We start from the raw sequence: 72,089 nt of genomic DNA, 5'->3' as shown, positions 1-72,089 counted from the left end.
AAAAACAGAGTCGCAAGTCATACACAAATATTAACTTACTTCAAGTTAGTACATTCTTATTTTTTATTCGTACAAGTATCTCATTTTGAAAGATATAACATACTATTACACATATTTATTTCAGTTGGTTTTACAGCAATTGGTTCTGGCTATGGAACAAGATCATCTGGTTACCAGTTAAAATTCCCTGTTATAAAATCCTCTGTTGGTATAACTAACTTGTCTTCTATGAAAAAAAATGGTACTTTTATTTGTGAGAAGAAAGGACTCTATCTTATCACTGTTACTGTTATGGTTTGTTCTGCAGGCGATTCCGAATTTAAAATTTATAAAAACAATCAGCTATATATGAATTATTATGTAGGACGTTCAGATGGCTCAAAACAAGATTGTCATTCAGGGAGTGGTACAGCTGTGGTTGAACTTCATATTAATGATACTTTGAACGTGAAAAATTCCATTGGTGGTGTTGAATTGTATGAAATGTACGCATCTTTTTCGGCGGCTAAATTGAAATAAACAAAGTTTAAAAAACAAAAATTCTTAAGTCAACTCTAAAATAATGATAACAAAAAGGATTTGTTAATAACATATTTGTTAAATGATAGTTAGGACTAAATATCAAATAGTGAACATAAAAAAAATAACCGAAATGGCAACTTAATAACACAAAAAACCTTAAATTGATATATATTAAATACCCCATTTAAGGTGGTATGAGAGTCTAAAATAAAAATGATAAAATTTGTTCATACTGTGCCAAAATGTAGTATCTTTTGATATATGTTGAAAAATATAATAAAAATGATAGGTCACCGCGCATTTTCTCAAGCTACAGGGCGTGACAAAATGACACATTTTGTATGGATTATACAGGAAAAAACACCATTTTGTGATTAGAAACTAAACAAAATGATAGAATTGTTAAATACTTAAGAAAAAGATAGTTTTCAGACAATGCTTTGATTATATTAAAAGAAAAGACAGAGTCACCGTACGTTTTTTCCGGCTAAAATACAAAAGAGGAAAATTTCATGTAGAATCCTTCAGAAAATGCACTGTTTTAGAGTTACCTCCCCTTGAAATGCCAATTCAATTTTTTTTTAAAACAACCAAAACTAATAAACATTTGCAAAAATATTAATATTTGTAAGTTATATTCTTATAAATTGGATCTTTTAAATGAAAATTCACATAAATATCGGCATTCCTGCATCACATTTGCGAACTTGATACGAAATATGGACCTTCGATTCTCTGTTTTTTAAAATCCAAGATGGAGGAAGACACCCATACCACCTTAATAACTAGTTTTGATGTTTTCGAAAACCTTTCTATAAAATGATGTTGCAACAATCAACTAAAAGTTTCTGGACTTTGAACTCAATAGACTAAACATTCTGTCCTAAAACCGTTTTGCCAAGCACCCTACATGCTGCAGATAAAAGATTCCAAACAAAACCCATCTCAATATGTAGTTATCTTTGTATTTAAAAAAATAAAAATCGCATATCCACACCTGTATACATAGAAACCTATTATATATTCTGCATGTAGTAAATTCATTTATTTCTTTTGAAATATATTTAGAAATAAGGAGACACTTTTCCACTTTATTTCAAGTTTTTTCAATTTTTTAACTGCTTTACTCTAGTATTAGGCACATTACCCTATCTATTTTTTAAAATGGTTTAGATTTGGTGCATATTATATTTTGAAGAAATTGAATTTTGTACTTTCTTTACTCAAGTATCATCATTTGATTACTATAGAAAAAAAAAAACCTAGAACAGGTCTAGATATTTATCGGGGACAACATATACTAATAATATCTTCTCCCGGTTATTTTAACAAAGCTAGTACAGAATACTTCTTAACGCATAAGTCATAATTTTTTTTACCATAAATTGATTTATATAAAAAGCAGATGTTTGAAGATGTCTGATCATCATTATAATTTAATTCATTGACATTTCAAGCGTTTAATTTATCCATGCACAACATCAAAGAAAGAAAAGATATATGTCAACTTACTTTGGATGTAAGTTGGATCACAATGTGATTAAATTTAAAAATCATTTGAATTTCAACTTTATATATGTTACTGGTCGAAATACGGTTTTACGACTGCCAACATAGATTTCTTAAAAAAATTCTTCAAACGCGGCTTTCATTAATTGAATTAAGTGTTTTATCTTCTTTTAGTACAGGATGTTTATGAAAGAGGGGGAGGCGATGAGTACAGATTTCTAAAACCAAGCCTTGTTTTAGTCACACCAAAACAAAGAAAACAGTCTAATTTGACATATGGTGATGCATTATGTTCATTGTTCTAATAATATACGGCCATAAAACTTAACACTGTTTTTGGGATATATTTATGTGGCTTTCAATAACAGTTTTTCTTTGTTTTTCAATTCAACGGGAATTTTGCCTTTCTCTTTTTTATTCAAGCGTCACTGATGATTCCTTTGTGAACAAAACGCAAGTCTGGCGTACTAATTCGTAAGCCTGGTATCTGATTTATTTCTGACGTATAAAATTTAAAACGTGTTGTTTTCATTCTAAAGGGAAATATGTATTAGAGTATACAGAAGGCAATCATTGTAAATTATAGTTATTTCCCTTTGCCCATACTTTACGTGCAATATAACGTAATGTAACTATCTATTTTAATTGTTAGTATATGTGTGAAGGTCATATATTAATGCATGATAAGGACGATATCTTATACTATCGTCTACTGCGTTTGTTTAGTAATTATCCTGTCGCGTTACTTAAAAATTAATTTTTTATATTTGTTAACTTTGCAATTACTTTTTGAACTACATGTTATTTTTGTGTAATGGAACCAGTTATTCTTATGATAGTATTATAATTTCAGAACATAACATAAGAATTACCAAATCAAATTGGATTTAATTAAAGTAATACCGTGTAGCAGGTTATTTTTCGCGTTTTTCCTTATCCCGCCAAAATAAGCGAAAAAAAAACCAACGAAAATGTATGCATTCATTTGACACGTTCAATTAACCCTTTAACATTCACTGTTTTTACTGCATTTTTTTCTTAAAAAGTAGAGTTTAACTTTGTTTAGATTTAGTGTACAAAATACTACGAAAAACTGGTAATGGCCTATATATTATGAAAGACATATATTAAGACAGTTGTTTCAAAAAAAAAAATATGTGTTTCCATGGTTACCAGTCACGTGGGAATGATATAAAAGTCACAATTTAGGCATTTTTTTCCCATTAAACATATATAATTTTTTTTCCAGTAACTGTATCTCCAACACCATAGGGAAATAGATACAGCTGACTTTATAATTAGTAACACCTCATACCACAGTAATAAAAAAATGTATCCGAACTTAAATCTTCAGGGAGAAAATTGGTTTTTTTTTGGTTGCTAAGCAATAGGTCTACCCGTCAAATTTCATTAAAAAAAATGGTATTTGTATAAAATCTTGATTAATTTATGTATTCTTTGGATATTATTTTATTTCTTATTGGTAGTTTATGATTATACAATTTAATGCAGTTGATATACCTTATTCTGCGATAATGGCAACATAATGGTTACCATAGCAACCGCATTAAAATATTTGGCAATGGTGAAGGAAGACATACTTTTTCGTATATTTTTATTTTTTCCATATATATTTTCAAATTTTCTCATCATACCAGTCTTTTCCAGCCATTAATCTTTTGTCTCATGTCTGTTCATGCTTATGCTATAATCAAAAACATTGTTGGGATGCCATCATGACCCATTTTGACCTTGTGTTATATATGACCCTTAGAATAAATAGAAAAAGTGTCTTGTAGCAAATTTTGAATACACGGATCTTTTGACATGTGTTTATGATATTTAGAACATGTTTAAACAGTACCATCAAGCTAGTACTAGATGCACAATAATAATCATCATATGATATTACCCTTTGACCTTAGAAAGGTTTCTGTTGTTCATGTGTTGTTTGTTTTGTTTTTTTTGGTATATTGTATTTGTTTTATTTTTTTTATTTATTTTTTTTGGGGGGGGGGGGGGGGGGAGGGGTGTATTTGTGTTAATCTCTATGACAAACATACAACATTTCCTTATTGTTAAAGATCAAAAGGCATGAAAGTTATGAAATTGGAATTAATTGATGATATCTTTGAAGAAAAAAACATATTTCAAGAAATCAAAGAAATAATGTAAATTTAATGCAAATTTATAAAGCTTCTTTTCCTTCCCCTTTCCTTCACCCACTGTTTTGCTTCCTCTCCACCAACAGAATGCCATTTCGTAAAACAATTTCTGTCTTTCCTCAAACATAATGGTACTTCACATTTTGAACAATATATGTTAGTTTTTGTGCTTGGAGTCTTATTTCCCTTCAAAGACGCTTTCGCATTGCAATAAGAACAATCAATTCTTTTGTCTAAACATGCAGGCATACAAGTTTGTTTTTCAGTTTCATCACTTGAATGTATATCCATCAGAGATAAGGCTAAAGCTTCTCTATATTCTAACTGATTACTGATATTTTCTACTTTGTTTGAAGTTTTCTGATTAAATTCTGTGAGTATGATAAAAGAGTTAACAATCATTATGTCAATACAGTGAAAGAAAATAACTTTCCACCAATGGAACTTAGACTTTATGTAACACGGGTACTTGTTCAACATCTGGTTTGATTTATCGACACCCCCCATATTTGTATTATAATCATGAATGACTGACGGCTGCACTACTTTCTTCTGTTTAAATCCCTTTCTTTCATTGACAGTCCTATGACAATAACTAACATCAGACCCACGATGAATCGGTGAAATGACTGTCACTGTTTTGCAATCTCTCCATTGAACATATGCAAAGCAATTAGCCCTATGCCATCTAAAATCACCCCTAGCAGAGCATTTTTCAAATTGTTCAATGTCCTTAAACTGTTTAGGCATTGCACTACTTGTTCTCCTTACTGCACCAATTAAAAATGTCCTCTTAGTAAGAAGGTCATCAGCCAAATGCTGTGTTGTATAGAAAGAGTCAGTGTAAATCCTATATCCCTGTTGAAAAATGTTTTTTCCAAGTTCCATGACAACATTGTATGCGAGACCTTTACTTTTTTGGCATATAACCGTTCTTTTTTCCCTAAATATACATAAAAAGCATATGTGTATCCAGACAAGGCATCTGCTAATACCCACAGCTTTATACCGAATCGTATAGGTTTGTCACGTATAAATTGACGGATTCCAGAGTACTGATGTTTTGAAGAAACCATCCTTTCATCTACAGATACTGCTTCATAAGGGTGATACATGGACTGGGATACATTTTGAACATGATCAAGTAGCAAACCTATTCTTGTCAGCTTGTCATCTGAAATAGATAATAATGATAAGGAAGGTGGACTAAATGTTAAGATGGTACCAACCCTTCGACCTTAACTGAAATAACTTTGGTAACAGTAATATGATGAATTCTCCCTGCACTTATTCACAATCTAGACTCTTTATGACGGTTTCCCTCTTTGAGGCTGAAAGGGGTATTTTGAGATAAAAAAAACATAGTTCTACTCTTTTGAGTTTTCAATAGCATGCAACCTTTAATAAACATGTCAATTTGTATTTTTGTCATTCTTTATTCATGTTTTTTTTTCTTCTTTTTGCAGATTTTGTTCATGTTGTTACCAATTGCAGATTAGTGATACTTTGCATTGCAGTTATTCACATATTTAAAATGTTGTTCCCAAATTAAGCTTTAAAATAGACATATACACATAACTAATGTATACAGTATGTTGACCTCTAGAAAATTTTTGTACATATGTTGTTGGTTTCAATTTGCATGACACATAACTATTATGAAAAGTGAAAATCATTATCATACTCATAGCTAACCTTTATCTGGATCACAGTTAATCTGTAGAAATGACAGTAAAGCCTTAAATCTTATTATTGGCATGACTTTGTCAACCACACTTGCCCAAATACATGTGTATCTTATCTAATAATCTATAATCATATATTCATGTTCATTCCTTTGTTATTGATATTTTCCCTTACTTTTAACTCTGTAATGACCAAAACTGACCAATTATATATTTCAATAGATATAGTAAGATGTGATATGAGTGCTAATGAGACAACTCTCTATCCAAGTAACAATTTATGTTATTGCAATACATCAAAATCGTTTTGAACAGTTTGGTCATTGACAATCAGATCATACCACTTCTATTCATTTATTTATTCCATCAACAGCAATTCAAAAGCAAATTATACATAGATATTAAATTTCATATGAACAAAATTTGTGCTCGCTACCACACAGATAAAATATGGGAACAAATAATAATCTTAAATACAAAGAAACAAATTTACCCTTGACTAGAAAGAACTGGCACAAAGTCATATTCCCGCCCATTTTCCTCTTCTAATTGGTTTTTTAGGAGCAAATCAAGATATTCCTCCTCGTCCTCCGACAGAGGATAGTCAGATTCATTCTCATCATCCATGTGTACAGTTTAAGAAGCAATGAGTAGTTTGTCTCGTTAAAATTTCAAGTCGCAAACATGTTGGAAAATAAGTTCAACAATCAGGACGTCGCGATAATGTAAGAAACAATCCGCTTCCAAAACCCGTAATTTTCAGTCTATTTTTGTCAAATTTCACACGCTAATTGCTCACTCATTCCAGTATCAAAACTTGAAAGGAAAAGAGTTTTGGAAAGCTTGGAAATTAATTAAAAAAATACTCGATTTAGATTTTCCTATTTCGAGATACGTTTTCCTATAATTTACGTAGACCTCAAAAACTTTTTTTTTTTTTTGCATTGTGAGTCCTTGTCTTTTTCGCTACGCATTTCTTCTGCTGGTACACATACCATAAATTATCGTTTTCTTTCAATAATCGATAACTATTGGAAAGCTCTTTGTTTGGTGTTTTAAATGCATATTTTTATTTTGCATTGCTAATGTTAGAAAGCCGTTAAAATACGCTATTTCGGCAATGAATAGATTGGTTCCCGTTTGAAAATAACGTATGAATTTTGAAACAGAATGACTCTGCATTAAACTCATAAAACGCATTAAATAATAAAAATATTCTATTAACAAAAATATTCAGACGAAAGGGCAGACTCTGGCCTTTAAAATAAGTCTTTCCTGGCTAAAATACGTTTAGTATGTGTGACATAATAATGCTTTTCATAAAAAATATGACTTAAAAAACGCTTACCGGTCAAATTGACCGGTAGGAACGTTAAAGGGTTAATGCCAAATGGTATTGTTCAGGTATATTTTATAAAAGTCATAACATCATAAAATGGCTTACAGGTTTTTACTTGTGTATTGGTGTCAAACGATATAGGATAGTAAGGTACTCCGTCAGGTAAACCATTGTTTTACAAATACCAATGTATATATCAGTTACAATTCAGTCTTGCTAATTTTATAAAGGTCCGTTTAATTTCAAAACAAATGAACCGAAGCATTTAAAAAAGTAGTTTCCGCCTGTGACAAATATTTAAGTACCGGTATTCTATTGATTAACTGTGTCAAAAAGGTCTCAATAAATAAGACGTCAAGCAGTTTAACTAATCATTGACCCATTACAATAAACCTTTATTTTTTTTTGGAAAAAATTGGAAACTGTTTTAACTGCAACCATCTCAGTATTCGCCAAAAATATTACATTTCCATTACGGAACCAGTCTACATTTATCGTATATTTAGTTGCCGCCCCTAAATTGCGAGATTTTACACCGCGAAGCTATATGTATTACAAAGTATTATGTTTTTGTATATAAATGCATCGTTTTGTCCTTCTTTTGATTGAAGTACTTAATAAAACTATGACACCCCTTCACCTTGCCAATTCCGAGATTTGGCATTGATATATTGGTGTGACAGACACACAGTTTGTATTTTATTATGATGTTTTTGATTAAAGTAAAAACAATTTTAGTTGGTTTTTGTTGTTCTGTGTGTTCTATTATATCATTTATTTATTGATTTATCTGTCCTGAGTGTATTTGTATTTATTTGTACTGTATTCCTGTCATGTAATGTTGTCAATTACGGTATATTTAACATTGCTATAAAACGCGAAATTTGGCTAGCCAGAAAACAAGGTTTTACCAACCATATGTTCTTAAAATGTCCTGTACCAAGTCAGGAAATCAAATGGTTCGTTTTTATGTATGTTGCATTGTCATTTGTTTTTGTTGAACCTCCGTGTTTCTGTTGTTTCGTTGTTTTCCTCTTATAGTTGATGTATTTTCCTCGATTTTATTTCGTAAACTGGATTTATTTTCTATCAATCTGGACAAAAATACATGTGTTGTTTATCGAAGATTTACACAAAGAAAACCTTAAACTGTTTACCATTGAATAAGTGTCCAATACAAGGAAGGAATAAGCCTACACATACAGAATTCAAATAAACAAACAATTACTCAAAAACTTAAGAGAGGGTTGCTGCTTATGAGTTGACAATAAGGGGATAACGAGGTGTTGCTCATGTACGTACAAAACAATTGATATGACTAATTCAGTAAGTCATATATGAGGAGAAGAGGAGGAGATTATGTTTAAATACATTGGAATATTTTCGTCATTATCTGTGAAAAAGATATTGCATAACTGGCAACCATCTCGTGGTGACTTTTGTAAAAAGTAGATTTCAACTTCACCACTGGGAATAATGTATTCAATAGCTTCAATGTAAACACAAAAGGAATGTATATATAAATATACAATATATACAATATATATATATACTCAGTATACAGCAGCTTAATAGAAGGTGGCTCTCAAGTAACTTTATTGAAAAGTTCGAAACATCAAACAAATTTTAGCAAGATATTACGTGCATGGACTGGCAGACTATAATGATTCGGATGTAAATAGCATGTAAAGCTGACTATGCGGTATGGGCTTTGCTCATTGTTGAAGGCCTTACAGTGACATATAGTTGTTATTTGTTTGTGTCATTTTGATTTCTTGAAGAGAGCTGTTTCATTGGCAATCATATCACATCTTCTTTTTATAATTAATCCGTATAACACACACCCCACATAATTTTAGGTAAGGTATGAATTGTTAAAATCTTAAACAAAAAGTGTATGATCAAGGTCTGTTTTTGGTGAATCTTATGACAATGCTATAGATTTATCTAGCATTATATCTTATATTTATGCATTTCCCTCAGTTTTAGTTTGTTACCCCGATTTTGTTTTTTGTCCATGGATTTATAAGTTTGAACAGCGGTATACTACTGTTGCCTTTCTTTATCTATAGAATGGGAAATTCAAATTTTACTTTAAAGTAAATGTCTTGAAAATAATAATTAATACGCCATTGCCTAAAACTGAATTGAAAATAATTAAACGGGAGAAAATGGCAGAAAAACTAAATTTGAAACAAAATAGGGACTGCATTATAGAAAATTCTTATCACATTACCAAAATAGAACGCTGAAAGGGTTGTTGTTAGATGCTTTGTAAGAAAGTGGACACCACATCTATATTTTTTTCAATTGAGATGACAAAATATTGAGGCTCCGTAAATTGTCATAATTTGTGTGCTTTGCATCTGCTCATCTTTTCTTATTGTTTTTTATTTCTACCCACTCTTGATAAATCTCAAAGTGTAAAACCCGTAAAGGAAATTTGGGCCTTGACTTTTCGTGACTCATTGATAAACCCTCCAGTCATCTTTAGTTCTCGGTAAAATTAACTAATCATAGAATGTTTTTCAATGTAATTATATTTAAGTAAAGCTTGCTTCCTCATTAAGTTTCAGAAATTTGGGTTATCGTCCGTGTTTCCTTACGACAAGTGTTTCACATTAATATCAGTAACTTTTCATCTGTTAAATAGAAAAAAACAGAAGGAAGGTTTGTGTGTTTATTCTTTCACAATGAATCTTTTCCTCCCTTTTTTTATTTATACTAAAGATACTGATATATATAGCCATCACTGATGACATATAGCAAAGGCCAGCGTTTTTCGTTAATCAATGGAAAATATCTAAAATTTTGTTCATGTATATTTATCAAAAGGTATAAATGTATATGAGGGCAAATCTGATCTAAATCATCATATTCAAATAGACTCTATATATAGCTACATTTTTTTTAAAGTTACAATGAATTATCAGTACCCCGTCCTTCTATTTCAGTTTTATTTAATCTAGGTATTTTTTTTTTCTATTCTATAATCTTTTTGACTCTTATCTTTTCAATCTATATTTAGCACCTTATTATTCTCTATTTTTTTGGTACATTTTCTCCATTCCTTACAGTTTTCGCCTCTCTAGTCTCTATTCTGTAAACTCCAATTCACTCCCTTTAAATTGCATGTACAATCAGTTTCACAAATGGTGTAATTCTGTTTATCGATTGCTCAGTTCGCTGATGTACGCTTGCTTGAGAAAAAAAAGTGGAATACGGAATCGACCCAGTTGTTTGTTATGTTATTGTAAACTTTAGTAATGACGTTATTATATAGAAAGGCAAATAATCGCCGTCTTCGCTATTTCTACCTAAACTCGGGTTTAATAGACATATCGGTTTTTAATAAAAACAAATCATTAGTTATCAGATTATCAAGTAACATTTGCCTCATATAACATTGGTAGTCAGATATACAGAATTGCGTGAATTCAGAATCATACCGCGTTTTCTATATATATTTCAGATTAGTTAGTATATACGATTTATAAAGATGTTTCTACTTTTATTTTGGACCATCAATAATAATGATTTATAAAATAGCCAGTTATGTTGATGTTATCTTTAAAAGTATTCAAATTCAACATCATGGCATGTACTCCAAATGTAATTGTTGTTGGTCGCGTGTTCTTTGGTTTACCCATTAAATTTCCGTGTTGCTAGTCTTAGTATAAATTTACGGGAAGCTGGACATAGTTTCGTTCATTAAATTAGAGATATATCGTTAAGTGCACAAACTGATGTGACCATTAATATGACAGAATTACAAATGCAGCATTATGAAGAATTTAGACAAAAAGAAGATGTCACTTACGATGAAATTAAGACGAAAACGGGGAACTGAAATGAACCATTTGGTAGTAAAACCAAGGAACCAGTGGTTAAAACAGTTTTTACTGATACTGCTAATATCTGTTTTATCTGCCGGTGTTGCTTCGACTATAACGTATTTAACGGTGTGTGGTCAGTCAGAAATAAGAGGTATTTCAATTCATATGCATGCTGTATACTTATTAATACCTATGGATACCTATGGATCTTCAGAACGCTGGCACTGTTGCACCAATATATTCTGCTCTACTTCATCGTTATATTTAATTGTTCGTTTCTCACTTCCGGATAGAATTTCGTATTCTGCTTCGAAAGCATACATTAATGGTTGGTTGGCCCAACATTTATCTAATCTGCTTTTGAAAGTGTTTAAACTTTTTGCTGAAATAACTTCTTCAGGGAGGCTGTTCCATATATCTACTACTCTGTTGGTGAAAAAGTACTTCCTGAGATCCAGACGACTTCGTTGTTTCATAAGTTTCTTCGAGTGGCCTCTTGTTGTGTTTGTTGTGTTGTGCATCTCTAGCAGACCACTTGTGACTCTAGTGTCATATAACCCGGTCAATAATGTGTACGTCGCTATCATGTCACCTCGCAAGCGGCGGAAACGGAGGGTTGGAAGCTTGAGTTTTCGTAAGCGGTCTTCGTATGATAAGTCTCTCATTGTAGGCAGCATTTTGGTCGCTCTCTTTTGCACATTCTCAATACTAGTAATGTCAGCCTTCCTGTAGGGTGACCATATACTGTTTGCGTACTCCAGATTCGGTCTTACTAGTGCCTTGAATAATAAGGTAAATGTACGATTGTCTAGGTGGACAAAGGAACGGCGAGTAAGGCCTACGATCTGGTTAGCTTTATTGACTTGGTTTTGGATATGTTTTGCAAATGTCAGATTTGTGTCAATAGTTACACCAATATCAATCAGGAATATATGAATTATTATGTAGGACGTTCAGATCGCTCAAAACAAGATTGTCATTCAGGGAGTGGTACAGCTGTGGTTGAACTTCATACTAATGATACTTTGAACGTGAGAAATTCGCTTGGTGGTGTTCAATTGTATGAAAGTTACGCATCATTTTCGGCGGCTAAATTGAAATAAACAAAGTTTAAAAAAAAAATGAATTCTTAAGTCAACTCGAAAATAATGATAACAAAAAGGATTTGTTAATAACATATTTGTTAAATGATAGTTAGGACTAAATATCAAATAGTGACTATTAACCGAAATGGCAACTTAATAACACAAAAAACCTTAAATTGATATATATTAAATTTTTTCCGGCTAAAATACAAAAGAGGAAAATTTCATGTAGAATCCTTCAGAAAATGCACTGTTTTAGAGTTACCTCCCCTTGAAATGCCAATTTAATTTTTTTTTAAAACAACCAAAACTAATAAACATTTGCAAAAATATTAATATTTTAAGTTATATTCTTATAAATTGGATCTTTTAAATGAAAATTCACATAAATATCGGCATTCCTGCATCACATTTTGCGAACTTGATACGAAATATGGACCTTCGATTCTCTGTTTTTTAAAATCCAAGATAAAGGTAGACACCCATACCACCTTAATGACTAGTTTTGATGTTTTCGAAAACCTTTCTATAAAATGATGTTGCAACAATCAACTAAAAGTTTCTGGACTTTGAACTCAATAGATTAAACATTCTGTCCTAAAACCTTTTTGCCAAGCACCCTACATGCTGCAGATAAAAGATTCCAAACAAAACCCATCTCAATATGTAGTTATCTTTGTATTTAAAAAAATAAAAATCACATAGCCACACCTGTATACATAGAAACCTATTATATATTCTGCATGTAGTAAATTCATTCATTTCTTTTGAAATATATTAAGAAATAAGGAGACACTTTTCCACTTTATTTCAAGTTTTTCAATGTTTTAACTGCTTTACTCTAGTATAAGCAACATTACCCTATCTATTTTTTAAAATGGTTTAGATTTGGTGCATATTATATTTTGAAGAAATTGAATTTTGTACTTTCTTTACTCAAGTATCATCATTTGATTACTATTGAAAAAAACCCAACCTAGAACAGGTCTAGATATTTATCGGGGACAGCATATACTAATAATATCTTCTCCCGGTTATTTTAACAAAGCTAGTACAGAAAACTTCTTAACGCATAAGTCATGATTTTTTTTTACCATAAATTGATTTATATGAAAAGCAGATGTTTGAAGATGTCTGATCATCATTATAATTTAATTCATTGACATTTCAAGCGTTTAATTTATCCATGCACTACATCAAAGAAAGAAAAGATATATGTCAACTTACTTTAGATGTAAGTTGGATCACAATGTGATTAAATTTAAAAATCATTTGAATTTCAACTTTATATATGTTACTGGTCGAAATACGGTTTTACGACTGCCAACATTGATTTCTTAAAAAAACTTCTTCAAACGCGGCTGTCATTAATTGAATTAAGTGTTTTAACTTCTTTTAGTACAGGATGTTTATGAAAGAGGGGGAGGCGATGAGTACAGATTCTAAAAACAAGCTTTATTTGTTTTAGTCAAAGCAAAACAAAGAAAACAGTCTAATTTGACATATGGTGATGCATTATGTTCATTGTTCTAATAATATACGGCCATAAAACTTAACACTGTTTTTTGGGGATATATTTATGTGGTTTTCCGACTTTCAATAACAGTTTTTCTTTGTTTTTCAATTCAACGGGAATTTGGCCTTTCTCTTTTTTATTCAAGCGTCACTGATGATTCCTTTGTGGACAAAACGCAAGTCTTGTGTACTAATTCGTAAGTCTGGTATCTGATTTATTTCTGACGTATAAAATTTAAAACGTGTTGTTTTCATTTTAAAGGAAAATATGTATTAGAGTATACAGAAGTAATCATTGTAAATTATAGTTATTTCCCTTTGCCCATACTTTACATGCAATATTACGTCATGTAACTATCTATTTTTATTGTTAGTATATGTTTGAAGGTCAATATATTAAAGTATGATAAGGACGATATCTTATACCATCGTCTACTGCGTTTGTTTAGTAATTATCCTGTCGCGTTACTTAAAAATTAAATTTTTATATTTGTTCACTTTGCAATTACTTTTTGAACTACATGTTATTTTTGTGTAATGGAACCAGTTATTCTTATGATAGTATTATAATTTCAGAACATAACATAAGAATTACCAAATCAAATTGGATTTAATTAAAGTAATACCGTGTAGCAGGTTATTTTTCACGTTTTTCCTTATCCCGCCAAAATAAGCGAAAAAAAAACCAACGAAAATGTATGCATTCATTTGACACGTTCAATTAATGCCAAATGGTATTATTCAGGTATATTTTATAAAAGTCATAACATCATAAAATGGCTTACAGGTTTTTACTTGTGTATTGGTGTCAAACGATATAGGATAGTAAGGTACTCCGTCAGGTAAACCATTGTTTTACAAATACCAATGTATATATCAGTTACAATTCAGTCTTGCTAATTTTATAAAGGTCCGTTTAATTTCAAAACAAATGAACCGAAGCATTTAAAAAAGTAGTTCCGACTGTGACAAATATTTAAGTACCGGTATTCTATTGATTAACTGTGTCAAAAAGGTCTCAACAAATAAGACGTCAAGCAGTTTAACTAATCATTGACCCATTACAATAAACCTTTGTTTTTTTGGAAAAAATTGGAAACTGTTTTAACTGCAACCATCTCAGTATTCGCCAAAAATATTACATTTCCATTACGGAATCAGTCTACATTTATCGTATACTTAGTTGCCGCCCCTAAATTGCGAGATTTTACACCGTGAAGCTATATCGTATTTCAAAGTATTATTTTTTTGTATATAAATGCATCGTTTTGTCCTTCTTTTGATAGAAGTACTTAATAAAACTATGACACCCCTTCACCTTGCCAAGTCCGAGATTTGGCATTGATACATTGGTGTGACAGGCACACAGTTTGTATTTTATTATGATGTTTTTGATTAAAGTAAAAACAATTTTAGTTGGTTTTTGTTGTTCTGTGTGTTCTATTATATCATTTATTTATTAATTTATCTGTCCTGAGTGTATTTGTATTTATTTGTACTGTATTCCCGTCATGTAATGTTGTCAATTACGGTATATTTAACATTGCTATAAAACGCGAAATTTGGCTAGCCAGAAAACAAGGTTTTACCAACCATATGTTCTTAAAATGTCCTGTACCAAGTCAGGAAATCAAATGGTTCGTTTTTATGTATGTTGCATTGTCATTTGTTTTTGTTGAACCTCCGTGTTTCTGTTGTTTCGTTGTTTTCCTCTTATAGTTGATGTATCTTCCTCGATTTTATTTCGTAAACTGGATTTATTTTCTATCAATCTGGACAAAAATACATGTGTTGTTTATCGAAGATTTACACAAAGAAAACCTTAAACTGTTTACCATTGAATAAGTGTCCAATACAAGGAAGGAATAAGCCTACACATACAGAATTCAAATAAACAAACAATTACTCAAAAACTTAAGAGAGGGTTGCTGCTTATGAGTCGACAATAAGGGGATAACGAGGTGTTGCTCATGTACGTACAAAACAATTGATATGACTAATTCAGTAAGTCATATATGAGGAGGAGAGGATGAGATTATGTTTAAATACATTGGAATATTTTCGTCATTATCTGTGAAAAAGATATTGCATAACTGGCAACCATCTAGTGGTGACTTTTGTAAAAATACATATACAATATATATACTCAGTATACAGGTGCAGCTTAATGGAAGGGGGCGTTATATAAGTGATTAATCTCAAGTAACCTTATTTAAAAGATAGAAAAATCAAACAAATTTTAGCAATAAACTCATCAAAGATACCAGGACTAGCAAGATATTACGTGCATGGACAGGCAGACTATAACGATTCGGATGTAAAATAGCATTTATAGCTGACTATGCGGTATGGGATTTGCTCATTGTTGAAGGCCTTACAGTGACATATCGTTGTTAATTGTTTGTGTCATTTTGATCTCTTGATGCGAGCTGTCTCATTGGCAATCATACCACATCTTCTTTTTTATAATTAATCCGTTTAACACACACAACACATAATTTTCGGTATGGTATGAATTGTTAAAATCTAAAACGAAAAGTGTATGATCAAGGCCTGTTTTTGGTGAATCTTATGACAATGCTATAGAATGGGAAATTCAAATATTACTTTAAAGTAAATGTCTTGAATAAAATAATGTATACGCCATTGCCTGAAAATGAACTGAAAATAAGTGAACGGGAGAAAATGGCAGAAAAACAAAGTTTGAAACAAAATATGGACTGCATTATAGAAAATTCTTATCGCATGAAAAACTCTGATTTTTCTTTAAAAGAAAAAAATCCTGATCGCATGAACAAATGTAGACCCCATTAAATGAAAAATGTTAATTGCATGAAAAAACCTATACACCATTGAAAGGAAAATTCTTATCCAAGTCGTACCAAAAAAAAACACGATTCTGTTAGGGCACTTTTTTTCTGTGACAGAGAGGCTCATCATTATTGTTACTGTACCTACATAAGTACCGTGTTCACTGTAAGACTGAACCTATTAGTTAAAATATAGAACCCGAATCCACGCTTTGTTTACATAAATCTGATAAAAACAACTTTTAAAGATTATTTTGTTTTAAAATAGTTCTTCACACCCTTTAAATGGTGGCCAAATATTCACTGGATGGTGCTAAATTATCAAAATAGAACGTAGAAAGGGTTGTTGTTAGATGCTTTGTAAGAAAAGGGACACCAAATCTATATTTTATCGATTGAAGACGGCAAACTATTGAGGCTCCGTAAATTGTCCTAATTTGTGTGCTTTCTTATTGTTTTTCATTTGTACCCACTTTTTTTTCTTGATAAATCCTTGAGTGTAAAACACGTAGATGAAATTTAACCTTTGACTTTTCGTGATATAAAAATGTTTCTTGACTCATTGATGAACCCTCCAGTCATCTTTAGTTCTCGGTAAAATTAACTAATCTTAGAATGTATTTCTATGAAATTGTATTTAAATAAAGCTAGTTTCCTCATTAAATTTCAGGAATCTGGTTTAACTTCCGTTTTCCCATACGACAAGAGTTTCACTTTTATTATTAGTAACATTTCATCTCTGTTAAATAGAAAAACAGACGGAAGACTTTAACAAGTATGTTTGTATTTCATTTCACAATGAATCTTTTTCCTCTCTTTTTTAGATTTATAATAAAGATACTGATATTTATAGCTATTAAAGATGAACGATATTAAAGGCCAGCGTTATTCTTTAATCAATGGAATATAGCTCAACTTTAATTCATGTATATTAATCAAATGATCTAAATGATGTATATAAGGACAAAGCAGATCTAAAATAGTTATCAAAGGTACCAGGATTTTAATTTAGTACGCTAAACGCGCGTTTCGTCTACATAAAACTCATCAGTGACGCTCATATCAAAATATTTCTTAAGCCAAACAAGTACAAAATATTTTAGCACCTTATCATTTTAAATCATCCAATTCAAATAGATCCTATATTTTGTTTAACGTTACAATGAATTGTCAGTAATCCGTTTTTCAATTTCTGTTTGATTTATGTAATTTTTCTCTAATCTATATACTTTTTGACCATTATTCTCTCAATCGTTATTTAGCACCTTATCATTCTTTTTTATGGTACATGTTTCTCCATTCTTTATATTTTTCGCCTCTGTAGTCTCTATTGTGGAAACTTCAATTCACGCCCTTTGAATTGAATGTGCGGTCAGTTGCCATAAGGGTGTCATTCTGTTTATAGAGTGCTCAGTCCGCTGATCTACGCTTGCGTGAAAACAAAAATAATAAAGGCCATGGATCTTAGTTTGCTTAAAGGAGGAAAGTAGGTTGATGTAGACGTATTTTAGTCTCTTGCAATTACACTGTAAACATTTGATTAAAATTACATATTGCTTTTCGCAAATAGTATTTAGTTTATCCACAAAACTAGTCAACATTACAAAAATACCAACGATAAAGGGGACAGCATTACCCTTTAAATCAATACCACCACCTTTTGCAAGGTTTTAGAAAAGAATTCAAGACACGAACATTATTGATGATCTCAAAACCAATCATGATCACTAATAAAACGTAGTGTGACGACTATTAAGTGTCTCCTAAAGTTTGTATGCAAAACACAACATACTTTAAAAAAGAAGATGTGGTATGATTGCCAACGAGACAACTCTCCACAATGGACCAATAGAAACAGACATTAACATTTAAAGGTCACTGATAGAAAATATTGATAAGAGCAAGAATCCATTGAAAGTAAACAATAAGTATATATATTTAAAGAATATTTCCAAACTAAAATTTAAAGAAATTATTTGAAAAAAAAAAACCGTTCAATTTCCTAATCGCCTTGAAGAAATTGCACTCGCTTCGTTAGTACTACATCTGGTTTTAATATTTCATCATTCTCATATAAACGATGGAGAAATATTGTTATTCTGATACTAACCTATTGGTCTGATATACCTTATACATCCTAGAGTAGATTATGTGGTCCTATCAAGACAAGCTTTCAGAAGTACAGATTAATGTATGCTATCACATTACACATTTTTTGGCGCCGGTCCCTAATAAGGACCATCTAGCAATGGCTTGTATTGTGTGGTTATTCTTATTTCAGTTGATGTGTATGTTTCAGAGTAAAGTTGCGCGTCCATTTTGTTTACAGCTAGTAACCATTATTGTTTACGGGTTATTTGAAGTTAATTTTACTTTGTCCGATAAAAAGGTGAAATGACCACACGTCATTGTCATGGTAGCTCAAAAAAAAGTTGAATACGGAATCGCCGGAGATGTCGGTTTTGGTATTATACATTTTAGTAATGCGTGATTACATATGTAGGTAAATAAACGCCGTCTTCGCTATTTCTACCTGATCACGAATTCAACAACATGACATTTACTCCAAAAGTAACTGATGGTGGTCACGTGTTCTTTGGTTTACCCATAATGTTTCCGTGTTGCTCGTTATAAAGTATAAATTAACGGTAAGCTTGGAATACGTTTTCATTCATCAAATCAGAGATATATCGTTACGTGCAGAACCTGATGTGAAATTTATTATGGCAGAATTACAAATGCAGAATTATGAAGAACTTGGACAACGAGAAGATGTTACATACGATGAAATTAAGACGACCAAGGAGAAAACTGAAATGAATCATTTGATAGTTAAACCAAGGAATCGATGGTTGAAACAGTTTTTACTAACACTGCTGATATCGGTATTTTCTGCTGGTGTTGCTTCGACTATAACGTATTCAACTGTGTGTGGTAAGTAAGAAATTAAAGGTATTTCAATTATCTATAACAGAAATATTTACAACAATAAAATATCATTTCAAAGGAACGTCTATACCTTCATTTTCGGAAAACATTATTGGACTTCAATTGTTAGAAAAATAAAAATAATAAATCATGCACTAGCTCTTGTAAGAAATAGCGAATGCATTTTTGAAAATTCTATTGTTTGTCATTCCAGATTAGTTGCATTATAGAAATTCTTACCGGCCATCATTATGTGTCACACTGTACTTGCTTCTGACTTAATGCATTAAAATTTAACCACCTCATCAATGCATACAATGTTCCCCTAGCGAAGCCGCTTATTTAATATTCTGACGCAGTTAAACGAGTGCTTAAATTTTAACAAAATTTTGAAAACCTTACAAGTTATTTGCCTAAGATAACTTCTTTATTATACAAAATGTATAAGACAATAAGGTATACAATAATTACAAGCGTAATCGCTCTAGCTGTGTGCGTCTGCTTGCTGAGCTCTTCTTATTCTATTCGAATCGGAGTTCGTTCATACAATTTTCAAAAACCAGAAGATCAAATATGCCAGATTACAAGATTTCAAATTCAGATATATAGATGATATTCTTTCCATCAACAATTCATTTTGTTTTCTGATTGTGTCTAACTAATATATCCTCCAAATCTAGAAATTACAGAAACAGCAGCAAATAGTTTCAATATCTTAATTTGTTTATATTGATCTTCAAATTAGGCCAAAGATATAGACTGTTTTCCCTGGTTTCAAAGGATGTTTTGGTTTTCATTGTAGCTCAACTAAAGCAGTTAACATCGGATTTAATTGATATGAATAAACAGATTAATGACAACGCAGATCGGGGTAAATATGAATTAGCATATGACATAAACATATTAATCATATTGATAGAACTTTTGTAGTTTTGCTATATGAATGGGATTTTGAATAAATAAGCATATTCACCTGCAGAAAAAGTGTATTTCCCGCGCAAAACATCGCATGCTGTTACGTGAATAATAACGATAAAATGTTAGACGTTAAGTTGGTTTTGGTAAATAACTGTTATTTTGTTCTTTCTCAGATCGTTTAAATAAATAATTACCGTCTTGTTTCGGTAAATACGTAGTCAAATAGAGTTTGAAAAACATAATGACATTCACTTCTGCCGTTGAATATCAGTGTTTTCAAATTAATAAACCACACATTTACCTCATCAAAAGACAGTAATTGTATAATATCAACTCTGTTGGAATCTCTCGTTTTGTACAAATATGTGCAGACATCTATTTTTATGAAATCCCTTTTTTATATATCGAACGACAGAACCTGGAACCCCAAAATAAATTCATCATACATACCAGGATACGAGACGTATACGTGCATTTTGAAATAACATTGGAGGGTGAAATATTTTTATGATGTTGAATCAAAAAATATTTCGCACTCAGGTGAACAATGAAATTATTGTAACCCCATAACTTGCTTGAAACACAAATAATTATGAAATTACTCCATCATTTCTAATCGTTAGAACCACTTGCTATTTTTTGTTTTGCTCCCAAATGCGTTTTGTTATTGTTTGTCTATCCATTTGATTTATGAACTGACTAAACACAAGGCAACAGATTCCAAAGGGTCATTCAAACACATGCATTGGAAATAAGATGCATAGCTTTTAAATTGGGACGAGGGGGAATAATTTCCAAAATTTAATTACTAATGCAAGCGTAATCACTCTGATGGCGAAGGGTTCTAAACAGTTATATGTTAAGCACCCAAGATAAAAATGAAAATTGAACCAAATGGAAGCAATTAATAGGTATACTCGTCACAATTAAACATATAGCATTACTTGGTTGTGAAGACAACTTATAAATGTTGGTAATGAGGAAGGAGAGGAAGTTGATCGTTTTTCTATATGTTACCAAGAAAAGCAATAATGGTCATGGTTAAAACGACCTTTAAGTGTAGAACCACTAGTGAGGTACCCGTTTACGTCCTTATGGACATTCGGGAAGCATTACGCTGTTATAAGCAGTATTATGTCTATCCAATTCCGTGACTGATTACATGTACCATTTGTAGGACGCTTTTGCCATAAAGAAGGGATAACATTTTTATTGACAAATTTTCATTGACAATAAAGATTCATTGCAAATAGCAAATTTAAATATGGGTAGGATTTAATATCATTACGTTTTTCAAATCTTTTATTCCCCCAAGGGTGACTGAATAGACAAATGGTCACCATTGGTCTCAAACCGACAGTAAAACCCTCGCCAAAGTACGTCGTCTGTTTGGCTGTGCGGGATGTATCAGGTAAATCCAATGTCTCGTGTAGGAGATTGTCGTGCTCTTTGCATGTTAATAACCTTTGCAATAACCCTTTGATGGGTCAGTAAATGGCCTGTTGCAAGGCTAAATTTCTGTCCCTATCCAATTGTAATATACCCTCATTTTCTCGTGACAGCTCACATATCTCCGCACTTTATCCTAAACAGTTTGTACCACATGACCTACATATTGTATTTATTGTTAATGTGTACAAGTCCTTAACATGCATGACATACTTTACACTGGACGTTAAGCAACAAAACATCACTCAATCAATCAAATCTTTGATAACATATAAGTTTTTGGTAAACCAAAACAATGTCAATATCCATAGTTTTCCCCCTAAACATTCCAATATATATCACGTTAAACGGATCATCATCGCATGAGCAGCAGCCCATTTTGTCCGGTTTATTACCAGTCTACAAGCAAAAATAACTTCTAAATCATAAACTGACAGAATCAAATCAGTTATTGGCAGTAAGAGTACTGAAGGTATGTTATTGTTTTCCGCACAAGCTAAGGTATCGTTTAGACATAAAATTACTGTCCATTTAATTACACTTATTTATAATATTCTTGTAGAACAGTTTACCTATTTTTTCCAAAGATAATAAAAGAAGCATTATATAGATGCGACCACCTTCAAGTTCCGTGTAATTTTGATAGATTGTTGTCCTGTGGCATAGAAAAAGTAATTGATTAAAGTTTGAGACATCTTACTAGTATCAGTTAATTTGTTAAAATTGGCCTGTTTGGAGAATTTAACGTTTAATTGACTTGAAATAAACAACCCTTAAGCTTTTTTGACAACAGTTACCAACCCCTATGAAGCAACCCACCTTGTAATGGCATATTAAAATCACAGTTTAAATTTATTATTACCTGTCGTATACAACCTGAATTTACATCAAACTGGTAATTTCTCTTTGTCATATTTTCGGACTGTTTCAAATTAAGAAAAAAAATGCATATGTTTTTTTTTTATAGCTAAATGGATAGTTTTCATTATACAACTGATGTACATATACTTTTTTTCTGAGGAAAATGCTTTAATTTGTCCACATTTAGAAGACGTTTACTTTCAGGAAGCAATTCGCCGACATAATTTCCGTATGCATGGTGACCTGAGCGTAACCCTCCTCGTAAAAATCCGGTGATCGCAATACGCATGGACCTGTCATTAAAATAAACAATTATCTGATTGTACATGTTAAACACGTGGTCAATAACCATGCTTTTTGTTTTTTGTTTACTATAAGGTGACAATCGGTAAACTTCGGCTTCAAAACACGGCATTTAATGAGCAGCCATATTTGTTAAATCATATCAGACAGACAGAGAAAACAAACGAAAGTTATACGTTATATTTGCGTAAAAAATGAGAAATTCGTGCACAGAGGACTAAGTTTATGATATATACATGCATTGGTTCAAGAATTGGATAAACATTATTTTTCACCACTCACTCGTTTCATATGACTTTAATTTTGATTTCATTTCACATTTAAGTTCATCTCCTTTTAAATACATTGTAAGACATGCATGCTCTTCCATGCATATATTTTAAATTTGTTTAGAGATTTAGAGATTTAGTGATAGTTGTTTGTTCAGTAGTTGCATTTTCAAGAATAGATAAAATAAATTAATATATCAATTTTGTATGTTCTGGATAGCAGATATTGAAAGAAAGAGATTTCAGGAATGCGTTAATGGCAATTAAACCATATTTTCTCATTTTCATATTTCAAATAAGACCGGTTTATATACTATACACCAAGTCAATTATACAAAAGGTTCCTTTATAAAGTAAAATCACAAAATTTGAACTCCGAGAAAAATTCAAAACGGAAAGTCACTAATCAAATTGCAAAATCAAAAGTTTAAACACATCAAATGAATGGATAACAACTGTCATATTCCTGACTTGGTACAGGCATTTTCATGTGTAGTCTTGTTTACATTTGTTCTTCAGTGTAACATATTTTTCAATTATTATTAGACATTACCTCATTTTGATATATCGTACTAAAATACGAATTTGTTTTGCAGTTGGTTTCACAGCATTTGGTGCAGGATATGGAAACAGATCATCTGGTTACCAGTTAAAATTCCCTAACTTCGAATCCTCAATTGGTATCTCTCACTTGTCTTCTATTAAGAATACTGGAACTTTTATATGTAAGAAGAAAGGACTTTATCTAGTGATTGTTACAGTAATGGCCTGTTCAAAAGGCGATTCCGTATTTTACATTTATAAAAACAATCAGAAATTTATGTTTTATTTTATCGGGCGTTCAGATCATTTTAAAGAAGACTGTCATTCAGGAACTAGATGTTAAGGATACTATGGACGTTAGAAATTTTAATAGCGGTGTTATTTTGTACGAAAATCAATCATCATTTTCCGCTGTTAAATTGAAATGAACAGAGTAGTTTTGTCCGACTCATATATACACCGTGTGTAAAGTAATTCAAACCTAGTATATATCTTGGATGTAGTCAATCGAACCTAGTATATATCTTGTATATAGTCAATCAAACCTAGTATATATCTTGCATGTAGTCAATCAAATCTAGTGTATATCTTACAGGTAGTCAATAAAACCTAGTAGATATCTTGTATTTAGTCAATCGAACCTTGTATATATCATGCATGTAGCCAATCAAACCTAGTATATATCTTGTATATAGTCTATCAAACCTAGTATACATCTTGCAATGCAGTCAATCAAACATAGTATACATCTTGCATGTAGTCAATCAAACCTAGTATATATCTTGCATTAAGTCAATCAAACCTTGTATATATCTCGCATTTAGTCAATCACACCTAGTATATATCTTGTATTTAGTCAATCAAACCTAGTATACATCTTTCATGTAGTCAATCAAACTATGTATATATCTTGCATGAAGTCAATCAAACCTTGTATATATCTCGCATTTAGTCAATCACACCTAGTATATATGTAACACTCAGAAACGTGTCCTTCCCCCCAAACGTGTCCGATTCCCCCAAACGTGTCCACATTGACGTCACTGAACTGCAAAACATGTCTAGTTAAAGACATCGCCAAAGCGTGTGATTTGAATAAACGCCCAACGTGTCCATTTCTCAACAAACCCCCAAACGTGTCCAATCCCATAAACGTGTCCATATCAAGCGTTATTTGGTTATTGCTATTCCATTAACGTATACTAATTTTACCATTTCATTAAAAATGTAGATAAGGCACTTTTTTAAACCGGCCGAAAAAACTGGGTAAAAGTGGGGGCGTCATTTCGGCTATGTCGTATGTAAATTGTAAGCAAACATGTTTAGTTAAACTGTACAGTTAACGGGTCAAAGTGCACCTTTCTCTGCACATTCAAATTTGTATGTTCTCTCTAAATATTGTGAAACACCGGCAACTGGACGATCAACAGTCTAAAGTAAATTTATACAGTACAAATGTAAAAAAATAAAAACTTGTAACATATGTTCTCTCTATATATGCATGAAATACTTACAACTGGGCAATACGCTTTCATCAGTTTAAAGATAATATAAACAGTATAGAACAGTAAAATCATTAAAACATGTATGTTCTCTAAATATGCATGAAATACTTGCAACTGGAAATACTCCATTAACAGTCTAAAGTTAACTTATACAGCAAATGTAAAACTATTTCACTCTAAATATGCATAAAGTACTTGCAACTGGACAATACGCTATCAACAGTCTAGAAAGTGAATTTATACAGTACATGTACAAATTAAATTTGCAATTACGGTAACCACTAATAACCGGCGTTGATCACATAACATTCATATTAATAAAAAGAATCTATAAAACCAATGCATGGAATATTTGGCACTGGACGTTATGTCTCTTGATCGTGTGTCTTAAGTGATGCTGGAAACCCAAAATTTATTAAAAAAAAAACGGATAACCAGTTTATGATTTGATGAGTTTTTGAAATACACACAAATTCAGATGGAGAACTATTAACAAAAGTTAAAAGAAATTCTGCTTAACGCCCGCCAGGCAATATTCGGATAAATATAAAAAGCATCATTGGAGTTTATAAGTACAAAATAATTTACAAAGTCACCGATTAATTCAACTCTATAATTATGTGCAGGTTCGCTCTAAATGAGTTTGAAATACTTGTAACTGAACAATAAGCAATTTCAGTCAAAAAATAATTAACAATTACAGATTAAATTTTGAATTTTGATATTCATTAAAAACCTACATTTAATTAACTAAAGCTAATAAATGAAAACTTTGTCACCTGTGTCCCCATCATAAAATTGCCGTAAACGTTATCAGATTTTATTTGGGAGATACGTGTATTAACGCTAAAAGACATGAGACGTTCTGGCGTTAAATATTGGACACGTTTTGGCGAATAACATTTATCGGACACGTTTGGGGGTTATGAATTCGGACACGTTTGGGGAATATTGTACATTTCGGACATGTTTCGGGAGAAAAGACACGATTGGAGGAATCGGACACGTTTGGGGGGAAGGACACGTTTGGGAGTGTTACATATACATGTATCTTGTATTTAGTCAATCAAAACTAGTATACATCTTCCATGTAGTCAATCAAACTTTGTATATATCTTGCATGAAGTCAATCTAACCTAGTATATATCTTGCATGTAGTCAATCAAACCTAGTATATATCTTGAATATAGGCAATGAAACCTAGTATATATGTAGGACTGTCACGCTGAGGTGCGATGGGCTACACCGACGTGCGATGATCCTTTCGCTGAAGTGTGATCGTTTAGCACGACCTTTAGTTGTTGTGACGTTTATTAACATGCCGCAAGCATGTTGTACGACCAATAAAATGTCCGGGTCTTTGCTTCAAGTATGTTTCACTGAATTTGGTATGAATTTTTTTAAAATAAAATAAAAATTATTTAAAGCAATCATATTTATCGAGTCGATATAATTTTGCCTTATAATTGAGATGAATTCTGCTTTGTAAGAAAACTCGCACTATATATAAGTCTAATTTTATTGTTCTTACAGTATAAACTTCTGCAACAGGTTAGTCTGCTGAATAGCGGAAAATTAGCTTAATCTCAAGTTTTTCACAGAACTCGCGTCACGTTTCGCTATAAGTCAAACATACATGTACTTGTTGGCTTTTATTTGTTAAAAACTGTTATGATATTATATAAATAGATGAATGAGTATCTTATGATCTATTTCTCGGTTATGCTATGACGAGAACAAGTTATTTTTGATAAAATGAGATGGACCCTGCGTAGCACTATATAGACCGACACGCTGAACCTTTTTTTTTGGCGCACTTGGCAATTCCTCCAACTCGAATCGCGTTTACTAAATTAATGCCATTTAGCCCATTTTTTATGACTTTTTACTTCTCCGTGCTAGGCGGATGATAAGCAAATTAGAATTGTATGAAATTTTTAGTAGACCTGACTAAAAATTGAAACCGATCTCCAAAATGCGAAGCTAGAACGCTAACCACTACACCACACCTCATTCAATAAAGTTCTTACTTCAGACCATCGCATTTAGCTGGAATAAACCATCAAACTTAATAGTTTCATTAAAGTCAACTTTATAGTTAGACGATCTCTGACAGAGCCACCATCCCACTTCAGCGTAACCACCCTCGCACTTCAGCGCAGATATCAATAAGTTAACGTCACAATGTTACAATCGCACTTCTGCTTGTTAACCAACGCACTTCAGCATACACCATCGCACTTCAGCGTGACCATCGCGGTTCGGAGTACCATCGCGGTTCCGAGTACCATCGCGGTTCCGAGTCCTACATATATATTGTATTTAGTCAATCAAACCTAGTATATATCTTGCATTTAGTCAATCAAACCAAGTATATCTGGAATTTATTCAATCAAACCTAGATATATCTTGCATGTAGTCAATCAAACCTAGTATATATCTTGCATTTAGTCAATCAAACCAAGTATATCTGGAATTTATTCAATCAAACCTAGAATATATTTTGCATTTTTCAATCGATGTGGCTGTCATATCTCATCATTTAATAACACTATGCAACACTGGGTTATCTATCATCAAATTGTCAGTCGAGTCAAGCTACCCCGACCTGAACGTTCATTACAAAACTCGACCGCCATGGCAAAAGAAAGTACTATAAATTTATTAAAAAATATCTTAAGACTATTTTTTGCACTTTACCTCGTTGAAACTTTGTGTCTGCATGACTTACTTATAATTTTATTTCTGAACAACACATTACAAACAGTCGTACATGTATTTGAAATGAAGTGATGCTTTCTTCATTGTGCGAATTCTCTATTTCTTATTTTTACATTTTCAATCTGAGGTAAACTTGACAAGTTTGTATCCAATGTATCGAGTTCTGGTTAAATAATGTGACTTCAAAAATAATTAAAGTCACAGTTATAAAGAACTTGCCATACACATAGTCATACGGCTGTTTTCAAGTATTGCATTCTAAACTTATGTTTGCATCATGTATTAGAGTTACGTCCCTTCTGATATTAATGAAGTTAGTCAGTCATTACCAGATACACATATATGCTGATCACAATAAAAGCACAAGAAGCGATATTGTAATTTAGAATAACCACGCATTTCTAAAATTAACCAACTGTACACATGCTAATTATTGAATAGTCGAAATTAGAATATATAAATGTCACAAATAAAAAAAAAAAAAATTGTTGCGACCGTATACTGGCTAGAAGTAATATCCGGATTGTCTAGAAGTTATACTTTTTACTTGTTTTTGTTTACATGTCTTTTTGATCGGTTGATTTTTTATAGTGTGTCTTTTCCTAATTTGTAATCTTACTCTAATTTTTCAGGTTAGGGTAAAGGTTGGCTCCTGTTGAAACGTTTAAACTCGCTTTACTGTTATGTCCCTGTCCATAGTTAGGAACGCGGTATTCAGTGATTGCCATCTGTTGGTGAGGGACATATGTGTTTCTCGTTTTTTGAATAGATAAGACGGTTGATTTTGAATTGTATTACACCAGTCATTGTGCGTTCCTTCATAGCTTGTTGTTCAGTGTGAGTCAATGCTCTATGTTGAAGGCCGTACTTCGAATTATAATGGTTTACTTTTACTAGTTGTGACTTGGATGGAAAATTGTCTCGTTGACACTTATACCAAATCTTCGTATATCTAATAACCATATGTTCTGTATCTAAACATGAATCTTCCTCAAATAATCAAATATATCTGAACTTTGAACCGGCACATTAATGTATTTACGGACTGTCAAACCTACCTGCATTTATAAGCACTGACAAATTTACCTTCGAGAAAAAGGGAATCTATCTTATAATTATTACGGCAACTACAGCGACCCGATCATCAACGGACTTATATCTGTAAAAATGATAAAGAGCTGTCAAATACTATTTATATTGGCAACACAGATTCACCATCTTTCTCTATAAATTCAGGTTCCGGTTCGCTACTGCTACAAGTAAATGTGAACGACACTGTACAAGTCAAGACATCTTATTCTGCTGTTGTGCATTTCTATGGACACCTTTCTTCCTTCTCTCTTGTTAAGATAAGATAAATTGCAATTTGGCAAAACTAATTGCAAATGTGCGTTTAGAATAAAGAAATTCAATATTATGATCAGCATTCATTCTATAATATGTTTAGTTGTAGTTCATGATTAAAAGTTGAAGAATTAAAGGTAACTAACAATATGTTTGATTACAGAAATTTTAATGTTTTATATTTTAGTTTCCAAAAAATTAAAATAAACTTGTAATGGTTATTGAAGTACTTTTTTCATGCTCTGTTCAATTATTGTTTTTCAAAAACTCTTCTGCAAACATTTCTTATACTTGCGTTTTTCTGATGAAATTCATTTTTGCGTTTACTCTGTGAAATAAGAAAAAAAATAGAATTAAATCAAAGTTCATTTGAAAGTTCATAGCACAATGCAAACTAATATTTCAGGGGTATTCATTGATAACGCAAATTCCTACATGCACTTGGTATTCAAGAGTCAAAATTTTTTGGATGAAAGGATTTTGCTATTCTTCGGATTCGATTTAGGAAACTTTAATATTATCTAGTCAGAGACAAAATTTTACACATGATTATTGTACTAAAAATGTTCTTTTGCTTTCAGGTATCAAAGATCAAATTTATTCATTCATTGTGTATCAATTTGCGATTTCTTGAGTTAAGCCTTCCAATTAATATTTTATTGTATGTATTTTCATGTTGTGATGTTATACTATTGGTTCAGAAAAGGGAGAAGGTTTTAATTACCATTGAAAGTGTTATCCCGCTTCAAATGTTTGCACCTGTCTTTAGTCAGGAATCTGATGTACAGTGGTTGTCGTCTGTCTATGTATTTCATACCTGTTTCTCGTTTTTCGTTTTTATAAAGATTAAACCATTGGTTTTCCCGTTTGAAAGGTTTTACACTAGTAATTGTTGGGCCCTTTATAGCTTGCTGGTCGGTGTGAGCCAAGGCTCCGTACCTTGACCTATAATATATTACTTTAATAAATTGTTACTTGGATGGCGAGTTGTCTCATTGGCACTCATACCACATCTGACTATATCTCTTCATCCTGAAGAGTAAAAGTCAAGGCAATTTTTGATAGAAAATAAGTTATCAATATTAAATACAGACGACTTTTTAAGGAATATTTGAAATAAAAGAACAGCGTATATATTTACAGACAGGGTGTGTCGTTGGGAAAATATTTAGACGAACTACAAATGTATAATAGCCAGGGTTGGGCTTTATTTTTTTGTCCTTTTTTGTTGATCAATATTTGGATTTTCAAATAGTTTTGCATCGGCCATCACTGAAGAAACATTTAACTTCGGTAACTTGGTGTTTGACAATTGTTCCATTATATTATCTCCAGTGCATAAGACAGTAGTTTGTTACTAGCATGTATATATACAGTTATTATGTTTTTACGAAGTCTTTGTATTGATTTGATAGTAAGGAATTCATCGTCCGCATGCCGAATTCAGATTCCAGTGGCATCAATCATCACTGAAGAGACATTTGTTGTCGACATGCGCATCTGGTGCATTACAATTGCAACCATTTATAAAATTTGACATTTATATGTTCTAATTAAAGATACCTTACAATAATAAGGCTATGCAATAGTACCGGATAGTAAAAGTTTTAACTGGTTTTCAGTGTATATGAAGTTCAAGATGGATTTAGTTAATTCAAAACACATTGTATATTTAATCATTCTGAGAAAGGATATCTTTTATCTAAAATGTGAATAATACTTGTATTTACTGTTTTTATACTCCAGTTTACGGGACGTATTATGGTAAACCGTTGTCCTTCTGTCCGTCCGTCGTCAACATGTCGGACATTAACTCAAAAACGCTTTAACCAATTTACATAAAACATTGATGAATTATTTATATCTATTGACACGAGCTTCCTTTCGCTTTTTATAAATGTTAAATTTTAAGTTTCCGAGTTATGGGATTTTATTCGTTAAAAAAAGGGGAATTTTCCAGTTTTAGAACAATAACTAAATAATACTTTTTCCAACTTGCATGAAAATGTGGTGAATAATTTTATTTAAAAACATAAGCTACCTTTTGACTTTCATAAATTTTATATAGGATTTTAGTCATAAAAAAAATTAGTTTTCGGACACAAACTCAAAAATGCTTTCAGCGCCCTTTGGATTTAATAAATTTTATATTTCTTATGTTATAGGTTTTTATTCATTAAAAAAGAGAATAATTTTCAGTATTCGGAGAAAATTCAAAAATGCTGTCAGCAATTTTTATGAAACTTTGGTGAATTGTTTATATCTATTGATGTAAGCTCCCTTTTGATTTTCAAAAATTTCTAACATGACATTGAGAATTAATTGAACTTTATTTGTTTATAGTCTGACAACAGTCAGTAATACTAAGTATTGCGCAACAGCACAGTGTATTGCACAACAGCAAGAAATCTTTAATTGAATATAAATTCAATTCATATAACCAATTTCAAGTTCTTAGAATGCATAAGTTCAAAAACCTATAATATGTCAAACATTTAATTACAATCCAAATTCAGACCGGTATCATGCTTGAATTTTGTGACCATTTTTGCACCAACTGTTCAGGGTTGGACCTCTGCAGTCGTATCCAGCTGCGCTCAGCGAAGCAGTTTATAAATATTGTATACATTTGTACTTTGTAGATTTTCGATTATACTAGTTATTATAAATACATATATCTGCTACGCAATATCAAAATTATATTTTGCATTATAAATTTGTTAACTTTAATTACACATTTGATTACAAAAATGTAAAGTTTCTTTTTACAACAATATGTTCATCCACCTTGAGTCACAGGTCATGATAGATCTAACTTTGGTCTTAAATAAAGTATTAGTGAGTGTTCCAAGATGAAGGTGACACCTTTTGAATCCCAATTTCTAAGATTGTGAGAACATATCTGTATTAAGATTTGCTAACATGAGGGTTTGTTACAGTAGTTTCCAAAAATAAATGGAACAGAGATGGAAGTTTTGAAAGGGTTAATGAATATTGTAAAGGTTTGACTAGCCATTACACAAGGTTCAACTAACCATTTTTGATAAAATGTCCTGTTGTTAGGAATATGCAGTTCTTTATTTGTATGTGCGTTTGCCGTTTGTTTTTGTTGCAGTTCGGTGTTCTGTTCCTTAGTTTCCTTTTATAGTTTTATGTGTTGTCTAATGTTTTGGTTTGTAACTGTTATTTGTTTTCTTTTGATCGATTTATAACTTTTGAACACCGGTATACCAATGTTGTCTTTATTGAAGTTTCAGATCTATATTTTTAATACAAATAATTCTATTCAGGTAGGAATATAATTTGCTAACAATTACGATGATCTGCTGAAGATATTTATGGATGAAATCAGTGCTCGATTACTACAGTAGTATGAAGGCAGTTATCAGCAGAAATACCTATACTATCCTGATTGCAGTGTAGAGTTGAAAAGGTCATGAAGGTGGACAATGCAACTATTTCCGCGGCCAGACTAATACACAGGCTTGCAATCTTTTGAACTACGATATGCAGTATGAGGAACTGGAGAAAAACTACGAAGTTATACAAAATAGTCAAATTAAATCACGGGACGAACTGAACATTTAGGAAAATCTGACAAGAGATCTTGAAACAGAAGTAGGGAATTTCAGACAGATTAAAATCATTTCCAAGCTCTCTTCATTTAACAATAACTATACAAATTATGATAAAAATGATGATTATAATAATGAACTCTAAAGATTCTGTGTCGCTCACCTTGGAATATGTGCATATTTAACATAGGCCGCTCTCCACCATTGTAGAGGAGAATAGACTTACAAAGAAAAATCTCTATTTTGTAGATCTTGTATCACTGATTTCTCAGCCTGTTCAGTTTCTTTGCCTTATAAATAGATCCTGTCTTGCTGATGATTTTTGTGATTTAAAGTAGTTATTATCTTTTATAATTTAAATAATATAAGGCATAACAGAAAACAAGATGTTTTCTCTCCAAATACCATAGTTTTGATGATAATAGGCAAAACAAATAATATTAAATATTTGAATTTGGCTAGCAGTTTTGACTTAAATGGATAGTTGGGAGAGCTCATTATTTATACCTGAATACTGTGTAAAAAATTGAATCATTAGCTATTTTAAACAGATTAAAGAGTGTCCTCAATAAATAAATACATTTTGATCAAACTGATCAATCCAGGCGAGAAACTTTCTGATGTTTTCACTATTGGAAGAGGTTGTAGACAAAGGGACTCATGTCTCTATATCTTTTTATTTTATCTGTTGATATTCTGGCATTGAAAATAAAGGGAAATAGTGACATTAGTAGTATAAAGGTCACACGGATTTAGCATACATTGTTACAATTTGTTGATGACACCTCTTTGATTTTGAATTGGAGTGAAAAATCTCTGCAAGAATTACTGTTGGAATTGAACTGGTTTGCAAATTTATCTGGACTGAATATTAACTTCACAAAACACAAGTTATTTGGTTTGGGAGCCAAAAAATATAGAACAGGTACATTATGTCCTGATAGAAATCTGTCTTGGGATGAAAGAGGGACGAAAGATACCAAAGGGACAGTCAAACTCATAAATCTAAAACAAACTGACAACGCCATGGCTAAAAATAAAAAAGACAAACAGAAAAACAATAGTACACACGACACAACATAGAAAACTAAAGAATAAACAACACGAACCCCACCAAAAACTAGGGGTGATCTCATGTGCTCCGGAAGGGTAAGCAGATCCTGCTCCACATGTGGCACCCGTCGTGTTGCTTAAGTGATTACAAATCCGGTAAATAGTCTAATTCGGTAGGTCATATTCATGAAAGGGAAGGGGATTGTAGTTACGACGTAAGGAACATATCCGATATCATTTGTGAAACGGTTATTCCATAACGGTCAACCAACTCGTGATGGCGTCCGTAAAATTTACGAAGGGATGATTTCAACTTCACCATTTGGAACTCTTGGTTTAATAGCTTCCTTGTGAGCAGCAAACCTCTATCAAGAAAATCATGATAGGAGATGAAACTACTTAATTACTAGGTATCAACTTTGATGTAGATCTTGTTACAGATTAAAAATTACTTTAAATCAATGGTCTAAAAGGAATCTTCCTGTAATAGGGATAATACTTGTGATTAAAACTCTAGTCTCCATCTCATTATCTCTCTGCTAAATCCTTCAGATGATATTGTTAAGAGAATAAATGAACTTATTCATACATACACATATACATAGAGTCAAATCCACTGTGACTAAATAATAATATTAGGATTGGTCATACATCAGTAATTTTAAGAATGGTTCAAAGTGGTATTAAATTGTAAATGATTTTTCGTTTTTGATGCGTTTTGTTATTTGATTTTGCCATGTGATTATGGACTTTCCGAATTGATTTTCCCCTGAGTTCAGTATTTTTGTGATTTTACTTTTTGATAGACCAAAATGGATTTTATTTCATTTGACAAATTTAAGCAAAACCAGAACACTAACACAGATTTTTTAAAATTTAAAAGTGTTATTTCGGAAGTATTTTGTTTCCTAACATTCATTTAGGATTATGTTGTCAATATATCATTTTTTGCCTATGTTGACATAGTTGTTTGTTTTTACAGTGATTAAAAGAGGGACGAAAGATACCAAAGGGACAGTCAAGATGATAACACATTATGATTGCTGTATTCAAACTTTTGATATTTTAACGAAACATGTCTGTTTGCTTTGAAAAAACATTGTTGTCAATATAATGACGTTGTTTTGCGATTGTCAAGTGAAAGGTTTAGCTAGCTATAAACCAGGTTAATTTCAATATTTTCTACACAAAGAGTTCGGTTTCCTTGTTATTTTAATCGATCACCTGTATTTCAGAGGAGAATATTTTTAAATGTTAGCAAACTTGATGAACATATTGTGTTAAATTGTCTTTAAAAGGCAATTACTCCTTAAGGGGTCAATTGACAATTTTGGTCATAATTAATTTTTTGAAGATCTTACTGTACTGAACATTTATGCTGCTTAAAGTTTATATCTATCTATGATAATATTCAAGATTATAGCAAAAAAGTGCAAAATTTTGTTAAAACTACCAATTTGGTGGCAGCAACCCAAAAATAGCAGATTTGCTCTAAGAGCTTTAGTTTTTGAGATAAAAGCCAAAAACTGCATTTGACCTCTATGTTCTATTTTTAGCCATGGTGGCCATGTTTGTCGATGGATAAAAACGGATACAATTTATAAATAAGATACCATAAGGAACATTTATATAAAGTTAGAAGGTATTTGGCCCAATAGTTTGAGAGGAGAACACTTTAAAAAAAAATAGTTTACGACGACATCTACGACGACAGACGACGACGGACACCAAGTGATGGCTTCAGCTCCTTTCGGTCCCCGTTGATCTAAAAAAAAGGTTGATTTCCCAGTTTTCTTTTAAATAACTCAAAAATGCTTAAAGCAATTATCATGAAACTTTGATGAATTGTTTATATTTATTGATGCAAGCTCACTTTTGATTTTCATACATTAGCTAATATGACATTGAGAAGTAATTGAACTTTATTCTTTGAAAATACGATGGGCTTATTATGCACTCATGGCGCAGTTATTTATTAGATAATGCTATAAATGGCGATCTCTGCTTGGAGTCCTGTTTCTCGTCCCAAATCCCAAACCAACAATTTCAGGAAAAATATCGTTTTACTTACCGAGTTCTTACAATGACCAATTGTTGAGAATGTGTTATCATTACGAAAAATTCAAACATTTGTAAAATTTCAACTAAAATTAGAATATCAAATTGATGAAATGATTTCATTTTCACAAGTTCAGTAGAGCACTGGAAATGTTTTTAACAGTTTTATTTGTGGTTAAACCTTCTATTGTGTTAATTAATAATTTTGTCATGAATCCGACTGTGTCCTTTGTTTTATATTCACATAGACCAAGGTGAGCGATACAGGCTCTTTAGAGCATCTAGTTTTTTTCATTAGTGTCTATTTATATATTATTTACAGTTCAGTCTTGTTAATTTTTAAATGGCCGTGTAATTTCAAAACAAATGAACCGAAACATTCACAAGATTTGTATACGCCTGTGACAAATATTTAAGTACCGGTATTTTATTGATTAACTGCGTCAAATTTGTTATCATTAAATAAGACGTCAAGCAGTTAAACTAATTACTGAACCGTTACAATGAATCCTTGTTTGGCAATTTGTAAACTATTTTAACTGCAGCCATCTCAAAATTAGCCAAAAATATTAAATTTCCATAAAGGAATCCGCCTACATTTATCGTATACTTAGTTTTCGCTCCTAAATCGCGAGATTTTACACCGCGAAGCTATATGGTATTACATAGTTTTATTTGCTGTATATAAATGCATTGTTTTGTCCTTCTTTTGATTGGAGTAATTAATAAAACAAGAAAAACTATGTCACCCCTTCACCATGCCAAGTCCGAGATTTGGCATTAATGTATTGTTGTGACAGACACACAGTTTGCATTTTCAATGATTTTATTATGCTGTTTTTGATTACTGTAAAATTAATTTCAGTTATTCGTTGTTGTTCTGTGGTTAACATATCCGTTTATTTGTACTGTATTCCCGTCATGTAATGTTGTCATTTACGGTATATTTATATCTTTTTATTTGCTATGAAACGTGAAGTTTGGCTATCCAGAAATTAAGGTTGTATATATATATCCACCATATGTTCTTAAAATGTCCTGTACCACTTCAGGAGTTTTGCAAGTGTTATCAAATGGTTCCTTTTATGTATGTTTCTGTTGTTTCGTTGATTTCCTCTTAGAGTTGATGTGTTTCCCTTGATTTTATTTCGTAAACCGGATTTATTTTCTATCAATCGATTTATGAGTTGTAAACAGTAGTTTACTATTGTTGCCTTTATTTGTTTTTTGGAGCAAAATACTACCCTGATTAATAAACAAAATACAAGGCGCACACACACTTAATGTTTTTAAAGAAGAGGGACAAAAGATACCAGAGGGACAGTCAAACTCATAAATTGAAAACAAACTGACAACGCCATCGCTAAAAATGAAAAAGACACAGACAAACAATAGTACGCATGACACAACATAGAAAACTAAAGAATAAACAACACGAATGCCACCAAAACTTAGGGGTGATCTCATGTGCTCCGGAAGGGTAAGCAGGTCCTGCTCCACATGTTGTTAAGTTGTTTGTAAGAAAGTTAAAATGAATTATAATACGTGAATTAGCATAAATTGTGGATATAACAGTTTTCCCAATAGAAATGTTAGCGGGATTCCAACCTTCCCCCTTACCTTGGACAGTGGTATACATTTTAACAGTACAACATGAGAACGAACTATAAAAATCAGTTGAAAAAGGCTTAACCCAGCAGATGGACAAAAATACAAGTGTTGTTTATAGAAGATCTACACAAAGAGAACTTTAATATATAAACCATTGAGTGTCTGTCCAAGACAAGAAAGGAATAAGCCTACACATGCAGAATTTAAGTAAACAAACAATTACTCATAGAAGAGGGACGAAAACTACCAAAGTGACAGTCAAACTCATAAATCGAAAACAAACTGCCAACGTCATGGCTAAAAATGAAAAAGACAAACAGACAAAAAATAGTACATATGACACAACATAGAAAACTAAAGAATAAAAAACACGAACCCCACCAAAAACTAAAGGTGATCTCAGGTGCTCCGGAAAGGGTAAGCAGATCCTGCTCCACATGTGGCACCCGTCGTGTTGCTTATGTGATAACAAATCCGATAAATAGTTTAATTCGGTAGGTATATTGAGTTACAGGCTCGACATGCACACGCAATGTTGATACTTCTTGTCGTTCCTGATCAAACCGTTTCAAACTGGTAGAAGTCTGTTTTTTAAGTTGTTATATATTATTTAAATGAGCTTGATTAAATGTTTTCAAATATACATTGTACGTCTACCAAGATGCATGATTGCAAAGTTTAATTTATTGCTAGTAAAATGTTCCAATTACTAAATCTTCTAACAAGAAATAGGGGCAAATATTCAGTATAACTGTAATATACATTGTGGAAAGTGGAAATAGTTGTCAAGCTATTAAAACAAAATGTTATCCCATATGTGCAAAGACAAATCCTGAGATTTTCACCTTGTTATCTCTGTATAATGTCGTTTGTTTAGTTAACATAACAATAAAATTCTTAAGATCCAACCTTCAATCTTTAACCAAAAAGAACGTTTAACGCAGAACTTACATTGAATGGTCTTGGCTGCAGACTGTGCTTTCGTTGTCTACAAGTTAAACCAAAAATGGTGTTGGACACAGTTCCCTTTTGTAATCTAAAACTTTATCAGAACTTTACAATTCAGTATAAAAATCAGTAAATGATATTCTTTCACTGTATTGAATATAAATTAATTATTTAAGTATCCATACAAACAACATCATATTGCTACGTCGTCAATAGTGCTCCCAAAAACTTCTTAATTAGTGATAAACATCAATTATATCAACAACCAAAGCCATACTTCAAGTTATGGTGAAACTAACTATTCTAGAGGCGGTGTTAATTTATCAGATATGAATACTTCAAAAGTATAAAGATCTCTAAGAATACATACTATCTAAACTCTTTCATCGTGTAAGTACAAAACAATTGATATGTCTTAGTCGGTTGGTCATGTGTGATAAGGAGAGGTGGAGATTATGTTTTAAAAAAATTGGAACATTTTCGTTTTTATCTGTGAAACATATATTGCATAACGGGCAACCATCGTTTTGTAAAAAGTAGATTTCAACTTTACCACTGGGAATAATGTATTCTATAGCTTCATTGTGAACACAATAGGAATGTATATATATATAAATATAACATACAAAATATATATATACTCAATAAATATACAATATATATACTCAGTATACAGGTGCAGCAGAATGGAAGTTTACGTTATATAAATGCTTAATCTTGAGTAACATTATTGAAAAGTTCGAAACATCAAACAAATGTTAGCAAAATTGTTTGTGTCATTTTGATCTCTTGAAGAGATTAATCTCTAAGGCAATCATACCATATATTCTTTTTGTTTATATTTAATCCTATAGCACACACAAAACTAATATTCGATAAGGTAGGAATTGTTAAAATCATGAATAAAAAGTGTATGGTCAAGGTCTGTTTTTTTGGTAAACCGAACGACAATTCTATAGAATGAGAAATTCAAATATTCCTTTAAAATAGATGTCTTGAATAAAATAACGTATACGCCATAACCAACAAATGAATTGAAAATAACTGAACGGAAGAATATGGCAGAAAAAAAAGATTTGAAGCAAAAATAAATATTTTGGGATAATTCGATGGCATCTACTAATAGTGGAGCGGCAAATGTTGAAAAGGTAGCTTAGTTAACGATTTGAAATTACCTAAATACCTCATGGAGTTTTAAGGTCTCAAATTGTCTAACGATTATTATTATACAAACCCGATCTAAAAAATATTTTGTGAACGAAATTGGTCAATACAGTTATCTTTGAAAATCATACAATATAAGGGCACTTCCAAATAGTCCGATATGTAAAGCACTATGCATCTGAAAATGGTTGAAAATAACACTGACAAATTATCGTTTTTCACCAAGCAGTATTTGCACGTGCAGTATTTAGGTCGTTTAATAAAAGCTACACAAGTAAGCATAAATTGAAATCAGTATCATGTTCTTCAGCTGCAAAGGAAACACCAGATATAAATTCCGATTTATCTATTTTTTTGGTGCCTGAAAATATTGAACACAATACATCAAAGTGTATTATTTGCAAAAAATGTCTAATAAAAGAGTGAAAATATTACATACAATCTCATCTGCTGAAAGGTAAGTCATTTTAAATATGCTGCTGTTAGAGCATGCGACGCTGATATGATTATTCAAATATAGCAAGATAATTTGCTCAATAATGCAGTGTATCACGCAGCATGTCTGACCACATACTTGGAATATAAACTAAAATCCACTGATAAATTTGCGTATACTTTTGCATTTTAAAGAGTAGATGAAAATATAGACAGGGACCTTATTCGTGACAAAAAGTCTTTTGTATTGTGATCGTATTTGACAATGTATCAGTCTTTTTTACCTGATCAAGTTGGTAAGACAAAATGTTATTCTTTTAAACTTAAGGATAAACTTGAAAAGTACTACAGGGATGCCATTGTATGTTTTGCTAAACAAGGTCAAGGTAAATCTAGCATTGTATTTGCTAGCAATATTTCCATTGGAAACGCTGTTAAAGCAGCGTATAATATCTAAGCATAATTATAAATGCTTGAGATGAAATAATACTTAAGTAAATGCACTTCCACCAAAACCAACGAACAACCATATGCATGTACTTTATGAAGCAGCCTCAATATAAAGACAAAAAATTAAATGTTTATATATCTTATTATTATCCTACAAATGACGAAGTATCGTTGGAAATGTAAGAAGCAATGACGTCACCCCGTTCGATATTTTTTGTTACTTGGCTTCTTGACAAAAAAGTCTTTTGAAACATTTTCTTCAGTAATAATGGATATTTCACATGAAATTCGAAGAAAATGTTCTGCTCCATTTAGTCTTAATCTTGCAGCTCAGTTGTAGCATGAGTTCGTATCGAAGTATTGAAAAATGAAATGCACATGGTTTCTGTGTCAAGTATGACGAGGTTCTGATGTTTTTGACTAGTGTAGCGAATGCTGAAATAACAAAAATACAAGGTGATTGTTCTTTCCTATTCGGTATAGCTAACTGTGGTTCCTTAATCCAAGAAGGTGTGGATAATATTGGCATTAATACCGAAACAATTGACGGTAAAAACGTATTTCACTCGATGGCGCGTGCTATATTCCAAAATTCAGTTCTAAGTGGAATACTCGGATTTAGTATCAGACAACGGTTTGAACGGAAACAGGACAAATCATTAGTCCAAGACGAAAAAGTATCCACGCCAATGCAGTGATTATCCTTTACAAAACCGAAATAAGGGGCGAACCGTCGCGACGTCAAAATGCAATTGAACTTTTAAACACTTGCATAGATCCAATCGGCCAGACTCCAGATATGTTGTGGGTAATTCGTAGAATGATATTCAGAGAGGGATCTGTCTTGCCAAATGAATTGTCTAGTAATTGTACCGAACAACTTTTTCCATTTTGACAAAATGTGTTTTTGGTTGGAAAACTGCGCAAAATGACAAATTAGAGCCAGTTTTCTTTGAGGGTCAAATGGCATCAGACTTTTTCTACAAGATCGGATTTGTTCATGTAAGGGGAAAACGCATGCCAGGCAGCGTGCGTTTGCAAGGACCAGGTTCTTTCTTGTTCTGATTTATGATTTTGTCAAAATTTAGGTAGTTGTAACAATGTCCAGGCAGAATCAGCCGCCATAGCTTTTGACACAGATGACTTAACATGAAAATAGTTCTTGTCTTTATATTTGGTAACTTTATTTTAATTTGCTATAATTTTTTCGACGTTTCATTTGGTATGAAAAAACATAGAAACCAAAACGGTCATATCGCAATTTTTGAAGTTGTTCTTCAACACGCTTGCAAAAATCGAGTATTATATCATCTCAATAACTATACAATATGAAAAGGTATCTTGTAATGAGATAGTTGGAATTCATTTTAAGAAATCTAAGTGACATGTCAAATCCTTTAAAACTGAAATGAAATTTAACATGACTGCACATTTTGTTTGATTTATCAACTAAGCATTTCGGGTACTTTTTGGAAAACTTTTATCATAAAGTGTATTAGAAATGCTATTTATCGAGGTCAAATATCAAGGTAACTATGTTACTGTTTTTTTATTAGGCTTTATAATTTGTATACCACGGACTACCTTCAAAAAAGTTAAATAAAACGTTTTCTGACGTCATGTGAAAATATGAAAAAGAATTTGTATGACTAACGCATTTCTACATAATACCTCTCATATAATTTATTGAATAGATGAATAATTTTGAAAAATATCAATGGTATTGTTTCTCCAGATGAAAATAGGAATTTTCAAGTGAGTGATGACCTTTGACCTTGATTTTCGGTATATTTGTACCAAATTTTATATTTACGACACATATTATAAAAAGATTCACGATTTCAGCTTTCCAATGAGCTTTATAAATCCCATGAGGTATTTAGGTAACTTAAATTTCTAAAATTGTCCTCTCCGCCGCTCCACTATAAGACTGTTATAAAAAAAAAACACGTTGCCTTGACATCTAGATTAAGAAGAATATTTTTTTCTGTTTGAATAGTCAATCGTTTGTCTGTATGTGATCGTGGTTTCCTTTCAGTTTAATTTATGCTCATAGTACTTAAATATAAAGTTATCTGTTGTTTATTTGTTTTTTTTAATTAATCAAAGTTTTATTGCACTTTTGCTGTTAACAATTTACTCAATCTACAGCTTCAATTAAGTATCCCTTAAATTAGTCATTGAATATTTAGGGGAAAATATTCAATAAGTATATTTATAAAGTTAGTTGTATTTATTACATACATAATAGCAGTTCTACATAGTAAAATTTCATAATAGATATGATAAATTATATATAGACATGATAAAAGAGTAGAATAGCGAATTTCATTTGATGCATAAATTGTATCACCTGACCGGACACATGCATGTCATGTGCAGTCATGAACTAACTAGGTCACAGCTTGAATTCATTCACAATTATAGAAATTCGAAATATTCCAAAGTTTTAAGTATTATTCTCTTATTTTTTTTCCTCTAATTTTATTTATGTTAATTATGTCCCTGATTTCATTTTAAAAATATCAATGACCTTGTCTTTCTTGTCAGACATGTAATATGCTTTATAAATTGAAAAGTAAATTATAGTTAATAAATAGTTCATATCAAAATAATCTTCATCTTCAATTTTATAGCCAGTTACTAAACTTTCAAGACTGAATATATGCTTTTCAACTTTTAATAGTGCTAAAAGCTGTTCAACTATGTGTCAATACTGAACATTATATGAACAGGAAAAAAAGAAGTGTTCATAATCATCATGTTGTTTTCAATGGAAGCACAAACTGCTCGGTACTATTTTCCATTTATAAAGTAATTCATTACAGGCTAATATATAATGCATTATTTTCCATTTAAACATTTTAAATTTGTTGTTTTCAAGGTAGTTAAAAAATAAAGTTGAATGTGGATTTAAATTTTGTAGACATTATTTTATGCAGAATTCTTTCCCCTATTAAAATTCCTGTTGGTTTATCATTTGTAAATTGACTTTGTAGGGACGTGTATATTTCTTTGTTGCTCGAGTCTGGTGAAATTTCATGTTTTAGTAGGATATTTAAGTTTACTGATTTCTTTATATTGACATCAGTTTTATAAGAGCTTTCTTGTTTTAAAATATTTTGCCAGTGCTTTGGTATAGCATTTTTAACTAAATAAAATTCTCTAATCCAATCTTGTTTATTCTTAAGATTTTTTAATACAGTTTTTGATGAGATGTGTCCGTTTTCGTCTATTATATTATTGATGTACAAAATATTACTGTTAATCCAATTTAAAAAAACAGACATTTCTCATTTTCTTTGATAAGATTATTTCCCCATATAATTTGTTTTCTAACTTCAAGAAAGTTTTTAGGGGTGATAGTTTGACCTCCTTTTACTTCTACCCAAGTTTTAATTAATTGTTTATAGAATTCAGGCAAGGATTTATACTCTATTTTATTAAGCAAATTTACATTTGTTAAATTCATTCTGAATAAAAGAAAATCTTTCACAAATTTATTAAGATAAAATCTTGGAATAATTTTCCAGTTATCATTTTCGTTTTTTTATCAGTTTTGAAACCCATCTAATTTGCAAGGATTTTATATAGGAGTCTAAATCAATCATTTTTAACCCTCCATTAAGGTATGGCTTACATAATATAGAGCGTTTAATTCTGTCTTTTTTCTGTTCCATATAAAATTGTATATTAAATTTTTGAACTTTTGTTTTATTTCATGTGTTATTATCATACATGATGCTGTGTATGTTAGGTTTGGTAAAATTAGGGACTTTACTTCAGTAATTTTTCCTATTAATGTTAAGTTTCGTTTGTTCCATCCTTGAATCAATTTTTCACATTTATCTATTTGTTTCTCTGTGTTTAATTTTTGACATTCTTGATAATTGTATCCAAAGTATATTCCCAGACTTTTAATGTGGTCTTGTTTCCAGTTTATATTTTCAAATTTATCTTTTGACTTTTTAAATTTGCCAAGTCATAAGCCTTCTGTTTTGTTTCTATTCAGTTTGAGCTCAGAAAGGCTTCCAAAAGTTTCAATGATATTAAGGGAAATACTTATATCTTTGCGTGTTTTTAAAAACAATTGAGTATCATCTGCCAGTTGACATATTTTTAGTGAGCAAGATTTTCCATCTATTTTGATTTCAAATCCTTTTAATTCTTTATTTTCTCTTAATTTAATTGCTATTATTTCAACACACAATACAAAAATTAAGGAGGATGACGGACATCCTTGTCTAATCCCACGAAATGTATTGAAGGGGGCAGACAACCATGCATTATTTAAAATACATCCTTTTATGTCTGTATACATAGTTTCAACCCATTTTATGAATTCCTTTTTAAAACCAAATTTTTTTAAAGATTCAAACATAAAGCACCACTCAAGTGAGTCGAAAGCTTTAGTAAAGTCTAAAAATAAAATTGCACCATCTACATTAAATTTTTCAGAATAATCAATAATGTCTTGGATTTGTCTTATGTTAAAACCTATGTATCTGTTTTTTATGTAACCTTTTTGATCAGAGTGAATAATTTTTGGTAGTACTGATTTTAGTCGTTGCGCTAAGGCATAAGCTAGTAATTTAACATCATAGTTTAATAATGTAATAGGTCTATAGTTATCAAGGGAGAGGGGATCATTTTTTTTTAAACAAAAGAGATATGGCTCCAATTTTTTGGGAGTTTGTTAATTCTCCTTTTTTATAGCAATAGTTGAAAACTTGTACTATGAAATCTTTAATGTGTTCCCAAAATTTTCTATAAAACTCCACGTTCAGTCCGTCCAGCCCTGGGGCCTTGTTTAATTTCATCTTAAATATAGCCTCTGTGCATTCACTTATAGTAATTTTTCCCTCGCATGTATTACTTTCAGATTCATTGATTATTTTACTTTCTTTGATAGTTTCAAAAGTATTGTTTTACCTTTTCTGTATCAGGTTTTGTTGAAGTATATAATTTAGTATAATAATTGACTTCCAAATTTAGTATTTTGTTTTGGTCATATGTTACTTGATTATTTTCATCATACAGTTGAGTTATAGTTTTTTTTACTTTGTCGTGTTTTTATAAACCAAGAAAAAAAGATGTGTTTTTCTCCCCTTCTTCTAGCCATTTTACGCGTGATCTAATTTGATTTCCTTTAATTTTTTCATTATATAAACTTGCTAATTGTTTTTCAATGTTTTCTTTTAGGTTGACTTTCTTCTTATTTATATAATTGTCACAATCAATTTCTTCAGATAGGGTTTTTAATGTATTTTCTAAGATTTCAATAGTATCTTTTTTTTATATTCACCTTTAATTTACAGTATTGGATGGTATAATCCCTTACCTCAACTTTAAAGTTATCCCATAAAATATCTAGGTTGAGAGATGTTTCTGATTTTATTTTATATTTATCAATCAATTTTGAAATATTTTTTTTTATACTGTTCATCATCCAGGATGCTGCTATTTAATTTCCAGGAACGTCGTCCTTATCTGTTGTTTGTTAATAAAATTCTGTCATTCAAAACTTTAAAACATAATCTCATATCTTCAAATTATAGTTTGTGTCTGAACATGTTGATAAGATGCAAAACAAATCAAATGATAAACCAATATTCATCTTTTAAGATTAAAAAACCAGGTGCTAAACATTTAGGTATGAAACTTGGCCACAGTAAGCTTCTAAAAACAAGATTTCAATAGTTTTTGTTAAATTCAACTCAATGTTATCCTGATCACATGAAAAACTATGTTAAAAGAAAAATCCGTATTGCATTATGAAAAAAATAAAGATGGCATGATCGCATGAACAACACTGAAGTCTATATTCTGGTCGAATAAAAAAATATGAACAGTATTATAGAAAATTCTTATCGCACGAAAAACTCTGGATTTCCATATAAAGAAAAATCCTGATCGCTTGAAAAAAATCTAGACCCCATTAAATGAAAAATGCTAATCGCATGAAAAAACCTTGACAACATTGAAAGGAAAAATCTTATAAAAACAAACTTTTAAAAACAATAATGTTTTGAAATAACTCTTCACACCCTTAAATGGAGGCCAAATATTCATTGGATGGTGTTATAGTACCAAAATAGAACGTACAAAACGTTTTTGTTAGATGCTTTGTAAGAAAAGGGACACCACTTCTATATTTTATCACTTGCAGACGGCAAACTATTGAGGCTCAATAAATTGTCATAATTTGTGCGCTTTGCATTTACTCATTTTTTCTTGTTGTTTTTCATTTCTACCCACTTTTTTATTGATAAATCTCAGTGTGTAAATCTCGTTGAGGAAATTTGGGCCTTGACTTTTCGTGATATTAAAATTTTTAATGACTCATTGTTGGACCCTCAAGACATCTTTAGTTCTAGGTTAAATTAACTAATCATAAAATGTTTTTCTATGTAATTGTTTCTAAATAAAGCTAGCTTCCTCATTAAGTTTCAGGAATCTGGGTTAAATTCCGTGTTCCCATACATCAAGGGTTTCACATTTTTTATCAGTAATTTTCATCTCTGTGAAATAGAAAAACAGAAAGAACTTTTTAACAAGTATGTGTGTTTCATCTTTCACAATGAATCATTTCCCTCTCTTTTTTGATTTATACTAAAGATACTATAATCAATAGGCATCACGGATGAAAGATAGTAAATGCTAGCGTGGGAAATATCTAAACTTATGTTCATTTATATTTATCAAATTATCTAAATGTATATGAGGGCAAATTGTGATCTAAATCATCAAATTCAAATTGATCCCACATTTTGTTTAATGTACAATGAATTATCAGTACTCCGTTTTATCAAATTTAGTTTTTTTTTTTCATTCTATATAATTTTGACCATTATTCTCTGAATCTATATTTAGCACCTTATTATTCTCCTTTTTATGGTACATTTTTCTCCATTCCTTATATTTTTCGCCTCTCTAGTCTCTATTCTGTAAAGCCCATACATGTCCTTTAATAGTATGTAATATCAGTTTCCCAAAGGATGTAGTTCTGTTTATCGAACGTTCAGTCCACTGATATAAGCTTGCTTGAAAATAAAAATAAGAAAGGCCATGGATCCACGTTTGCTTAAAGAAGGAAAGTATGTTGATAAAAATTTTAGAATTTTAGTCTCATTAGTTTAGAAAAGGTTTGATTAAAATTTCAAATTGTTTTTCTCAAATAGTATTAAATTCATCCACAAAACTAGTGAGCATTACAAAACTTCCAACGGTAAAAAGGGAAAACATTCTCCTTCAAATCTTCACCACCAACTTTTGAAAGGCTTAAGAAAAGAATTCAAGACACGAAAACTATCGATGATCTCAAAACCAATCATGATCACTAATGAAACGTAGTGTGACGACTATCAACTGTCCCCTAAAGTTTGTATGCAAAACACAACATACTTTCATAAATTAAAAAAAATGACATATTAAAAAAAGAAGATGTGGTTTGATTGCAAACGAGACAACTCACCACAACAGTTCAATTGACACAGAAATAAACATTTATAGGTCACCGTACGGCCTTCACCAATGATTAAAGCGAAAACCGCAAAGTACTTTTATGATTGCTATACACGACTGTATATTTCACCTAGTCTGTTGACAATTTATAGCCAATAAATCTAAGTTGATTGATTGTTAGTTGCTTTACGCCGCATTAGCACAAAAAGGCTATATCTCGGCGAGTAAATCTAAGTAGGTTACTACGTCCTAATGCGAATGATTAGCAGATATACGATTTAATAACGATCAATTCCATAAGCGCCTTAACGAAATTGCACTCGTTTCGTTTGTAAAGCATCTGGTATCAAAAGATTAACATTCTCATATAAAGGAAGGAGAAATGTTGTTATTTTGTTACTAAGAAAAACAATCCTTAATTATTAGATTATTACTTTACATCCGCCTCGTTTAACATATTTGCAATCAGAGATACAGAATAGCATGAAATCATAATTTTAACGCTTTTTATTTATATATTTAAGATTCATTAGAATATTGAATTTATATAGATTTGTCTACTATTACTTTTGGACCATCAAGAATTATGAGTGATGCCAGTTATTTTTAGGTTACCTTTACAAGTACTTAAATTCAACATCAAGAGAGGTACTCCAAATGTGACTGATGTAAGTCACGTGTTGTTTGGTTTACCCATAACACTTCCGTGTTTCTAGTATAAATTAACGGGAAGCTGGGAATACGGTTTCATTCATTAAATTAGAGATATATCGTTAAGTGATGAAATTAATGTGACAATTATAATGGCAGAATTACAAATGAAGAATTATGAAGGACTTAGACAAAAAGAAGATGTCATGTACGATGAAATCAAGACGACCAAAGAAATAACTGAAATGAACCATTTGGTAGTCAAACCAAGGAACCAATGGTTGAAACAGTTTTTGTTGATACTGCTAATATCTGTATTGTCTGCCGGTATTGCTTCAACTATAACGTATATAACGATGTGTGGTAAGTCAGAAATTAAAGGTTGTTTCAATTAATCTGCATACTTTATACTTGTTCATCTAAACAGAAAGCAATAAAATATCAAGTGTTTTAAAATGGATTGATTTTCGGAAACTTAAATGGAAAACGTCTAAAATTTGCTTTATGTTTTAAAATGCATCGTTTATTCCATTTCCATTTCTCAATTTTATTTTATACACTAATATTCCTTTTTCAAAACATTCTAATCGACATAGTTCTAGAAAGTTTTATAACTTCAGTATTATAACTGTTAGATAACACACTGTTGGATCCAGAATCACATTTCAATATGTTTATTTAAAGTTATAGGGCTTTAACTGTTAGATGAATAAAAGAAGTTATATAAATATCATGCACGAACTCTTAGTATGCTTTGATTAAAGTACCTAAAACTTTTGGATTGGTGAATGTGAAATTGTCTGGTTTGCCATTCCAGAGTAAACGTACTTTAAACAGTAAATCTGTAACGCACTACTTATACACATAAGGATATCATCATGGATGTGTTTATACAGAGGCAGTGTCTCTGTTGGAATATCTTCTATTTAGTTTTTTTCTTTCACCATTTTCAGTATGCATAATGTGGGAGGTAATGAATCATTCGCGAAGCTGCTTATTTAAATACTCATTTACTGTGAAAAAAACAGTAATTGTTGGTGATAAGGAGAGAAAGGGAGAATATCTTTTTTAAACTATTGTCTTACTTGAATAAGGCGCAGGTTTCAAAACAACACATTGGTACAAAACCTTCAGGCTGGGTCGCAGCGGTCCTATATTTCCTCTTCCCTGGAGAATTGTGAATGGCACTTACATTTACGATTTCATTATCTTTTCGTAAAAAATACCTGCAATTCCTCGAATCTGTATATTGGATCAAGGGTATACATTGTTTCCTTAGTTTGTAATAAATTGTTTTAAATTTTAGTTAAGCTGCAGGAGAAATTCAATATCCTTGATGTGAAATTAAAAGCCATTGAAAGACAAAATGGCACTGAACACCGTGACAACCGTTTACAAACTCAGATTGATGGCAGCTCTGATCACGGTAAAATAATATATAGATACTTAATCTTGCTAAATCCCTCGTTTTATCGAAAGAAGTCAACATTAAGCACAGTGCTATCATTAACGGTTCTTATGAATGAGTATTTATGTTTTCTTTCAATGTATTTATTTACCTAAATGACTTACATGTCGTGTTTGGGGAGTTCTGGTATAGGCTCATATATTAGTTCAAGTATTCCATTTTACACGGAAAAAAAACATCTGTAAAACAAAAACAAATATCATATAATGCAATTTCAGTTTAACTAAAATAACGTTTGTTTCGATTTAGACAAGACGGGGCAATAACTTTTACAAAACATTTGCTGACTCATGCAGTCGAGTCCCTCTGGCTTCGAAGTTCAATTAACAGGTATTTTTTTAAGACAAACAAGATTTAAAAGCCAATTAAACAAAATCCAACTACTTAACAGGAAACCGTCACAATTCAACAGGAATCGTTGATTGACTGTTAACATATCAAATAGTTTTGGTTGATGAAGGGTAAGGGTTGGTAAATCGTATTGAAACTATTTGTTACTTGATAAAGATACAGTAGCGCACAAGTTCGATACACAGGTGCAAAATTTTAAGAATGGGGCGCAGTGTTCAAATATTTGTTTTTCTTGAAAAACTGTGTATGGCAAGTAATTTACAGAATCTGTACATCTTTGTCATCAAGTCGCAGCAAAAAGCTTTACTATCACAAATAGTAATCAATTTGATTTTTTTAACTTTAGCTCAGCTCAAGCAATTTACATTGGATTTAATTGAAAAGAAATTGAACGATGTCGAAAGGAAAAACAAGATAAAGGAACATGAAATGGAAAGGCGATACAACCTAACATCCTCTAGTTTACAAAAACAGATTGACGACAGCACAGATATGGGTAAATATAAATCATTATGTTGCCTTTTTCTATCAATTCAAGAAAATATACATTTTTAGCCAAAACCCCCACATATGCATCGACGTATAAATACCGAGACATGTCGTTTAACAATGCAAATTCACACTCAGCAAAAAAGTCATTTTAGGGAATTGGTCACGTTCAGTTCTTTGAAGACAGACGACAAAGATGTTACACCGAACTCTACGACATAGAGAAAATGTCATTACTTTGTTTATACACAGACACATCGTATAGATAAATCAATTTGTGATAGTGCAGAATGGCACAGGGGCGCCAAAGACTGACACAAGGGTGCAAAATTTCATATTTATTGATTGTTGTTTGTTTAGTCGTAAATAATTTTTTTGTGTTTTCACGAAAAGATAAAATAAATCATTATATATGAATTCTGTCTGTTCTTGATAGCAGATATAAAGAAAATGATATTTAAGGAACACGTCAATTTACATTAAACCACATCTTATTTCTTTAATATCCAAAAACAGACAAGTATCCATACTATACACCAAGCTTTATATCAAATATATAAATCAGTAAGTTTTCTTCAAGTCTGTTCTTCCATTATTACCAATTACTACATACTTTTTAGAGAGCACGTCATTTTGAAAGATATATCATACTGTAAAACACATTTTATTGCAGTTGGTTTCACAGCATTTGGTTCAGGAAATGTTATAAGATCATCTGGTTACCAGTTAAAATTCCCTGGTATCACATCCTCTGTTGGCATATCTAACCTGTCCTCTATGAGGAATACTGGAACTTTTATATGTGAGAAGAAAGGTCTTTATCTAGTGATTGTTACAGTAATGGTTTGTTCGAAAACAGCTTCTGCATTTATAATTTTTAAAAACAATCAGCAATATATGGATTATTTTATAGGAAGATCAGATCAGATCAAAGAAGATTGTCATTCGGGAACGGGAACAGCAGTTGTTGAGCTTCATATTAATGATACTTTGAACGTGAAAAATGTCTTTGATGGTGTTGACTTGTATGAAGCTTACTCATCATTTTCAGTGGTTAAAATGAGATGAACAAAGTTTTAACGAACAAATTACATTTACCAACTCTGAAATAATGAGAAAAAAATTGTATTGTTAATAACATAACAGTTAAATGACAGTTAATATTGAAGATGAAAGAGTCAATAGTAACAAAATGGCAATTTAACAACACAAAAACACTTAAATTGATATATAAAGGTCTGTAACGATTGGAATGCCACACTTAATGACACGTTTTTAATTTGTATTCGACAACATTTCTATAAAATATGATGTTCCAACAATCAACTAGTTTTCTGGACTTTAAACTAAATAGACTATACATTCTGTCCTAATAGATATATGCCAAGCACCCTACATGCTGCAAAACAATCCAGTACAAAACACATCTCATTTGATAATTATTTTTGCAAGCAAATAACTAAAAATCGCATATCCACATTGGTTAAATAGATACCTGTTATATATCTTGCATGTCGTACATCATTCTTTTCTTTTTAGATATTTCATATACAAATTTCGAGACATTTTTCGTTGCAAACTATTTAGATTTGATGCACATTACATTTTGAAGAAATTGAATTTTTACCTACTATACTCAAGTATCAGCATTTTATCAATATGAAAACGAACCTAGAACATGTCTTTATATTTAATCGGGTCAACACATACCAGTATTATCTTGTCCCGGTTATTTTAATATACCTAGTCTTAACAAATACATAATGTTTTTTTTTTATATCGCATACGTCATGATTCTGTTACCATATTTAAGAAGGTATGGATGTCTTCCTTATTTTTGATGTAAAACGCAGAAAAACTGAGTCAATATTTCCATTCATTTAATATTCATGAATCATTTTCTAAAAAATATCTTCTCGAATTTTATCATACAATTTTATCATTAAGTTTATATATTAATCACATAATGATGTTTCATCCTATAAAATCCATATAAAATGTGTCATTTTGTCACATCCTGTAGCTTTGAGGAAATACGCGATGACCTATCATGTTTATTATATTTTTGATCATATATCAATATATATAACTTTTTTGGCAAAGTATGAACGCATTCTATTAATTTTCATTTCATACTCCCATACCATCTTTGAATTAGCAGAGTTTGAAACAGCCAATCATCATTATGATTTAAGTCTTGACATTTCAGGCTTTTCATTTATTCATATTTTATTCGAGCGTCACCGACGCGTTTTTGTGGACAAAACGCACGTCTAGCGTACATAATTGAAAGACTGATATCTGATGTATTAAATTTAATAAAATGTTGTTTTCATTCAAAAAGGAAATACATGTATTATAGTATACAGAAGGAAATCACTGTAAATTATAGTTATTTCCCTTAGGCCATACGTTAAATGCATTGTTTTGTCATGCGACCATTTATTATTTTTAAGTATATGTTTCAGGTAAATATAGTTATGTATGACAAGGACGATATCTTGGACCACCATTCGTTGCAATGACCAGTAATTATCCTGTCACTTTACTTAAACATTTATATTTTTATATTTGTAAACTTTGCAATTACTTTTTTAACAACATGTATTTTTTTGTATAATGGAATTAGGAATTTCAATGATAACGTTATGTTTTCAGAACAAAACATAAGAATTTTACCAAAAAATGTTGGATTTAATCAAAGTGGTGCAGTTTATTTTCCCGATTTTCCTTTACCCGTCCACGAAAATGTATGCATGCGTTTACTTTAATTGTAAAACCTTTACTATTTGTAAACGATATATTTTTTCCAAATGGACGGTTCAATAACAATTTATGACAATTTGAACAACATAAATTCTAAAGGATATTGTTCACATATATTTAATAAAAATCATAAAATCATAAAATGTCTATCAGGTGTTAACTTGTGTATTGGTGTCAAACGGTATAGGATTGCAAGGTACTCCGTTAGGTATAAGTGTCAATTTATATATCACTTACAATTTAGTGTTGATAATTTCATAAAGGTTCGTTTAATTTCAAAACAATCGAACCGAAGCATTCACAAGAACTTTATACAAATATTTGAGTAACGGTATTCTATTGATTAACTGTATCAAACTGTTATCAATAAATAATACGTGAAGTTGGTTAACAAATTACCCAAAAAAGAAGATGTGGTATGATTGCCAATGAGACAACTATCCACAAGAGCCCAAATTACACAGAAATTAAGAACTTTAGGTCACTGTACAGCCTTCAACAATGAGCAAGGCCCATGCCGCATAGTCAGCTATAAAAGGCCCCGAAATGACAATGTTAAACAATTCAAACGAGAAAACTAACTGAATCTATTGGTTAAAATATAATTCCCGTATCCAGGCTTCGTTTACATAAATCTGATTAAAAAAACCTTTTAAAGAATATGATGTTTTGAAATAAGTCTTCAAACCCTTAAAATGGAGGCCAAATATTCACTGGATGGTCTTATATTACCAAAATAAAACGTAGAAATTGTTTTTGTTAGATACTTTGTAAGAAAAGGTACACCAAATCTATATTTTATCAATTGAAGACGGCAAAATATTGAGGCTCCGTAATTGTCATAATTTGTGTGCTTTGCTTCTGCTCATCTTTTCTAGTTGTTTTTCATTTCAACCCACTTTTTTTATTTATAAATCTCAGAGTAGAAAACTCGTAGAGTAAATTTGGCCCTTGACTTTTCGTGATACAAAAATGTTTAATGACTCATTGATGAACCCCCTAGTCATATTTAGTTCTAGGTAAAATTAACTAATTATATAATGTTTTTCTATGTGAAATAAATAAAGCTAATTTCCTCATTAAGTTTCAGGAATCTGTGTTATCTTCCGTGTTCCCTTACGACAAGAGTTTCATATGTTTTATCAGTAACTTTTCATCTGTTAAATAGAAAAACAGAAGGAAATTTTTAACAACTATGTTTGTTTCTTCTTTCACAATGAATCCTTTTCCTCCCTTTTTTGATTTATACTAAAGATACTGATATCTATAGCCATCACGAATGAAAGATAGTAGATGCCAGCGTTTTTCTTTAATCAATGGAAAATATTTAAACTTTTGTTCATTTATCATATGATTTGAATGTATATGAGGGTAAATATATTCTAAATCATCAAATTCAAATTGATCCTACATTTTGTTTAACGTTACAATGACTTATCAGTACTTCGTCCTTTTATTTCTGTTTCATTTTATTTAGGTCATTTTTCTTTAATCTATATACTTTTTGACCATTATTTTCTCATTCTATATTTAGCACCTTATTATTCCTTAAGTTTAGGGTACATTTTCCCCATTCTTTGTACTTTCACTTCTATAGTCTCTATTATGTAAACCCCAATTCACGCCCTTTTAATTGTATGGACGATCAGTTTCCCAAAGGGTGTTATTTTGTTTTTCACATATTTGTTACGAATATGTTAGGTTTTGCATATGTAATAACCTATAAATTGCCCGGAGCAAAAAAATAGTATATTGGTTATTGTGCCCTGATACCAAATGGTGTGACTTTTGTGTTAACATGCTTAATATTTTACCTGTAATGTTTCATTAAATTGTCTTAAATTTTTGAAAAATAGATTATAACATGTCTTTTCCATATTGGCCCAGGTATCATCCCTCGACCAATATCGGCCCTCGCCAGAAGTGTCGGGATATGGGAGTCTCATGATGATACCAGGACCAATATTGAAAAGGGCTTGTTATAATCTATACTTATCGAGTGCTCAGTCTGCTGATCTACGCTTCCTAGAAAATAAGAATGATAAAAGTCATAGATGCAAGTTTGCCTAAAAGAGAAAAGTCCGTTATAGTAGGCTTTTAGTCTTTTTCGATTACAATGTAAGCATTTGATTCAAATTTCTTATAGTTTTTCGCAAGTAGTATAAAGTTTATCCGCAAAACTTGTCAGCCTTCAAAAAATATCAACGATAAAGGCGTCAACATTATCCTTTATATCTTCACCATCTCCTTTTGAAAAACTAAAAAAAAAAAAAAACGAAAATTATCGATGATCTCAAAACCAATCAAAATCCCTAATGAAACGTAGTGTAAAAGCTGTCAACTGTCTCCTAAAGTTTTATGCAAAACAATAATACTTTCATAAATAATAATGCCATATAAAAAAGAAGATGTGGTATGATTGCCAATGAGACAACTCTCCACGAAATACCAAATGACCCTGAAATTAACAACTTTACGCCAACGTTCGACCTTGAACAACTTAATGTTGAAATTATATTTACAAAATTAAAATTTGAAGAAATTATGAAAAAAAAAAATTCCCTAAGCACCTTGAAGCAATGCACTCGCTTCGTTCGTACTGCATCTGGTATCAATAAATCAACATTCGCATAGAAAAATGGAGAAATATTGTTATTCTGTTACTAACATACTGGTTTGATCTACCTTATAAATCGTAAAAGGCCATGATAGTGGTCACGTGTTCTTTGGTTTACCCATAATATTTCCGTGTTGCTAGTTCAAGTATAAATTAACGGGAAGCTGGAAATAGTTTCATTCATTGAATTAGAGATATATCGGTAAGTGCACAAACTGATGTGACAATTAATATGTCGGAATTACAAATGCAGAATTATGAAGGACTTAGACAAAAAGAAGATGTCATGTACGATGAAATCAAGACGACCAAGGAGAAAACTGAAATGAACCATTTAGTAGTAAAACCAAGGAACCGATGGTTGAAACACTTTCTCCTGATACTGCTAATATCTCTATTTTCTACCGGCGTTGTTTCGACTGTGACGTATTTAACTGTAGATGGTAAGTCTCAGAAACTAGAGGTATTTCAATTCATATCCATACTATATACTAATTTATCTATAAAAAAAATATTTACAACAATAGAATATCATTTTAAAAGAATTTCTTTAGCTTGATTTTCGGAAAACTTTATTGGACTTTCAATTATTAGATAAATAAAAGATGAATTATGCACTAGCTCTTGTAAGATTTGTCATTTTGAAAATGTAATGGTTTATCTTTCCAAAGTAATAGTACTTTAGCAATACTAACATAAGGACAATTTCGTGCATATATTTCGACAGTGCCGCTGTACTTGCTTCTGACTGAATGCATTCTTATTTCACCAATCATCATGCTTGCACTAATTTCAGAATGCACAATACGAGCATATAATGGGCTTATTTGTGAAGATGCTGATTTCAATATTCAGAGGCAGTTCAACGAGTTCTTAAAGTTTATCAAAATATCCGGAATATCTAACAAGTAATTGAGCTAAGAAGACTTACTTATCATACTAAACGAATAAAACAATTAGCCATCGCAGTGCCCAATATAGGATTATTAAATTATATCTTAATGATTTAAATATATTCTAAAAACCATTGTTCATCCACTTTATAATTTCCGTTTTTTTTTCTATGTTGAAACGATAAACAAACGTTTCGTCCCCGAGGGTATCACCATCCCAGTAGTCAACACTTCGGTGTTGACACGAATATCAATAATGTGGTAATTTTTATAAATTTCCTGTTTACAAAACTTTGGCGTACTAAATTATAATCCTGGTACATTTGATAACTATTTTTAGAACTATATATCTAAAATGTTGACAAGGGAAATAACTCTATAAAACAGTTTATCATTCTGGCCTCGAAATCTAGTTAAAAGTTATATGTTTAACATTCAAGCTATAAAAGTAAACTGAACTCAATTAGGTATAATCGACACATCTCAACATATAGCTTTAATTGGATGTGGATAATACAACCAATAATGGTTGTTGGTAAGTGATTAGAGACAGTCGATCGTTTTTGACCTTTTCACTTTCTTGAATGACACAGGGATGCACAAATAATCGAGAGTGGGACACAGCGTTCCTTATCCTTGACAGCCTTTGTATAGACAAAAGGAAGAAGAAACTATAATATGCAATTGTCAAGCAGAGCAAACAGTTTCAATATCATAATTTATTTATTGTGATCTCAAAATTGGGCCAAGTATACAATTTGTGTTTCCCTGGTTTCAAAAGGTGTTCTTTTTTTAAATTAAAGCTAAATTAAAGCAGTTAACATTGGATTTAGTTGATATGAAAAAAACAGATAAACAAGAGCACAGATCAAGGTAAACATGAATTAGTATATCGAATTAATCTACATGTATCTGTCTAAATTCTTCGTTTTATGAAAATATGTGCAGACACATACATGTATTTTGATGAAATCACCTTATAATATCTCGAACGACAAAAACTTGGACCTCATCAAATTAAACTTATCAGACATGCCAGTATTTATGTGAAAACGTGCATTATCAAATTACATTGGAAGATACATATTTCCATGCTGTGGAATTTGAGAATAGTTCGCACTCAAGTGAAACATGAAATTATTGTAAACTTACAACTTTCTGGAAACAAAAATGAACCATCATTTATAAGAACCCAGTGATAATTTTGCTCATAAATGCGTTTTTGTCATTGTTTCATTTTGCAATAACTCTTACAAAACATTTGTTAACCAATGCATTCGAATCCCTCTAGCTTCGAAGTTGAATTAACAGACCAACAAGATGTAAAAGCCAATTAAACCAAATCCAAGTTCTTAATAGGAAACCGTCACAATTCAACTGGAATCGTTGATTGACTGTGAAGATATCCAGTATTTTTTGTTGACGGAGGGTAAGAGTTGGTAGATCGTTTTGAAACTATTTTACTAAAAACAAATTAACACAGTAGCGCACAAGATCAATCCATGAGTGCAAAATGTCAATTATGGGGCGTAGCGTTCAAACATGTCTTGTTTTACTATGTATGGCAATACACTTATGGAAACTGTACATCTTTATCATAAAGTCACAGCAAAAATCTTCACTTTCTCAAATAGTAATCAATTTGATCTTTTTAACTTTAGCTCACCTCAAGCAATTTACATTGGATTTAATTGAAAAGAAATTAAAAGATGTTGAAAGAAAAAGCGATATGAAGGACCAGGAAATGGAAAAGCGATACAATCTAACATCCTCTAGTTTACAAAAACAGATTAATGACAGCACAGAAATGGGTAATTTAAATCATTATAAAAAATCAGGGAATAAACTTCCTCTAAAAATGACAGTTGTGTATGACAGGATAATAAAAATAATAATAACACAGTTGTGTTCAACTTTAAGTCTCGTGTAACAGGTTTTGCAAATTTAGTTGATTTTTATCTGTGATAGAAAAAAGTAATAGATTAGAGTTATGAGACATTCTATACCTATATGGAGTTATTTCTGAATATTTTCATTCGATTCAATTAAAATTGATGAAAAATTAACCACTTTTTCGCGGTAGAAATGTCATTACAATTGAAGAAACATAGCACCCCCCCCCCCCTTCCCCCCCCCCCGCCCAACTTTTCAATAAACTAAGTTGGTACAATAAATTACTTACAATGTGTATTGTATTTGTCATACACCGTTAACGAATGGTAACAACTCATTTGTGTCTTTCGTCAAGCAGTTACTGTAATATTTTTATTGTGTATAGATAATAATTTCAAAGGTTTATATCTAGATTAATTAGTGAGTTTTATTTCACATTCTAAATGAACCGTTGGGCGTATTAAAACCTAAACGCATTAGAAAGGAATATCCCACTTTTGTGTGGTCGGTAAAATAGGACGATAAATTTTGCAAATCTTTATAGAAAATAATATTTTTTGACGGTATATAAGTCCGAGAATGCATATTTTAAGGTTTTTCTTGTCGTAGAACACATTTGAGACCCCTATGTCCTAACTAAGAAAATGAGGTCAATGTCAAAGGTCAAGGTCAAGTTCTCAATTGTGAATTTTGCCTGTTTTGGCATGTTCTTCGACACTTTGAAAAATACATATAAAAGAACGAGTGAAATTTTTTTGTTTTATTGTAATAAAGATATGTTGTGTTTGATCTGATACAATTTAATGGCATCTTACAAAATGTCTTAATATAAGATTATTTGATTATAACTTCAACTAAGTTCATTATAAAGCCATATGACCTAGAACAAAAGGTGAGGTGACATATGTCCTTGAAAAATGACAACCGGAAATGACCTTGCGAAAACCGGAAGTAGCTATTTTTGCACTTTTTTTCACATAAAAAAACCCAGAATCCATATATTTTGTAATCTAAATACATATACTTATCACTTAAGACTAGAAAGGACTTTATGTAAACCGAAAGTGGTCAATTATATCCGAGTATACAGGCGAAAGTATATAGAAACTAAATATTTTGAGAATCAGTGTGAAAGGAGCTATCATATGAGACCGGAAGTAGCATTTCCTTAACCGGAAGTAGCACATTATCTCTTTTAGTTTACCTTAAAGCATATACAAACCATTTATTTATCGTACAGCTTGAAGAAACTAACTTCTTTTAAAAAAAATTGATGTGGAAAGACCTTCAATTGTTCTCAGAACAATTGGTTTTTCATCATTATTTTTTTTCCCGCCAAACAGTGAAAGTTTTGTTTCGCAATGTGTGTCTAAAATCTTTCTTATATCGTATCGTATAGTTTATGCGCTTTTAAATAACCCCTGCTTAACCGAACAATTTTCTTTGTAAGAGTTATCTCCCTATTCACTGTTTATTAAATGTGTGCATCTCCTTCGTAACATAAAAAGATGTCGACAAAGTTCTTTTTACAAATTGTTCGTTACATTCTCAGGAATTTTTGGCTGATTTGAATCGAAGCTATTAAATGAAATTTATAATGAGGTATCTACCTTAACGAAATAAATTTGTCGGTATGTGTTATTAGCTCAGAAACAGTTAACCGTATAACCCTGAATTTATAGGAGTTAGTGTCCCTGAAATGTCTAATAATAAGGTTTACTTATAATTACTTCAACTTGGTTCATTATAACCATTAACAAAAGGTTAGGTGACATATGACCTTGAAAAATGATATCTGAAAGTGACCTTGAGAAAACATGAGGTAGCATTTTTTGCACTTTTTTCATGAAAAAATACTCGGAATCCATATATTTTATAATTTAGATACATTAACTTACCACTAAAGACTACAAGTGACTTTCGATAAACCGGAAGTGGCCAAGTATCCCTGGTTTACAGGCAAATTTTTATAGAAACTATATTTTTTGGAATCAGAGTGAAAGAAGCTATCAAATAAGACCGGAAGTGACATTTACTTCACCGGAAGTAGCAAATTTTTTTTTATATTTATTGTTTTCGTTTCACATTTCTGTACAAGTTAATAAGACATGGGTTTTATATACTGAAGGTTTTTGTTATTGTTTATTAAGTTATTTTGTTGCATTTTCAAAAGAAGATAAAATATATTGATATTTCAATTCTGTAGCAGATATAAAGATAATGATATTTAAGGAACACGTCAATTTACATTAAACCACATCTTATTTCTTTAATATCCAAAACAGACCAGTATCCATACTATTCAACAAGCTTTAAATCAAATATATAAATCAGTAAGCTTTCTTCAAGTGTGTTCTTCAATTATTACCAATTACTACATACTTTTTAGACAGCACGTCATTTTGGAAGATATATCATACTATAAAACACATTTTATTGCAGTTGGTTTCACAGCATTTGGTTCAGGACATGGTATAAGATCATCTGGTTACCAGTTAAAATTCCCAATCATCAAATCCTCTATTGGCGTATCTAGCCTGTCCTCTATGAAGAATAGCGGCACATTTATATGTGAGAAGAACGGTCTTTATCTAGTGATTGTGACAGTAATGGTTTGTTCGAAAGATGATTCTGAATTTAGAATTTATAAAAACAATCAGCAATATATGGCTTATTTTATAGGAAGATCAGATCGTTTAAAAGAAGATTGTCATTCGGGAACTGGAACAGCAGTTGTTGAGCTTCATATTAATGATACTTTGAAAGTGACAAATACCTTTGGTGATGTTGACTGGTATGAAGATTACTCATTATTTTCAGTGGTTAAATTGAGATGAACAAAGTCTTAACGAACAAATTACATTTACCAACTCTGAAATATTGAGAACAAAATTGTATTGTTAATAACATAACAGTTAAATGATAGTTAAGATTGAAGATGAAAGAGTCAATATTAACCAAATGGCAATTTAACAACACAAAACACTTAAATTGATATATAAAGGTCAGTAACGATTGGAATGCTCCACTTAATGACAAGTTTTTAATTTGTATTCGACAACATTTCTATAAAATATGATGGTCCAACAATCAACTAGTTTTCTGGACTTTAAACTAAATAGACTATACATTCTGTCCTAATAGATATATGCCAAGCACCCTACATGCTGCAAAACAATCCAATACAAAACACATATCATTTGATAATTATTTTTGCAAGCAAATAACTAAAAATTGCATATCCACATTGATTAAATAGATACCTATTATATATCTTGCATGTCGTACATCATTCTTTTCTTTTTAGATATTTCATAAACAAATTTCGAGACATTTTTTGTTGCAAACAATTCTATTTTTAAATGCCTTCATCTAGTATTAGGCACATGAGCCTATGTTTTTATTTTAAAAATCATCTGATGCACATTATCTTTTGAAGTAATTGAATTTTGTACCGACTTTACACAAGTTTCATCACTTTATCAATAAAAGAACCCCAAAAAACCAGGTGTAGATATTTAATTGGGATAACACATACCAGTATTATCTTGTTACGGTTATTTTAACACAGCTAGTCCTAAGAAATACTGAATATCTTTGAACGCTTACATCAGTTTTTTTAACTATAAATTGATTAAAGGTGGTATGGGTGTCTGTCGCCATCTTTGATTGTAAAGAACGATAACTAAGGTCAATATTTTCAATCAATTTAGCATAATGTTATGTAAGAATACAGATAACTAATGTGATTTTTTTTTAATTAAAAGAGCAAAATAATACGACAATAACTTATAATTTTTTTTTACAAGAGTAGATTATTTTTGATGATTTTAAGTTTTTAAATTGGCATATTAAGGGGAGGTCACTTTGAAGTAGTTCATTTTCTGAGAGAATCTATAAGAAATTTTGCAATATTAACAAAGCATTTTCTAAAAAATATCTTTTCGAATTTTAGTATACAATTTTATCATTAAGTTTAGCTTTTAATCACATAATGATGTTTTTATCAAAGGTCTCATTTTGTCACATCCTATAGCTTTGAAACATTGCGCGATGACCTATCATGTTTATTATATTGAACATATACCAATATATACTACGCTTTTGGCAAAGTATGAACACATAATATCATTTTTAATTTTTTACTCCTATACCAAATTTAAATTAGCAGATGTTTGAAATTGCCAAGAATCATTATGATTTAAGTCTTGACATTTCAAGCTTTTAATAAATACATTTTCATTCGAGCGTCACTGATGGGCTGTTGTGGGAAAAATGCACGTCTAGCGTACAAATATGTAAGCTTGGTATCTAATGTATCAAATTTAAAAAGTGTTGTTTTCATTCTAAGAGGATATAAATGTATTAGAGCATACAAAAGAAAATCATTATAAATTATAGTTATTTCCCTTTGCCTATACATTATTGTCGTTTGACTAGTTATTATTTTTTAATATATGACTCAAGGTCAATATATTTGTGTATGACAAGGACGATTCATTAGAACATCGTCGGTTGCGTTTGACTAGAAATTCTCCTATAACGTTAACTTAGAATTTTACATTTTTTCATATTGAATTATAAATTTTACAATTATCTATCAATTACATCATGAACATGCAATTTTTCAGTGTAGTGGACCGAGTAATTACTATGACGGTAACATGTTTTCATTTGATCAAAGAAGTACCGTTTAGCAGGTTATTTTTGCGAGGTGTTTTTATTCGTTTATTTTGATGGGTACGGGAAAATCGCGAAAATACATTCCACGTTTGGCACTTTCTTATACCCAAACCGTTTGTAAACAATCTTTTTTTTTCAAATGGACGTTTCAATAACATTTTATGACAATTTAAACAACATAAATTCCAAAGGGTATTGTTCACATATATTTTATAAAAATCATAAAATGGCTATCAGGTGTTAACTGTGTATTGGTGTCAAATAATATCAGAGTGTAAGGTGCTCTGTCAGGTATTGTACTCTTTTTATTAGTGTGAATTTATATATCAGTAAATGTGTATCTATTCATTTTCGTTGGATACCATTTTTCGTGGAATTCATGGGAACCGGGGAACCACGAATATTAATGTTCAACGAATTACACATTTTCAAAAGGAATGTATGCAGACTTTGCCAAAATCCCGAAAATAAATATCCACGAATATCAAAGTTTTCATCAAACCACATAAATGTTTCCCACGAAAATAAATGAATCCACATTACAATTCACTTTTGATAATTTTAAAAAGGTCCGGTTAATTTCAAAACAGTTTAACCAAAACATTCACAAGAAATGTGTACGCCTGTTACAAATATTTAAGTACCAGTATTCTATTGATTAACTGTGTCAAAATCAGGTACAACAATCATTTAACTATAACAAGATTGGTAATTCTGACATATTTTTAAATGCAACCATCTCAGTATCCTCCAAAAATATTTGATTTAAATGAGGAATCCGCCAACATTTTTCGTATATTTGTAGATGTTGCAGCCGCCCCTTAATTGCGAAATTTTACACCCGCGAAAAAAACAACCCGCTATGATTACCCTAGATATATTTGGCAAAACTTTTAGGAACTTTAGTCCTTAATGCTCTTCAACTTCGTACTTTATTTGACCTTTTTAACTTTTTTGGATTCGAGCGTCACTGATGAGTCTTTTGTAGACGAAACGCGCGTCTGGTGTATATACAAAATTTAGTCCTGGTATCTATGATGAGTTTATCTATATGGTATATTCCGGTTTTATTTCATGAATATGAATGCCTTGTATTGTCCTTTTTTTATTAAAGTAATTAACAAAATTAAAAAAAAATGTGTTAATGCTCACACACTGACAACACAGTACCTTGCAAAGTCCGTGATTTGTTGTTGAGTGGCTTAACAATGACCCTGATTAATAAACAAAAGACGAGACACACATAAACTTAACATTGTTAAGCTTGTAAGAAATGTTCAATGAATTGTATTACGGGGTCTAGGATAAATTGTGGATATAACAGTTTAACCACTAGAAATATTGATTGATTGGTTTCTTAACGTCTACCCTTAAATGTTTCATATATTTTCAGGATGACCCACTAGAAATAAAGAAATGACTAAACCCATACGTCGGTTATTGTAACTAAAAAATCATTGTTATAAAAAAATATAATAGCAAATAAACTCATCATAGATACTTGGATTGAAATTTTATATTTACGCCATACGCGCGTTTCGTCTACAGTGATGCTCGAATCAAAACATGTTAAAAAAGTCAAATAAAGTACCAGGTGGTCAGAAGTTTCAATTAATTAAAATAATAAGGGGTACATGAGGAGTTGCTGATACACAAAAGGTACCCTCAAATGAAAGTTCATGTTATGTCAATTACCATTCAGATAAAAACAAAAACATAAGAGGTACCTGGGTCTATGCAGAAACATGGTATACACATCTTTCAAGACCCAAATTCTGCAAAGAACATTTCCTACATCCATGAAAAATATGTTGGTATACTTGTAGACATGGCCCTAAATAATATAGATATCGTCCAAAAACGCATTATTTTTTTATCAGGGAAGAATATTTTAAGCTGATTGGTTACACTCATCCCAATTCGTCTTTGGGATAACAAAAATAAGATATAACTATTCGTAGCTATATACAATTATACATTAACATTAATTTCCATTATTTAACTTAATGAAATGAATAAAATATTGATTGTTCTATTAAAAAGAGGTTAACAAAATAGTGATCTTATTTGTTTTTGCATTGCTTTGTTTTAGCTTGTGTTAATAATATAAGTGAACAAACTATTTAATTACCTCTGCTAAAATGGTGAGGAAAATATTTAATTCTGACACGGAAGCGGCAATGTAATAAAGCACGTAAAAAGGTTAATGTTTCGAAAAAAAACAACCCAGAATTGAATCAATCAAAAAGATGTTATAAGGGTTCATTTTTTTGTCAATTGAAATCTTTAAGTCTGCAATGTCTGAGCTTAAACAATTGGAAGTGGAAATGTACAAAGCTAACCGGCAATTGAGAAGTGTGATATCCAAAATCTTTACTCATGCTCAAGTATTCACCTGTCAACTGATAATCCGTGTGGCTTGTTGAATAAGGTACAACGGGACATTTGTCTGGTTTTTTTCATGTTTTTGCCGTATAGGGCTTAAAACATGTTTATGTTAATCTAAATATTGGAGTTAAGTCTGTTAAAAGATCAAGAGATGAACTGATAAAAATCAAAATATCCAATAAAAGGGGGGTCTTTAGTGATTTTGTGACAGAGAATAAGCACTTTTGGAATTGCAGTGTCGTACTGCGATATCTTTGGCAAAGCTTCTATCCTGAAAATTATCATTGGCAGATACAAAGATACGTTTTGTAACAATGACAGTGTATAGTATACTAAACAGGGGTTCGTTGAAGACTCTTTAATTTCATTAATGACAAATCTAGTAAAGCCTATCGAAGGTCTACACAAATCATTCGATTCGGACCACCGGTTCGATAGTTCTATTTGAACACAAATTTGCTGATTCACAGATCATGACTGCGACAGGACATACTGAGAACGCTGTAACTGTTTACTATTTGGTGTTTGACCAAGAGAAGGAATGAATATGCCAAGCCATCTAGAATTTAAATATACCTACAACTACTCAGAAAATGAGTTACCAACTCTAAAAGCATACGCAATGTTGACACTTCCTGCCATTCCTGACTAAACCGTTTCAAGTGAATTAGTACCAGCCTATCACATGGATGTTATAGATCATGCAAATGAGATTGATCAACTGTTTTCAAATCAATGGTGTTGAAATAGGGTATTGCCAGTTAAAACTTACATTTACTACATTTGTAAAACTTCTAACAAACAATTGGGGCAAATCATAAGTTTAACAGTTATATTAGGAAAGTGAAAATAGTTGTCAACACTGATCTTTAACCAAAAACAGTGATGAACAAACACCAACCTTAAATGGTCTTTGCTGCAAGCTTTGCGTTAGGCAAACCATTATAAAAATGAGTAAACGATATTCCTTCACTGTATTGGATATAAAAACTATATACGCATCCTTACAAACAATTTTATATGGCTGGATCTTCAAAATGCTCTATCTGAAATATAAACGTCAGTAATTTTTGCAATCAATGAAGGCCTCCAAGGTTGTTATGAAACTAGCTATTCAGAGGCTGTGTGAGTCAGAAGCGGATACTTTAAAATTCCAAATATCTCTAAGAGTACACACAATCTAAGACTAATGCATTTTGCAATAATATTGAAACTTTGGACTTGTCTACCCTTTACGAACTTCGAAGTGAGTACGATTTCCAGGGCTTGAATTTCTTATCATGATTTTCTTTAAAGAGGGTTGCTGCTCATGAGTCGAAAATAAGCTGATTACATCACGCCAAAAAAAAAAAGAAGGACCAAAAAGTTAGAATTCAGTATACAAACACAAAATAAAAAACACTTAGCAACACATAAGTAGATAGGATATGAGGGGCTCCGAAAAAGTAAGTAAATCCTTCTGCATAATTATGTGATACCCGTTATGTTGCTCATGTAAGTACAAACCTAGTTATATTTTTTTTTAGGGTTGGTCATATACGAGGGAGAGAGGACAACATTTAAGTTAAGAAATTTGGAATCTATTCGTCATCATCTGTGAAACAGATATTGCATTACGGTCCACAAACTCGTGATTGAGTTTGTAACATTTTGAAGGGATACATTCAAATTCAATTACATCTACTGAGACTGTTGTAATGACTCAATTTTAAGTACAGTTATTATGATTATAACAATATGTAGCCTTGATATTTAATTTGAGAAGAAAAACATTTGTCAGTAATATCTCTTACAAAATATTGCTGCAGGGAAAGAATATTTGAATGGTCAATCTTTTATCTTTTTGTGATTGATATTGCATATCCTGTAAATGCATGCTAATAATACTTGAACTTAACGCAATCTGCTGAACATTCAAATGAGGAACCTACATTCATCTTTAAAGAGCAGAAAACAGGTGCTCACAATTTACGTAATAAACTTGACCATAGTTACTGTCACAAAACAAGAGTTCCATTTCTGTTAATATATTTCAACTTGAATTCCTCCTAATCGCATGACAAAACCTGGACTCTACTACAAGAAAAATCCTGATCACTATAAGACTGCATCCTTAGATTGAAATATAAATTATGTGTCCACGCTGCGCGTACAAGCTCAATACCGTCCCAGTCTATCATGTTGTGTAAGAATATTTTACACCCGAACAATGCAGGCAACACACATTTGATGGCGTAATAATTACCAAAATAGAACAGCGGTGTTGTTAGATAAGTTTTAGGAAAATAACACAAGCTCTGTATTTTTGTCCAATTGAAGACGACTATTAAAATAGTATAGCGTTGTAAATTGTCATAATTTTGTTTTAAATTAAATGTTCAATTATTAATATTACTTTTACTGTTGGATTGTTTTATGTGATATCCAATTGGCGTGGCTCGGTACTTATACATCCCGTCAATGTGTTTGTATTGTCTTTCTTTTTTTGCTGACGTGTTTTGTATATACAACTTTTTGTATTTCTTTGGTTCTTATAACGTGATGACTTAAAAAGATCCCGTCAGTATGATATTGTTTTATGTGTGTTTGAATTCCAACCATTTTATGTCATTATGATATATTTCTATTATGAATTACAAAATACGTTGAACCACAAACGTCAAAATCATTCAATCGCGTAGTGGAATTAATTATTTGTGGATTCTTATAAATTCTATATAATTTTTGGAATATTTTAAATCGCGGTCTATTTCTGAAATTTATTCTTACATACTTTTGATTTTTTAACCCTGTATACTAACATTGCCGAAGTGAAATTTTAAGATTGTTTGTATGTACATTGAACAACAAATATATGTGACGTATACAATTTTCTGACGTCAGACACGCGAATCAATGAATGTGTTTGTAGATAGATTTGTTTGTGTTTTGTTAAATTGTTCCTTTTAAAATTGTTACACGATGACGACTGCTGTACCAATATTTTGTTTATTTTATTTTTATTGTCTGTTAAGTTAACGCATCATTGTAAATATAACGGAATTTGATGAGACTGTCATCATAGTGAGACGGTCAGCGCTATAAAACTAGGTATTATCAACCATTTCTACATTTGAAAACGCCTGTACCAAGCCAGGAATATGACAGTTCTTGTCCATTCGTTTATGATCTGTTTTGTTATTTGATTTTGCCATGTGATTATGGACTTTCCGAATTGATTTTCCTCTGAGTTCAGTATTTTTGTGATTTTATTTTTTAAATTATCATTGTCCGTGTACAGACTGTAATTTTTGTTTTAATACTTGTAGTTAATGATTTCTCTGCATTGAATCTCTTCATATTCACTTGTTGTATTTCAGTTGTACACATTTGCTTAGGCAGCAACCATTTGATTTTCTGGGGGGGGTGGGGGGGGGGGGTGGGGACTACGGTTTTTTTTTCTGGACAAATTTTTTTCGCGACAAGTGGAAAACAATTTTCTCCAAAAACTGGAAACAAACTTTTTTTTCCAAAAAAAACCATAGCCCCCCCCCCCCCCCAGAAAATCAAATGGTTGCTGCCTTGTTGAGAAGCCCCAGAGTGTTAAACTTGTGGAGGGAATGTGGACTTAGACATTGTGATATTAGAAATGTTCAATGTGTCAGTGATGTATCATCTTTTATTCTTGTTAAAACAAAATATCTTCATAATGAATTTCTTAATAATTTAATTTTTCGCTTCATTGTTAAGTTTCCGCAATGTGACTCATCTTCCGCTTTCACTTAAGACAATTATGTTTCATATTTTTAGCTGTAACTTTTCATCTCTGTTTGATAGAAAAAAGAAGGAAGTTTTTAACAAGTAGTTTTATCTCTTTTAAAATGAATCCTTTTCCTCTCTATTATTGATTTATAATAAGGATACTGATATCTATAGCCATCCCATATGAAGGATAGAAAAGCCAGCATTTTAATTTAATGAGTGAAAACTATCAAAATATTTGTTTATGTATATTAATCAAATGACATAAAAGTATTCGAACCAAAACCTGATCTAAATTATCATCATGAAATAGATCCTACATTTTTTTAATGTTACAATGAATAACCATTACCCGTCCCTCCATTTCTGTTTTATTTAATTTTAGGTCATTTTTCCCTATTCTTTATAATTTGTGACTATTATTCTCTATTCATAATAATATAACCTTATTATTCTCTACTTTTTTTTCTATTTTTTTTTTGCGGTACATTTTTTTATTATTCTTATTTTTTTCGCCCTTTATTCTCTATTCTGTAAAACCCAATCCAAGTCCTCTCAATTGAATGCATGATCAGCTTCCCAAAGGGTGTCATTCTGCTCATCTTAATTAAATGCGATCAGCTTCCTAATGGATGTCATTCTGTTCATCTTAAGGTGGTACCTAACACTACAGGGAGATCTGTAAAGTCAGCTAAACGTTTTAATTACGTTGTGTTGTAAAGGGAATAATAAGCTTTTCAAAGATCAAAATTGGTGTTTGTCAAACTGCTATATAACCAGTGTAATTTTAGTGAAAGTGTAAGGTACCTCTCAATTGAATGCATGATCAGCTTCCCAAAGGGTGTCATTCTGCTCATCTTAATTTAATGTAAGATCAGCTTCCCAATGGGTGTCATTCTGTTCATCTTAATTGAATGCACGATCAGCTTCATAATGGGTGTCATTCTGTTCAACTTGAATGTACGATCAGCTTCCTTATGGGTGTCATTCTGCTCATCTTAATTAAATGTACGATCATCCAGTCAAACTTTTAAAGGTTGGACCTCAAACTAATTGCAACATAATTGTTTTGTTCCAATTTATAGTATTAAGTCCCAAATATACACAGAAAAAAAGTCCTTTAAAATCTAACTTGAGGAAAAGTCAAATTTTGCTTTTTTATTTCTTATGGAAATTAATATTGGAAAGGGAGATAACTCCTGCAAAAATGAGTCTTTTTTTGGTTGATTTTCTTAAAATTGATGTTCAATTTGAGACATTGATGGGGTTATAAGTTCGTACTTGACCATATTATATAATCACTTGCTCATTAAATGTACAAAACCGAAGTGTTATGGGTATTTTAATTTTTTTAGCACATTTTTTATTAAAGAAATTGCAAATTTATTGCTTAGTGACCATTTTGAAAAAAGGCAGCTACCTTGTTAAAAGAAACTTTAAACCACAAAAAGAATACATGCTTCATTAGTTTTAATCATTTTGAGATTCTTTACCTTGACATGCTGAAAAATCTAATAAATGTTCAACTAATGAATTATGAAATCTGGATTGTTGCTTGATGAAAGACATAGAAACACCTTTAAAGTTCTTTGTTATACTCTAAAGACTGCTAAAATATCAAGAATCAATACATTCTGTTGAATAGAAGCGATAAAGTTATAATTTTGCATGAATTTTTACTCATATTTCTGCCTTTTTTGTAGAGTTATCTCCCATATCATTGCAAATCCCTATAGGAGTTTTAAAATCTTGATTTTTAGTTTACCTTAAGTTAGATTTTAGGGGACTTTTTCCTGTGGATATTTGGGGTTAAGATTAAAACTTAAAATCTTCTATTGCAGTTACTTCAAGGTTATGGTCAAATTTATGCTGGATTGACTGGACTGTCAGCTTCCTAATGTGTGTCATTCTGTTCATCTTAATTAAATGTACGATTTGCTACCTAATAGGTGTCATTCTGTTCATCTTAATAAATTGTACGATCAGCTTCCTAATGGGTGTCATTCTGTTCATCTAAATTGAATGTACGATCCGCTTCCTTATGGGTATCATTCTGTTCATCTTAATTGAATGTTCGATCAGCT

General features: G+C 31.2%; 1 long non-coding RNA gene across 1 annotated transcript; it reads left to right on the top strand.

Moving 5' to 3' along the window:
- Positions 1-56,586: 56,586 nt before the first annotated feature.
- LOC143051160 (uncharacterized) lies at positions 56,587-62,371 on the top strand. Its single transcript, XR_012970623.1, has 4 exons — positions 56,587-56,850; positions 58,104-58,173; positions 58,962-59,111; positions 61,636-62,371. It is a non-coding gene; the product is annotated as an uncharacterized LOC143051160 (long non-coding RNA).
- The last annotated feature ends 9,718 nt before the right edge of the window (positions 62,372-72,089 follow it).

Source organism: Mytilus galloprovincialis, chromosome 11, assembly GCF_965363235.1.
Source record: "Mytilus galloprovincialis chromosome 11, xbMytGall1.hap1.1, whole genome shotgun sequence".
Taxonomy (NCBI): Eukaryota; Metazoa; Mollusca; class Bivalvia; order Mytilida; family Mytilidae; genus Mytilus; species Mytilus galloprovincialis.
This window is presented reverse-complemented; position numbering and strand designations above follow the sequence as displayed.